This window comes from Gordionus sp. m RMFG-2023, chromosome 3, assembly GCF_954871325.1.
Source record: "Gordionus sp. m RMFG-2023 chromosome 3, tfGorSpeb1-WG-v2, whole genome shotgun sequence".
Lineage (NCBI taxonomy): Eukaryota > Metazoa > Nematomorpha > Gordioida > Chordodea > Parachordodidae > Gordionus > Gordionus sp. m RMFG-2023.
Window position 1 is genome coordinate 16,955,696 of NC_088777.1, and position 51,741 is coordinate 17,007,436.

General features: G+C 26.2%; 4 protein-coding genes across 5 annotated transcripts; 2 read left to right on the plus strand and 2 right to left on the minus strand.

The window, feature by feature from the left end:
- Positions 1-1,910: 1,910 nt before the first annotated feature.
- On the plus strand, positions 1,911-17,243 carry LOC135925730 (uncharacterized). The gene is made up of 4 exons (XM_065461194.1): positions 1,911-1,970; positions 2,010-2,083; positions 14,086-14,262; positions 15,171-17,243. Coding segments are annotated over exons 1-4 (495 nt in total). The 5' UTR covers positions 1,911-1,968; the 3' UTR covers positions 15,413-17,243.
- A 6,873-nt stretch (positions 17,244-24,116) lies between these two features.
- Positions 24,117-25,192, minus strand: LOC135926767 (uncharacterized). The gene is made up of 2 exons (XM_065462698.1): positions 24,795-25,192; positions 24,117-24,684 (listed from the first exon to the last, which is right to left on the minus strand). Exons 1-2 carry the CDS (start codon positions 25,190-25,192, stop codon positions 24,117-24,119), a joined length of 966 nt encoding a protein of 321 aa, XP_065318770.1.
- A 5,086-nt stretch (positions 25,193-30,278) lies between these two features.
- On the plus strand, positions 30,279-38,166 carry LOC135927505 (putative uncharacterized protein DDB_G0286901). 2 transcript variants are annotated; one of them, XM_065463522.1, is made up of 13 exons: positions 30,279-30,346; positions 30,393-30,421; positions 30,467-30,563; positions 30,605-30,700; positions 30,744-30,804; positions 30,847-30,934; positions 30,982-31,057; positions 31,099-31,399; positions 31,440-31,524; positions 31,570-32,087; positions 36,678-37,063; positions 37,654-37,748; positions 37,817-38,163. In XM_065463522.1, exons 1-13 carry the CDS (start codon positions 30,317-30,319, stop codon positions 37,914-37,916), a joined length of 1,962 nt encoding a protein of 653 aa, XP_065319594.1. In that variant the 5' UTR covers positions 30,279-30,316; the 3' UTR covers positions 37,917-38,163. The 2 variants fall into 2 exon arrangements, with proteins under 2 accessions (XP_065319594.1, XP_065319593.1); XM_065463521.1 differs by having other exon boundaries at positions 30,744-30,934; positions 37,817-38,166.
- A 2,244-nt stretch (positions 38,167-40,410) lies between these two features.
- Positions 40,411-50,723, minus strand: LOC135926444 (mini-chromosome maintenance complex-binding protein-like). The gene is made up of 10 exons (XM_065462327.1): positions 50,633-50,723; positions 50,477-50,556; positions 50,022-50,433; positions 49,827-49,980; positions 46,087-46,211; positions 45,376-45,906; positions 44,886-45,022; positions 41,964-42,191; positions 40,644-40,732; positions 40,411-40,525 (listed from the first exon to the last, which is right to left on the minus strand). Exons 1-10 carry the CDS (start codon positions 50,688-50,690, stop codon positions 40,420-40,422), a joined length of 1,920 nt encoding a protein of 639 aa, XP_065318399.1. The 5' UTR covers positions 50,691-50,723; the 3' UTR covers positions 40,411-40,419.
- Between the last annotated feature and the right edge of the window lie 1,018 nt (positions 50,724-51,741).

Consider the following 51,741-nt stretch of genomic DNA (forward strand, 5'->3'; position numbering starts at 1 on the left):
GTATATTTTTTCCAACTAATTATTTTTTTATGCCTTCAATGTTATTTAAAGAAATTTAAAGATTCATCCCCTCCATAGGAAAGGTTTAGTTTCATGAATCAAACTGACCTTATATATTGGTATTGGTCGCATTTTTTCTCTCAAACTTATCTCTAAGTCATCAGTAACTCTTCTGTGGGGATTGAGGAATTCTTAAAACTATTTTTCTTAAAACAATATAAAAACTTGCATCTTATACATATACGACATTGCATAATTTAAGTCGATACTGTCACTCTTTATCATCTTTATTATAAGATCCACCTGTACCAGAATATCTTACCAAATAACCAAGATGCCCCAAAAGCGGAAAAAATTTGGGCAAAGATACCACTTCTGTTCTACACTTTGTGTATTTTGTTGTTTTAAAAAATTTCAACTAAAGCCACAATAACTAATCTGAAATTAGATCTTTTTTACACCTTCAAATTTGCATTCCCAATAGGTTTCTAATGATGGTTTTAATCAATGTGAAACAATTAAAATTTATATTCTTTATTTATTCAATATATTCATTAGTAGTTATTTAATATTTAAAAAAAGTTCAAAAAATATTTTTTTGTATAGTGGCTCATAAAATTTCTAAAAATATGGCAGCTCTGAGCGGACTAAACAAAATGGGGAGTAATAAATAATTTTTGGAATAATATTATATCTTTAAACTGTCTTATCTATAAAAAGAGAGCTTTATAAATAATTAATTGAATAATAATATCGGTTTTAACCCGATTTTTAATGTTTTACCGGTTCCTTAGTTTGTAATAACAAACCGCATGCAATATGGGTTAGCAGGAATCTGATAAATAATTATATTGAGATTAGAATCGAGATAGATAAATATTTTTTTAAGTATGATGTTAAAAGAAAGGTAAGTGGTGTTAGGTTATAATTATTAATTTTATTTAATATGAAACATGTAAGCTGACCTAGGCGGGCGAGCAATAAAAGATACGATTATTTCAAATATCATGCTTACGCTAAAAAAGAAAAGACTACGATAAGTAACGAATGCTATCTTTAATTTTTATAGTTTTTCTATGGAAATATATATCTAATGGTTCCAAAAAAACTTCATATGAAATCTGTTACTCATAAACGGTTCGATTTGAGTCAAATTTTTAAAATAGCCCGATTAAGATTTTAGTTAAAAGAATATTATTCAAATTTTGGTAAATGGAAGTTTATACCTTTCTGTCATCTCAGGAAAATCTCCAGGCTTGCATAATGTTATTTTGGATAAAATCTTAGGCCGTTTTAAAAAATCGACCCAAATCCCGTTTAAAAACACTAATGATATTTTAACTAGTATTGTTAAAAAGCCCGATTTTATTCGATTTTTAAAAATAGCCAGATTAAGATTTCAACCAAAATAATATTATGTAAGCGTAGAGATTTGGCAAATAGAGAACCAAACTTTTCTGATATCTATGAGCAAAATATTAAGGCTTACATAATAATATATTGGCTAATATCTTAATAAAGTTGCTTTTAAACGATCCAAATAGTCCTTTTCAACACTAATATTAACAACTCTAAAACAGGTGAGTCTCATTTTATCATATTTAGTATTATTAAAGAGTGTGTGAAACTTAATATTTTCAAAATTTGCTAATGTTTAGAAAATTAAAATCATAAATTTTACAAAAAATAATTATACAAGACCCTCAAAAGTCTTTTTTGAAAATAAACTTTATGGGTTCCAATATTTTTGGATTATAGGTAGATACACGCCCTTTTTTAAAATATTTTCTAATTACAAATTATAATATAAAATATTATAAACTTCCTAAGTATTATACAATGTAACAAAAAAATATGGGAAAGGCTCAAGTTATTTAATTATCTATTTGCAGACGGATCAGGAGTTAAATATCCATTTACGCATAAAAACATGTGTTGTGAAAATTAAAATATTTTCCGAAAAAATTCATGTAAATTTATTTTTTAAGATTTTAATTAATCTATTATAGGTATGGTGCATCCAAAATTTTCAATTATTTGTTATACAATATCATCATCTTAATAGTTATGAAGCTGATTAAAGGTAGAATAATATTTATTGCTTAGTGATAAGATATTAGATTAGATAAAATTAGGCTGTTATTTACATTTCACTTATAAATGTCTATTATCTTTATTATTAGTAAGGATAAGGTATAATGTTAAGAGTTAACCAGAATTTAGAACTGGGTTAAATTTAATGACCAGATATAGTATTTTTGTTTAATAATTTTGGAAAGTTTATTTGACAATGTTTTAATACTATTAGTGGGAGTTGGAATCAAAGCTTGGAACTCCCATAATTGGCTAATAAAATTTAAATCATGGCCAATTTAATTTTTTTAGAGGTTTTCCCATATTTATATTTAAAATATTTTTTTTATTGCCGGTTACAAACTCTAGTAATACTGTTTAAAACTTCTTTTTTATTGTTTAAATTATAATTTTATTAGTCATTTACCTTGTTTTGGAATGAAATTTAGTTGTTATTATGAGCTGTCATTATTTACCTAAATTATTAAAAACTGGCCTGGTCTATATATCCAACTCAGATTAGTAAAAGGGTATTTTAAAATTCCAACCAGGCAAATATACAAACCTGAGCAATTAACTCTTAGGAAATCATATATAATGGATAATTTAACATTAATTTTCTGCTCTTATTTCCAAAATATTTTTGAAATAATTTGCCATTTAGGCCATAAAATGACTATTAAAAAACTAGGGCTAGGCCAAAATGATTTTTAAAAAAATACTGAACTGGGCAGAGCTGAGCTTATAAGGGAATTTTTTTAAATTACATCCAGGATGAAATCTGACCTCTGAATTTACTGTATATAAAAGTAATATTTTTCATTACAATCAGGTCCATGCAACTGGGTAGCAGGTGGGGCAGATGCTCTGACTGCCAAAAATTATATTAAGAGCCACCAAATTTTGTTTCCTATGAATTAATAACAAATTTTAATTTAAAAAATATAGAAATATTACAAAAGTATGGTTAAAATTACTAAACTCAGTTATTTATTGATAGTTAGATTTCAGTATAATATACTGCATGGAAAAAAATGGTGTTGCAAATAAATGAGATCAAATTGAACTGATTCGTTGATAATTTTTTTTAAACATGGTGAACAGTGTACCTTTTGTTTTATACAAATGGAAAAAAGGGTGACTTCTATTATTCATGCATCTACATGCCATTCAAACTATCAGACAAATCAGATATGACACATTTCGGGCAAACGCATTGGAGGGCTCTTGCCATTGGTTTTAAAATAACATCAGCCTCAAAATGAGTCACCTGAAATAAGTCTTATTATTACTTGCTCACCAGGTTTTCTTTATATGGGCACCACTTCAATATGAATATGCAGGACAAATAACTAGACCCAAAATTGTAAATAAATTTGCTAGCCCTTAACAGGGTGAACATAACGTCATCAACTTTTGAATCTACAGGGATGAACCTTAGGGACAATAAACGCCTTAATTGATCCTTCATCCCTTGGCAATTGGGTCGGTCCCTTGCTTAAAACTACTAATAAATCGGCACTTCGCAGCATCAAATAATAACAACTGTTATACAGATATTTTAGTAACAAATAAAATATTAAAATACTCTTTTTTTCAGATCATAATTTTATCTAGTTATTTAGCATCACTCTGGGTAACTTTGGGGAGTCCTTCATGAAATTTCAGAGACCTGCAGAGGTCCCATTTTCACAGCTCGGCCCTGCCCGGATTTTTTTTTCAAAAAATTTTTTACGGCCCGGCCCGGGTATAAAAATTTTAGGCTCGGCCCGAATATTTTAAAAAAAAAATTTTAGGCTCGGCCCGAATATTTTAAAAAAAAAATTTTGGGCCCGGATTTTTTTAAGCCCAACTCGGAATTTTTTAAAATTATATTCGACCTGGTATATAAAAAATTCACCTATTTGGTATTTTATCATATTTTTAGGCCAGTATTATCATTTAACTCTATTCCGGTGAAAAAAATGACGGTAGTACTCAAGTGGGGTTTAATAGACCCCAATTTCAAATGTATATATCTCCAGTTATATTCATTATTTTCATTTGATATTTGGATATAAGATAGATCTAGCCTTAAACTTGATAAAAATTTAAATATTTTTATTTCTTAAGCCTAGATTAAAGATGATGAGGATAATTATAATTTGTGCCAAAAATTTAAAAAAAAATAACTTATCCATCATATAATCATGATAATTCATAATATGGATCTTTGTTCTACAATATAAAAATAAAATTACACTAATATATTCAAATATAAAAAAAATATAGAACATTGAAATATGCTAAATTTGACATGCAAAACATTTATTACATAAAATATTAATGTGTTCTAAACATAAATTTATTTTACATATTTGACAAAAATATTTTGTTTTTTATAAGGAGTATAGTTTTATGCCATATTTTGATGGTTTATTTGGCATGTATTGCCTGAATGGGCATTTACCATGAAATGCTGGAAGCATTTCATCTACGGTTGCATATTCTGATATTGTATAAGATCTGTAGCAGTTATCAACAAATTCTTGAAAAATATTTCTAATGTGAGTTGCTTTGTCTACCATTTTTCTCTCTTCTCTTGTTAATATGTCATCAAATCTTATTGTATGAATTAAAAATCTGAATCTTTTGAGTCTCAATTCCAAACCCATCAGATTTCAATAAATCTGACATATTTTGATGATTTGAAAATTCCAGCTAAATAAAGAATTCTCAATAATGCCTTGAATTCTATTACATCAACCTCTTTAGTAGAACTTTCATATTGATCAGTGTAGTTTTTACTTATAATTTTAATTTTTTCATTTGTGATAAATAATTTCTTTAATCATTTTTGGTGCTATGAACAAATCAAAACATTTTTCTGGGGTGTCAGCTTCTTTCCCATATTCTTTTACTCCTAGCATATGAAAAATTAAATTTTGTTGACGTGTTCTTACTCATTGATTTTCAATCCTTTTTCCATTGAGTCACCTTATTTTATCTAATTTTACAGAGAATTAGATATGATAAATAATTCCATATTTGCTTAAATAATATTTACGTTTATTGTCTGTTTCAACTAGCTTATCTTCTTCTTCATCTAATTCAGATTGTGTATCATGATTACTATCATAAATAAAATCTTCTTCCTCATTATCAATTACATAGTCATACTAAAATAAAAAGATATTGCATCATAAATAATTTTTTTATTTAATATCAGAATCTGCAAAAATCATAGTATATGATAAAAATAATTTGCGAAATGAGCCAGATGGTGAAAATAAGAATAAAATAACTTCACCAAAAAAAATGATTAGGTTTTCTTTTTCATATATCTCAATCAAAATAAAAGATATTTAAATTTTGTTTTAATAAATTTTATAATATAGTTATTTATAATTTTAAAAATTAAAAAAAAATTTATTAAAAAATTACAAATTTATTCTGGTGGGGTCTCACAAACCCTAATCAGTCACAAAATGCTTATATCTTAAAAACTACTCAACCGAAATATACGAAATTTGGAATATAGATTCTAAGATATATTTGATGAAGCTACTGAAGAATTCAGATCATAATTTTTAATCGTTTTTATTTAATATCATTTCTAGCATGCCTGGGGTTTCATATACCCCACCAGAGTATTGAAGGGTTTAATAAGCAATCATATTAGCTAATGTTGTTAGCCGATTTTAAAAACGGCTAACTCAATATTTTCACCAGAAAAATATTGACTAAGCCTGCAAATTTCGATACTATATGTCTAGACCTTTGTTCCTTCTATGAGCAAAATTTTCAGGCTTGCGTAATATTTCTGAATAAAAAACTGAGTTAGCCGTTTTAAAAATCGGCTCAAAACGAGCCGTTTAACAACGCTACTTACATATTTTATTTTTTTTCATTTTAAACAGATATTTAGTATATTACAAATTGATACTATAAAAAGTTTGTGTAAATAATATTTTGAGAATATACTATATAAAAAATATAAAACTGATATTTTAATTAATAAAAAATATAACATATATTATATAATAATGTATTTAATTCTTTGCGTATTTATTCCATGGAAGGAAAACTATAATTATATTATGTAATAGTTACTATGAGTGTTAGCTAGTGTTAACTTTCACCCAACATTATATTAAATTAATCATAACTATATATAATCATTATAACCATGTATCTAATTGACGAATATAATCATTCATGTTGTATAAATTTTTTAAAAATTCACGGCCCGGCCCGGGTATTTTAAAATAAAAATTTTTCAGGCCCGGCCCGGGTATATTTTAAAAATTTAAAATACGGGCGAGCAATTATATTCGACAAAAAATTGAAATAAAGAAAGAATAAAATAAATATATTTTACAATTATTTTTGTAATATCTTTTTCCTCTATAATTTGATATAAAATCTTTTTAATTAAAAAAAACATTATAAAATCTTTTATAAAATTATGAATAAATACAATATTATTAAATTAACTCCTTTTCTTTTAGAAAACATTAGCTTCCTATGACCGCTATTATTTTATCGCAGATTAAATTAGGACAAATATCTCATTTACTTAATCTCAAATTGTGATCTCAAATTGTGAAATAAAGATTACTAAGTTATTATTGGATGATGAATTAGAAGAGCACAAAATAAAAGATATTTTAAAATTATCTATTCGAATATTTTATGCGACCCTAAAGAATTAAAGTGCCAAGACCTTCCTTTGAAACATCGTTCTCAACACTCAAAAGGATGCTATTAAGCAAAAAAATCGAAGAAAGATAATCGAAAACTAAATTTACTATATTTAGCGTATTAGTTCATGATTGATAATAAAGTTTAGAAATATTGCACATCGTATAGTATAATTTTTAGTTACAGGTTTATATTTGTTTATGTTTATATATTTTCAATAAAAGTCTAAAAAGAGTAGTTAAACCGAATACATTTGTAAATAAAATTTACTTTATATTATACCCATGCTGTATTTTTTTAAACCAGATAGAACAGCTTTAGATGAAGTCTCATCCCTTATTCATAGTTAGCGCTAATTTGCTGCGAATTATACAAAATATGCTGTATTTTTGTATTCTCCGCCGTGAATTCGCGTTAACTGTGAATGAGGGGTTAAACTATATTTTTAAAGACGTAATATAAGAATTATTTTTATATAATTAGGTCTGATGAATTTAAAAAGTACCTATTATGCAAATTTAATTTTATGCTATTTTAATACATTTGGTTAGGAAAAATAATATGTTTTAAAATTTCAAAGCCATTGTCAAGAAGATAATTATCAATTTTATTGGATAAAAAAGACCATCTCATAAATAATTAATTAATTATATTTATGTTCATGAGATTTATTAAAAAAATTATTTTCCTTTTATTTAACATTTCTTGACAGCGAGATTGTTAAATATATCGAGCAGTATCGACGATACTTTCGAAGTATTTGTCGTACATTTCCTAAAATTAATACATTTTTAACATATCCTCATTTAAAAAAAGCTATGAATCCTATACTTCACTTTTGAATTAATATTATATATAAAAAATTATAATAGCTCAGCTGAAGGAGATTTTTTTAATTGGATGAAATATATTTAAAATTAAACAAATATCTGAAGTAAGGAGTAGGATTAAAGGATAAAGAGATATGGGTTAGGGATGTTAAGTCCGGGAATTTTCTGAAATTTAGGTGAATTATTCCTGGGATTTATTAAAATAAAAAGGGAATGTTCCAAAATTCACAAATTTAGCTCGCATTCTATAATCTTTGTTTTCTAATCCTAAAAACAAATATAATTTATTTGACTCAACAACTTGTTGTTAAACGGCTCGTTTTGAGCCGCTTTTGAAAAAGGCTAACTCTCTACCAGGAAAAAATTGCTTAAGCCTCCAGATTTCACTAATAGATGTGTAGACGTTTGTATTATCTATGAGCAAAATCTTCAGGCTTGCGTAATATTTTTATGGATAAAATACTGAGTTAGCCGTTTATAAAAATTAGCTCAAAGGGCCATTTAACAAGACTATTATAAGCATATGTGGGATAGAATTATCAAAAATACCAATAGCTGATAAATGTTTTCTGGGGTTTAAACAGTTATTGAACCCTAAGCATAATTGTTATTTAAACCTGAGATATATTAAGATGATCTATAATAACATGTAATTATTTTTATTAAATAACCTGTCAAATCTGATAATGTGATTATAAATAGACTTATTTAAGTAAATCAGCCGTTGTAACATTTTTTTTGAGTAGGACCATAATCATAAAAAATATTGTTTGCGTCATATCCCGTTTACTTCAAATTATTTTTTCAGATTAAATTATTTACTTTAAACATTTTTTTGTCAAAAAATATTTTCATCAATGTAATATTATATTAATTAATAGAATTTATATTTTAAAATAATTAAAATATTTTTAAGAAAAAATTATTTTTTCAACACTATCAGCAAAGAAATTTTTTTTTGCGATCAAAGTTTGTATCCTTTTTCTACACGGATTCAGAAAGGTGTAAGTCAGACGGGTAATTGAATAAAATATATATTTTTTCTATTATAATATGATTAAAACCAAACCATAAAAACAGTTTCGGTACATCTATCTCTATATCAAATGTTTTCCTTTTTTTTTAATCCATAACGAATGGTTGATCTTTTGATGAATTAATTAATGATTCTTTCAAATTTAATGTTGAAATGATATCTTGGTCTTGGTCCAGAATTTCTAATAACAATTAGAAGAAAAAAGAAAAACAGCAAAAAAATACGAATCTTAAGAAATTTACTCAATCCATATAAAATATGAGTAAACACGCATTAACATCTTATAGGAGCAAGAAATTCTATTAAAGAATTCCTCTTTAAAATCATATTTTGAAAATTTTTCATTGATTGCTTGAAAATATCAAATTAAATGTCAAAAGATATTTTTTTAAATAAATGCTAACAATTCGAATAAATTTTTAACCAACTTTTGGATAAAAAGATATTTTGGCAAATAAACCTGCCAATTAAATTTATTTGCCAAATCTTATTGATTCAAATATGTCACCCGTTGAAAATTTATATCCATGCATTATTTATGATGTCCCAACGGCAATAGTGTTAAGAATAATAGCTTGTCACACCCTCATCTTGAAAACTCTGTCAGTTTCCTGTATCGAGGCCATCACCCTCTTCACTACCGCTTCTCAAAAGGGGCCGCCATTTATGCCACCAAGATTCGATTATTGCTAGAAATCTCCGTTCAGTCAATATTCCATCAACTTTGGAACCTGTAGTAGATTCCTTATATACACTTTTTAGTAATACCTTAAGTTGGCCAATAAGTTTTAATTTACGTGATAATAAAATGAAAGCCACCTCGAAATTGGCCAATTAAGAAAACATTTAATTTAGTGGTAATTTAATAAAAACAGTTTAGGGTTATAAATTGTATATAAATAAGATGCAAAAATACTCTTAAATCATTGGTTATATTATTTCTTAAATGTCCAATTTCGAGTGGGATTTATTATCATACATTGAACATTTCTTTTTATTAAATTAATTATATATTAAGGCAATTTAAGGCTTTACTAAAAAGTTTATATAAGGCCATTTCCAAACAGAACGTTTTTTCAAAGCATTAGCAATTAATTTTTTGTTTCCAAAAACAATGGTAAACTTATCGAATCAATTTTTTTTATATAATATAATGTTTTAAAAAAAACAATCCAGATCCCCATTTTTTTAATCGTAAATAGAAATAAACTGGTTTGATTTTAATAACGATTAAATGGCGTTTTGAAATGTGGCTCCATTGTTTTTTTAAATATTATATATAAAAAAATTAATTAGACAAGTTAGTATCATTTGTTGGAAATAAAAAAAATTTGCTGGTATTACCCAAAGCTTTGAAAAAACGTTCTGTTTGTAAATGGCCTAAGGAATTATTAAAATTTAAAGTACATTTTAATGATTCCTTATATAGTCTTTTTAGCAAAACCTTAAATTGGGCTATTAAGTAAATAAAATAAATACATATCTTTTTTTTAAAAAAAAGGCAAGAAACTTTGAGAAGACTATTTTAGCTAGGATTTTCCCGGTAGCTTTTTACTCCTTAAAGACATAAGAGGAGTTTCAAAATTTTGATTGATTTTTTTATGAATCATATAATTTGAAAAAATACAATTTTTTTGTTTAAAAAATAGAAATTTACATTATCACTTTTAAAAAATCTGTGATAAAAAGTGAGCTAGAAAGAAAATTTGAAAGCAGGAGGAAAATAAAATAGTACAATTTTATAAAATTGAATAAATAAAAAAAGTTTACATTTCTTTTAAAAAGAATGAAATTCATTCCTGTTCAAAATTAAAAATAGGTGTCGCTCAAGTCCAAATTAAAGATAGGCTGACTTAAAAGGCAGGGCTTTAATACAAAGTATTCATCTATTGCTTAAATTATAGTAATAAAGAATGATCTTATAAATTCCCATATCTTCATTTTCATTGTAGGTTCAGAATTTGAGTGCCCCGCATTCAAAATTGTAAAACTGCGAAAAACGATAATAGAAAAAACTTATCATCAATTTAAGTTAAAAAAAATTGAGAGGTAATTTATAATACAACTTTTACTTTCAAATGTTAGTATAAAAAATTTCTGAAATATATTTAATAAAATCAAAATTCAAGTAAACATTATGATTTTTTTTGCTCACATTTCAATTTTATTTTTTAGAATTTATTGACTATATCATTAACTATTGTAAATCATCAAATTATATAATATAACTGTGAAGCCGCCCCACCCTGCCCTTAATCTCGGGGGTAATATCAGACCTGACCTAATGGCACTTATTATATTGAGCAAGAGATTCCCGCTAGCCTGGGATTATACATGCGTTAATCAGTTTACACCATCCGTTAGCTCCAATTCTTTTGTTAGAGCGGAAATTAGAAAAATTAATAAATATATTACCATTCCTAATATCACTTTACCCCAATTGTTTCGACACAATCGGTGCTTTTGGAACCAGAACGGTATTTCTTCAAAGCACTCGGCCAAAAAATGAGCTAATTTCGGGAGATCCCTAGGAAGGTTTTGATCTACGTCAACGAATTTTAATGGAAATTTGTAGGTTCATAGCATATCAATCTACGGTGCCATAACATAGAGATACCTCCTCACGTTTTTTCAATTTCTTTTTTTTATTATAAAATTTTTTATAAATTTTTTAAAAAATGTATCAAAATTGATTAAAAATTATTTTAAATCGACTATGAGCTTTAGACAATAAATGTAATGATAGAATTTTAAAAAAAATGAATTGATTTTATTTCGATTTAAAGGCGTGTTTATTTTATTTGAATAGGAGGGCACATTAATCAGAACTATCTTAAAACGAATTATTCATGTAGGAATTAGCTCAGTTGTTGAATATTCGATTCCATTCTTTTGACTCGTATCGACGAATCTAATCGAATAATATTTTTATTAATCGTAAGAATAATGCAAATAAGGAAATATTCACTTCTTACAAATACGAATAGTTCAACTATTCGATTTGAAAATACGGATAAACAATGCAAATATATGATTCGTATCTTTATAGGTATAATCAATCAGAGCTAGAGACCTGCAAGAGGCTAATTCTTTCAATCCAACCTGACATGTAAGCCGTCCTAATCCGAAAATTTAAAAAAAAATTACTGCTGCCCAACCCGAACATAGAATTAATTCCATATTATCAGAATGTATTTTTAAAAATATCTTAAAATTTATTTATTTTTCAATATAAGAAATAATCAAAAATGATCTGTAAAATAATATACAATCAGTGATTTATTGGTATCATTGATTAAATTTTAAATTTAAAAAAATATTTCTAAACCTGACCCACCCTGAAAATAAAAATTTATTACAATTTCCAGACCCAATCCACGGAACGGTGTCTGGATAAGTTTTGCTACAGACTTTCTTAATAATTTTAAGCAAAATTCACTTTATTTTTACACAGTAGTTGTTAAGTTATAGATGTATAGGATCAACGTCCGAATATCTCCATCCCAATAATTTTTATAATAGAAAATTCTATTTTTTGAAAAAATTTATATTATTGATTTTATTTATATATTCATAAGATTTGATTATACTCCAAGATCTAGGAATATAGGAAACGTTTTCTATCTAAAAAAAGATATAGAAAGTATTTGATCAAAATCACAAAAAAATATAGAAGATTTTAAAAAAAATAATTTTGTTTACAAAAATATTTGGCCAAAATCACGAAAATAGAAAAAAATTATATTGTTCATAAAAACTTCTAGTTTCTGAGCAAATATTATAATTAGATAATTGAGCATCTTTAAATAATTAATATATATATACATAATGATATTTATATATCGATATAAAATATTTACAATAGTATTTTATTGAAAATAAAGTAAAAATTTAGTAAATATTATTTATATAATATTTAGATTGAAAATTTAATGAGGATTCTAAATAAGTAAATTTATATTTTTATTCATTAATTATAGATGCTCAATTATCTAATTGCAATCTTTGCTCAGAAACTCAACATATTATTTTTTTACATTTTCGTGATTTTGGCCAAAATTTTTATCATCCATTATAGATTTTGGGGCAACACGGTATGACCATATTTGTTTTACTCATAATCTAGAAATATAGAAATTTTCTCTCCAAAAAAAATAAATATAGAAATATGTTTTTTATAATTTAAATTATATAAATGTATGCGCTATATCTTTATAATCGTGATGTTTTTTGTATGGCCTTTGTTTTAAATTCGCTTTTAATAAAAAAAAATGAATATATTATATTTAATATTAGCAAATAATTTCTAAATTTTTTATTGTTGATTTCAGAGGCGGGCCAACTTATAGAAATTTCTATGAAGGCTTTAAATTTTTTTTAAAGATGTTTAAAATATTATCGGTCAATATATTTTTTGTAGAATATTTCAATGAGAGCGAACTATCACCCCCATAAAGTCAGCGCCTATGGTTTAAGCTAACCTATTTTTAGTTCAAGATTTTAAGATCATTATGTCTTGTACCCAAGGCCCTCTATATATATGGCTTACCTTAATTAGGCATTGCATGAGGACAGCACAAAAAAATGGTGGCAAATTGATAATTATAATTTTAAAAAAATTAAGCTATACGTTGGTATATAAAATAGAAATTAGAACGACATGAATGCTCTAAGTCTAAAGGCTCTATCCTTTATTATGTTTTTTAATATATATAAATTCTGGCCTAAGAACGGCTTTTGGCTTTTAAAAGGTCCAGGCGCATTAGCCAGAAATTTGCTTTGGGGATAATTATTATTTTAAAAAAATCTAAAAAGCCTCTTAAAGTTATTATTAAACATCTTAAATTTATTAGATTTGACTTAAAAAATTAAGGTAGTATTGTAAAAACCTTGATTCAGCCGATTTTTAAAAAAATGATAAATTAATATTTTACACAGCAAAATATTATTTATACGCCTTAAGATTTCCGCAGGAGTTGGCAAGTTTAGCTCGCTTTTAGTTTAATCCAGAGATTCTAACCGAACCCTGGAAAAAATTTGCCGGGTTCGCATCCTTGGTTTAATCTCATGGATATCTTGATTTTAGTCGCCTTTTAAAATCAGCTAAATCAAGGGTTTTAACAACAATGCAAAGAAATGGTGGGTTCTATTATCGATTCTAATAAGGCGTCTTCTGTAGAGAGGTTTTTTTGGGCCATCCTATAATTTCACTAAGAGTATTTACAATTTCCTCACTACAATACATGATTTAATTATCTGGATTTTTTAAGTGAGGGGGGGGGGGGTATTTGATCATTTTTAAAATTAAATTTGTTATATTTTTTAAAATTAAATTGGTTTTATTATTTTTTTAAATATAATCTTTAATAAATTATTCCATCCTAAGGGCGCTATATCTTGGAGGAGGCGGCTTACGTTACTTTAAACAGGTTGCCTCTAACTATTAATTTTAAAAAAAATCAGTAAAAGCTATCGATTGCTATGTTTGCACGACCACGAACAATAGTTTAAAAGAATGTAGTGATCCATTTAGTACCAAAAACCCAATAAACTTTTTACAGAAGGATTGTAAATCGGGACGTAAAAATAGATCTGGTCTGTTTCCAGCCACCTCGTGCATTAAAATATCCGGAGTATATGGTATAATATTAAAATTATCATTTTTATATTTATACCAATTAATAGGGATGGGACTCTCTTTTTTAATATTGAAAGGGTCCGATAATTGAGTTTTTACAGATATGTTTAAATTACCTTATCCTATATCTCAAATTTTTTTAAAAATTACTTAATTTATGATGGAGTATAAGGGTATAATTTAAACATTATAATGTTAAATTATAAAAGGTTATGATAGATATCGGATTAGCTCTCTCTATAACGATACACCCAGTGGTGTTATCAAGGGAGGGGATTCCTTCCCCGTAGCAAATTTGCCACCTCATCTGCTTATATATATAAAATACTCTCACCGGTGGGGATGGGCATCTAAAAAGATAAAACAAGCTATAACGAAAGTTCATGGCGAGAATGATATAATAAATGAATAAAATTTTTAACACAAATATTTTTTATTAATAAAAATTAATAATCCTTGCATTCATCATTTTTCTATTATTTAGTTTTGAATTGTGACAAGTTAAATTTAATAATAAAATTTAAAAATCATAATATCTTTTATCTTAGCTATAGTGTTGTTAAACAGCTCGATTTGAGCCGATTTTTAAAAACGGCTAACTCAATATTTTATCTAGAATTTTCACAAGCCTGAAGATTTTTTGGTCATAGATAACACCAAGTTTTGGACGGATTAGCTAAATCTCATGGCTCAGAGTCAATATTTTCTGACTAAAATATGAGTTAGCCGTTTTTAATAATCGGCTCAAATCGAGCCGTTTAACAATATTACTTAGCTATAATACACATGATTTACATCTTATTTTTATTTAATATTTTAGTCTAGAGTTAATTTATTTATTTACCACAAATATTAACCACTCTTTTCCTCACATAATACTTACGCCATCAATCGCATTTTAATTAAAAAGACACAACGAAAATCAAATTGGTCATAAGATCTTGCGCCCTGGATAGTGGGTCCCTGACCCAGGACACGGAATTGGTCAGAAACTCTCATTGTGGTATATTTCGTTTTGATGAACAAAGAATGCGTGGTTGCATAAGCACATGCAAAGAAGATGGTTGCAATTCTGCTCGATCCACCGTCGTTTTTTCATCCCCCTTTATCATGGCGATCTCAATTTATATCTTCTCAACTTGTTTTTTTTAATTTTTATTTTCCCGTTCCTCGCAAAACTCAAACTAATATTGTTTGCGATTTTCGTTTGTAACCATATATGTCTTATTTTGAGTAACGCGATTTTATTTTTTTCCGCACGCCATAAACATTTTTTTTTAAAATTATTATAATGACTTTTTAACATATCGAAATGATAAGTTTATAATGATAATATTTATGCATGAAACAAAAATGACCCCTAATATATATAAATATTTTAATAACTCTAATTGCTTTTAAAAAAAGAGTTATGTTAAAATTATGATCCACCACTAAAACATCTTGGAGATTTCTATGAAGAATATTAAATTAATTGAACAACATTTTTGATTTTTACTATGTCTTCCTTGTATCTACCTAATAATACACTTTGGTAGTAATTAGTTTTTAAAATTTTTATAACAATTTTTTTTTATATTTATATGGTAGAAAAATAGAAAGTGACTTTATTTGATATTTTTGATTATGAAATCAATAACTTTTAATTTAAAAATAATTGAAATCATATTTTTACAATTTACACGTGCGCCACTTAAAATAAGAGCCCGGCTGTTTAAATATATTATTTTTTTTAAATAATTAAATCGGTATTTTGTTGGTGTATTATACTTGACTTGTTGTATTAGTATAATCAATTTAGTGCTTTCGAGTTGAGGATTGTGTTTTGCGTTATCGTTGTTTAAATTGAGTCAGTATTTTTTTTAAAGGGTTTTACGTTTGTGATCAATAGGTCAAACATAAAAATTGTTTTCTGTTTTTTTTAACAAAATGAAAAGTTTACCAATTTTTCCGATACCGTTTGAAAGATATTATTTAAGCTGCAGCGATGAGACCTCAATTTCGAAGTAATATTAAGTATGATATTTATTACATTTCACACGTAATAATAAAATGCCTAGTATAATATCTTAAATATTAATTATTTTCTTAAGTAATAAGTTTTGGGAGGATCAATAAAAATTTTTCTCCCATTAATTTATATTTCTTTTTTATTTAATGGTTAACAAAACATATTACACAACGAATACTGGTTAACATTTAGAGATGGTTATGTAACCTCTAGTGGCAATCTCTTAATTTTGAAGCTCTCTTTATGTTCACCATAAAGTAGCCACTATAGAGTAGAGTTATTATCTTGTGGAAATTTGATATATAAATTTATATTTTTTTAATCGATGTTACATTAATATTTTTAATTTCGATAACTTTCCTAAATATTAAATCGCTGATTTGTAAAAAAAAAATTGAAACTATTGATTTTTTTTTATATATTAAATTATAACAATGTAATAATATTATTTTATATCCCATAATATGTATCATGTCAATTGCAATATCTATTATCTACTACATAGTATTATTTTTTTTATATTATTTAATAGCATTTTCCGAAATTATTATGTAATTTTTTTATTATTATATTATAATATATATTCATTATTTATATCATTTACATTTTCCTGATGTGCGCAACGCATAACAATAATTTACTATTGTTAATAACAAAATGATAGAATTTTTTTTTAAATTTATTTTCACCGATGATGCCTTTTTTGAAATGATATTCTATTTATAACCCGAATCCGCTTATAATCTGACCTAAATTATTTTCTTCCCAATTTTATGTTTTGATTTCGGGGTCCCTGAAATCTTATAAGAAATTAATAAATATTTCCCAGTGATAATGTTTTTAAATTTGTAGGGTGAGTGGTTTGATTGACACATAAAGAGGAAATTATAACAATCTCATATATATTTTTTTGATATTTCTTTGCATTTTATCGAAACCAAATTATTTAACTAATAAATTTTTCATAGCTTTTTTTAACGCCATATTTTTTTTTACGAATTTATTGGAAAGATTATAAACTAGATTATTATTCATAATACGAAGTACAATAATCAATATAATTGAATTAATCGGTTCTGTTTCAATTTATGTAATAGATCGAAGATCTCTGAACCAGATAATTATATTCTCACGAATCTATTAGGAGTTAATAATCCGATTAATAATAAAAATTTTATTTTATTGGTGTACTAGGTATTATGTTTAGCGTTGCTTATTCGACCGGCGAGCGAGATGCTTTTTCCCAAGGTTAAAATATTTTTGCAAAGAAAACCACGAGGCCTAAGTAATAATTTTCGAATAAAAACTCGATCTTTTTTTGGAAGAAAATGGAGATTTATTAAATATTATTGGGGAAATATTAATTTGGTACATATGGAAATTAATTTTAGGAGATTGATGTCGCTTAGTGGAAATAGAACAAACAGATAATAATTTGAAAAATATTATAAAATTTAAATTATTATTTTTGTGTGTGTAATTATTGGAATTGGGAAATGTTGTTTACCCAATAATAGTCAAGATTTTTCTAGTGGATAAAAATGTTCAATTTTTTCAAATTATATTGATTAATGCTCAAATATGATATTCTAAAAAAATAAGCCAAAAAATATAATCCTAAATAGAAAATCTAGCCTGGTGCATATCTGCACCGTTAACCATTAAAAAATGATACAAAATATGGGTTCCACGTCTTTATAGAGAAACCATTATAGAGAATGTATTTTATAGAGAAAACAATTATAGAGAATGCATTTATAGAGAATTGTTTTATAGAGAATGTAGTTTATAGATAATGTTTTATAGAGAATGTTTTATATAGAGAAATTTTTTTATAGAGAATTAATTTGAGAATGATTTTATGGAGAATGCCGTTTAGAATGGCTTTATAGAGAATGTCGATTATAGAGAATGATTAAAGAGAATTATTTTATAGAGAAGGTCCTTAAGAGAATGACTTCAAAGAGAATGTTTATTATAGAGAATGATTTTAAAGAGAATTACTTTTATAGAGAAATATTTTGTAGAGAATTATTTTGTAGAGAATTACATATTAGAGAATTATTTTGTAGAGAATTACATTGTAGAGAATTATTTTGTAGAGCATTATTTTCTAGATCTTAATTTTATAGAGAAATATTATATATGGGACAATTATAGAGTTCAAAAAATTTATACGGGATTTGAAAAATATATCAAAATTAACATTTTAATAATACAATTCAGTTTTTTGTTGTATTTTTTCGATTATTTGTTTCAACTATGGTTTTTTTGTAAAATCTTTTTAGTTCATATCAAGGTTTAGCTTGATTATTAACTCAACTAAACCAACCCTGAAACGATTTGTTAAATATGTATTAACCGTTATTAAAGAGAATCTAAACTGAACCAACCATTTTTAAAATGTTTATATATTGCATTTATATGCCAGCTACCTAAATTAGCCTATAGAAGGGTTCTTAACTTTACCCTTATGGATATAATATGACGGACAAGAATCTTCATTCTAATTTTAATTAAGAAAAGGTTTTAACCAGTTGTTTGGGTAAAAAATATGTCATATTCCCGTTCGTTCTCCGTTTCGATAAATTAATTTTCTTTCTATTTTATTATACAAATTTTATTCATAAATCTTTTTAATATAGATAACTAAGAATTCATTATATCTCTAATGATACACATTTAGATGTATGCGATGGCTTTAATATATTGAGTGTCGAAAAGTGCCGATCTCTATTTGGGGTTCCACATATTTATAGAGAAACCAATATTTTTGATTTAATAGAAGCATCATAATTTTGTCCTGCCTAAAAAACCAAAACCGTCAATTGAAGGTTTCTATTATAAGATATTATAGCGAATGCATTACCACGAATGCACTATCGCGAATGTATTATCTTAAATGAATTACAGTTGCGATATCGGGAATGGAGTTTGATGAAACTACAATTTTATATTTATCGGCCTTTAGACAGACTTAGTTGAACATGGAAATTAAGTTAAAGTCGGGCTTGGGTCTAAAAATATTTTTTTTAAGATAGGGTTAAGGCTTTTGATTTTTTTGACTCAAAAAATATATAAAAGATTCTAAGCAATAAAATAGATTTCTTTAAAGATTAGGGTAAAGGAATTAAATTTTTATATTAATCGATTGTTTAAATGAGCGTTTAGGTATATTTTTCAATTAAATTTGGGAGAGGACAGGCTCAGGCCTAAAATTTAAAATTATGGCTAGGCGCCTAAAAATAAAGATTTTGGATGAAGATTCTTACTTCTTCTGCTGAGAGGATATGATTGCATAATTTTAATGAACAGTAACTGTGTTGTTTATATATCATTAAAAATGGAAGATAATCTTTTAGAAATTTAATATCTCACAATAATTTTTCCGATTGTGATAAGAGGAGATGAAACGGAGAGTATTGATATAAATGATTGGCAGATATCCGCAATTGAAAGCTGCAAATATTTGGGCTCCACTATACAAACAAACGTCACAATAGAAAAAGAGATAAAGAGTAAGATTAATCAAGGGTGGTTAAAGTGGAGATCTTTATCTGGAGTGCTATTTGACAAAAGAATCCCACACAAATTAAAGGGAAAAATTTACAGTTCCATAGTACAACCAACTATTCTATATAGTTCGGAAACATGGCCAACCAAAGAATCAGACGAGAGAAGTCTACAAACTATGGAGATGAAAATGCTGAGGATGATTGCTGGGGTAACAAGAAAAGATAAGGTGCGCAGTACAAGAATACTAAATAGTTTAAAGGTAGTGCCCATTAAGACTAAGTTAATGGTAAACAGACTTAGGTGGTATGGGCACACAATGAGAAGGCCTATGAACTACATAGGAAATAAAGTTGAAAGTTTGGAAGTGATGGGCAAACGTAAAAGAGGAAGGCCAAAACTTCAATGGGGCCATAAAGTTAGAGCCAATATAAAGAAGTATAAAATAGATAAAAGAGATTGTATGAATAACATAAAGTGGAGAGAGATGTTGAAGGAGCTTACCACCAGAAAAGGTGAAAGCTAAAGAAAAAAAATAAAATAAAAAAAAAAATAATTTTTCCGATTAATTATCTACCTTCATAATGTCATATAGGTCTAACCACCATATAGTCGATTAATGGTAATATACTGCCTCAAGGTAATACCTATCAAATTTATATTTTGTTTATTTTTTATTTGGAAAGGTACTACCAAATTGATTATATATATATTTGAAAAATCGTGATTTTTCAAAAGCGTCTATGGCTAAATCCGAAAGAGTTTCTTACCATTCCTATTGGTTTGGGTTCGAATCTCAACAAAGATCATGTTTTTTTTAATTCCAACTTGGTTCCGTCCTTGAGGATGACATATAGGGGGCCGGACTCAATTATGTGATACCGTTATAATATATGTTGAAGGGTTTTATTACATTTTAATAAATTTTGGTCGGTATTTAACAAATTAGGTTATTTAGAAAATTTCTATACGTTGACTTGTAAGTTTCTATCGTTAACCCATATAGTCTTAGGATTTGGATTAGTAGTTTATATTATCCTCTTTAAGAATTATTGATTTGGTTAGGCCTACAAATTTTTCCTTATTAGTCAATTCTATAAAACATTGTCTAAAATGGTAACACAACGTTATATTAGTTTAATGTACTTATTTTTATGTAGGTTGCTAAGTTATATCGCCCTGTGTGGTTTTTAAAAACCATTATCAATTGCGGTTAACCATTTTTATCACTTGTAATTTTTTAGACAAAAATTTATTGTAATAAATGGATAAATATTTTGTATTAAAAAATATTAAATTTAGAAATGTCTTGTATTGTTTTACTTTTATTCTCATAATAAATGACAAAAGATGTAATTGAGAATAATTGTCAGAGTTTGCAAATTTCAATTACATATAATTTTTTTTAGTTGAGCGCCCTGAGATTGTAAAGGCTAGTGACGCCCCTGGGTTCACCTAGTCGTCTCGCTTAAATGGCTTACTTAGTCGACTCGCTAGGTCTTTATTTAAAAGTAAATTATAATTTTTGATGTTTATTTTTTTAACATGTATTTTGTAAAAAGGCTCTAGCCGAGTCGATTTTTATAAACTTAAATGACTAGTAAATTGCTATATTATGTAATAATAAATAATGTGAACAAAAATTATAAAAGATATTATTTCCATTTAATCTTAAGAATATTTATGTTGAAATTAAAAAGGGGTCTACACTCAAAATCCGGTTAAGGAATTTTAGATTCTATTTGATGAAATTTTGATAACATGAACTGAATTGAAAACCGATTTTCTAAAAATGTTTGAAGCCCTCCCGATTCACATTACCGCCTTGAATAGCTGCTTGAACATGTTGAGCATCTTACTCTATAACATTCTGCACTTTTCTCCATTTTAATACTATCATAACAACACGTGTAATTAAAAAAAAGCTTATGTCTTTTAAAAAAGCCATTCTTGTATATGAAATTATGATCTAATAAAATTTATGTAAATCATAAAAAGGGGATAAAAATATTTCTTAAATTTAAAAACGTTAAATTAATATTTATTAATTAAATCTTCAACTAATGGCCACAAAAATTTTATATATTGAAAATTAGGCGAATTCAACAAAATAAAATATACATTTTTAATATAAGTTAAAGAATTGTGAAAATTTTCACATAATTTATGCAATTCTTAAAACTTTTAAGTTATAAACTTTGAATTATAATTATATTAAAAAATTTCCACCAATAGCCACACAATTGCATATTTATTATTTTTTAATAAAAAAAATATTAAAAATTTTCCCTAATTTCAATGACTTACCAATTTTTATTATATAGTATACAAAGAAATGTGCAAAAATATTATTATTTATTTCCAAAAAATAAAATAAAAATTAAATTTTTTCTTTTATTTTTTGCCATCTCGTTGGTACCAGAAAATTTGAATATTTAGATTATTTTCTTTAATTGTAATAATAAAATATCTATGATATAAATGATCAAAAATTGTATAATTTATATGGCACAATAAGGGATTTAAATAGAGAATGTCTAAAAAAAGTAAATTTTATAAAAATGAAATAAGGCATATACGTGATATATAGCGCATATGCCCTCTAACGTTGAGTATCAACAGAGCTACACTAGGTTTTCCTCATTTCCATCTAATTGGAAAACAAAGGTAATTTGGGTATTAAAAATAAAATATGAGGAGCCCTCTACACGTTTGTGGGCAAGCCGCACGTACTTGTACGCTCAACATTCCGAAGAAGTTGCGGACGTCCATAGGCTTAAAATCAAAAGGAGCGATACAAAAAAAGAGCCTATGCCCAAGAACTGCAGTTTAAGTTAATTACTTTAAGAATGGGTTATGGCTGATTTCTAGTTTAAGATTTTTATAGAAATTAAGATGAAATAAAGTACATACCAATCCAGTTTGCTATTAGTCCTAATTTAGAAACGTCTCATAGTTGATTTTGGTGATTAAAAATATAAAACACTGATGATTATTTCATTTGAAATATCTTTCCTTTATCCTGAAAAGTTTTTTAATGGACTTTTTGCAGTTATTTAATTTAATAAATTGTTTCATATTTAAATTTAACTCCATTATATCTTTTATGGTCTTATAGTACCAGAGGGATTTATATTTTGTATATTCTTTTTTATTATAGGTGTAAAGCCAAGTAATAGCATCATGGACAAGATTTTGATCAGAGTTTCTTATGATATGGGCCAGAAATTGAATATGGCGTTTCCTCAGGGTGATGTATATTGGAGTATGCTTAGATGCTCTCCATAAATTGTTGTTTGATATAACCTTCGGATAAAAAATTCCATTTATGATTCTAAGGCAGTTATTTATAAAGGATTGGAGTCTCCTATTTTCTGTTTTGTTAAATTCCCATAAGTCCCTTCCAAAAAGTAATATGGGGATGATTGTAGAATTGAAGATTCTAAGTCTGGTGTGAACAGAGATCTCCTTCGTCTTCTATAACTTCATATACTTGTGAAAAGCCCCTTTTGCCTTTTTTATTCTGGTTTTCATCTCTTCTTTACAACAGCCCTTGTTATCCAAAAGTACGCCTAGGTATTTTATTTTTTCTACTACCTTAATAATATTGCCATCAATTATAATTTGGATTCTGGGCAGCACTCGGAGAAGGAAGAATAACTGTTTTATTAAAATTGATTTTTAAACCCATTTTTAGACTTAAGTTTACTAATAGTTGTAATATATTTTCCGTTTCTTTAATACTTAAGGACACTACAGCGATGTCATGTGCGTATGATATTATTCTGTTCTCTAGATGTAACTTTGAGTTGGAGCTTAGATCCATTAAACATGCAGCTCCTGAAACTTCTTTAATAATTTTATGCATTATAATATTGAAGTAAAGGTGAAAGTACGCATCCTTGTTTTACGCCTTTCTTTATCTTAAAAGGGGGGGGGGGGTATTTTATTGTTAATTTTTATACAGCCGGTGAGATTCGTCTAATGATTTTTTATTATGTGGATTATGTTTGATTCAATCTCGCATTCCGACAATGTCTTCCAAAGAGCATCATGATTTACATTGTCAAACGCTCTGCTGAAATCAACTAAGGTGAAGTAGGCGGGAATTTTGTATTTCCAACATTTTTGTATTATTATTTTTAGTGCTAAAATTGGTTCTAGCATATTTTTCTTTGGCCTGTAGGCACAAATATATTTCGGAAGTAAGGTTGGCCGAGATGACATAATTCTGCTCTTTATCAGCACCATGAATACCTTAGATACAGTAGATGTTAGGGCAATAGCCCGATAATCTTTGAAGCTTTTTAGGTTTTTAATCTTGGGGAAATTTCATAATAAAGATATATTCCATTCTTTAGGAGTTTCGTCACTATCCCAGATTTTGTTTAAGAGGGGTAATAGATAGGAGGATATAGTGTTTGATGCACTTTTTAGATGTTCGGCAGTTATTCCGTCAAGCCCAGGAGCTTTATTATTACTTAGTTTAGTGATAGCTTTCTTAATTTCATCGGTGGAAAAACCAGACGGAGGCGGGATTGAGCGTACGCTTGTGCTTGTTTGGCAGAAAGCTTTTCTTGAGTCAAAGATCTTCATATAATAATCTACCCATAAAGCTAATTGTTCATCTTGATCTACAATTTGTTTTCCGTTTTTTAGAACTAGAGATGGGAGTTTTTTAAAACTGTAGGGTTTACAAAAATAGTTCAGTTTGTTATATGCATCATATATTCTATTTTCCTTCATATCTTTATCTATTTCAAAAGCTTTCTTAGCAATGTATGTCCTTCTATCACTCCTCAAACGTTTTTGTATGTCCTTCCATAAGTCTTTGTTTAAAATATTTCCTTCTCTGAGTTGATTTATTTTGATTACTGTCTCGTTTGTTAGCCATTCCTTACTTAGAAAGATATTCACATTTGGTAGTGTATTTTGTATGACTCTATGATGTCTCTTTTAAAAAGATTCCAAACAGCATTTACATTTCTATTTTCGGTCGTATTTAAAAACATGTCTCTTTTCCTGGTTAACGCTTGGTCTAGTATTTGTAGATTTTCGTGTGATTGTGCCTTTATTTGTTTTCTTGGAAGTATGGGTTTAAGAGAGTTTACTCTGTAGCCTGGTGTATTTGGGCTATTTTTGTGATGATATTTCCATATATTTTTTACAAACATCTTTGCGACTACCAATCTATGATCTGATAATTTGATGTTCGTGGACACTTTAACATCCTCGAACCATTCATGGATATTTGATATGAAAAAATCTATTTGAGATTTTTGATTTGCTCTCACGAAAGTAAGCGTGTTCATCTCGTTATGGTTGAAAAAGGTGTTCTCTATTTTCAGATTTTTGGTTCTGCAAAAATCAAGTAATCTGATGCTATCCTCCTTATTGATTTGCTGCATGCTCGCACTTCTAATAATATTATTATCATATTCCTCGTTTTTGCCAATTCTCAAAGTTGAGGTCTCCTAAGATTATAATATTATACCTCAAAGGCAAAGAATTTATTAGAGTAATTATTTCGTTTATGTAGTCGAGTCACTTTTTCCTCTTTGGTGGGGCATACAAATTTACTAAAATTGTGGGTCTGAATTTTGTATTAAGATACAGGAGACCACATCTTTCTGATATAGGTACAAATTTAATTATTGATTTTTGTATTCGTCTGCTTGCTAGGAAAGCTATTCCTGACCAGCTATTAAGGGTGATACCAGAACAAAACAACTTATATTCATTAAAGTCAGCCGTAGTATTTCCTGGACTATGAGTCTCCTGAATGCCAATGATGTCTAATTTCATGGACGCAAAATCTCTTAGTTAACTAATTTATTATTCAAACCTAATATTAAGGGACCCAATAAGTAATTTACCGTACACTGTGTTCTCCATATCAGTTAACGCTTAAAACTCAGTTTCAGTATATTTCGGTTTACACTAAGGTGAGAGTTGGTAAAACAAAGAACATGATTAACGTGATTGTAGTAAAATTAAAAATTGAAAATAATTGGAAAATTGAAAAATAATTGGAAAAATAATAAGAGTGTTATATTGAGCTTGTGTTTTATAAAGTAGGACTAAAATAATAATATAGGAGAAAAGGTGGGTGGGATTTCTTTATTTCTATATATTTTTGTAATATAGTTAATAATAAAACATGTTTAAAAGAAAAGATTTTTTTTTCCATCCAACTGAGACTATAGGATTCAAGGGAAAACAAAACCAAAAGTTAACGTTAGGCATATTTATCTCAAAAGTTAACGTTAGGCATATTTATCTTAATTATGTTACCATTTTTTATTGCCAAATAGTTGGAGTTTTTATAATAGATCCCAAAAAGATAAAATTTAGAGAATAAATTTAGTACCGTCTAATAATGAAAAGATATCCAAAAATTCATTTTTTATTGCCAAAAACAAATGAAGATATAACCTTTCATAATAGTTAAAGTTTTTATAATAAGAGAAACTTCCCAAAAAGATAAAATTTAGTACTGTCAAATAATATTAAAAGATACCCAAAAATTTATTAAACTAATGTTAGAAACTGGTTTGAGACCAAAGTTAGTACCGTCAAATAATATTAAAAGATATCCAAAAATTTATCAAACTAATTTTAGAAAAAATATAACAATGATAGGTTTACCTCTGTAACGGTGTACTGGTTTGAAACCAAAGGTGTATTGACGCAATTTGGAAATTATAAGAACAGAATCAAATAATAATATAATAAACAAAGAAGGTGATGAACACTTAAAAATTGCCTTTTGAATTTAAATTTACAAGAAAAATTTGTTTTTAAGGTTTATAATTAAATGACAACACTATTTATTATTTTTTATAAAAAAGATATAAGGTTAATATTGCAGCTGTTAAAAATGGAAATTTAGAAAAATGTAAATCATATTTATAGTATCAAAAGGATATATTGTATATAAAAAAATGGCTTTACACTGAACTTTTTCACTTTTTAATTTTTAAGATCTTAAATAAAAATATAGTGCATTTTGACGATATTGTGTTTTTGTTTTATTAAAAAGAGAAAAATTAATTTTACGTTTTTTTCTTAATTTTATCAATAATATTAGCGTCTTGTTTTCTTTTTAATTAGTTAAGATAATTAAAAAGAGGTTGATTTTATTTTTTAATGGTAATCGTACCTCTGCAGGTCGGATATATTAAAAAATTTTGACTATGAATTCTTATATATAATTATACTAGTAGAAAGCCCGTCAAAAATGACGGGGAATGACATTTTTATTCATTTTTTATGATAGATGTCATGCCAGGTTCAAGCTCACAATATTAGGAAGCATCCAAGATCTTATAATTTTAAAAAAGTTTATCAAGCCCAGCTCAACCCTTAATAATTTGTAAAAGATATTCCCAAGTCAGGTGCAAGCTAATATTAATTTTGAGGTTCCAAGCCCAGTCCTACCCATTATAATTTTGAAAATTATTTCCCGCCTCGGAGATAGTTAAATTTTTAATATCATCACATGGACGGGAAATATCTGATTTACCAATTAGTCTAATATGAAAAAAAAATATGTAAATTCCGTATTAAGGGAAACTGGGAAGGTCTGGGTAACCACTTATTAGAGAATCATGACAAATAAAATAAAAATAACCGACTCTTATACTTTTTTGTAATATGATCAATTAAAATTATATCTAAAAAATATGTTGTTTATTATATAGGGTTATTGTTGTTTTTCAGATAAATTTAATGTATGTCATGCATTTCTGAAATTATTTGTCAAAGAATTTGATAAGGGATACATATTTATTTATGTTAAGTAAAAAAAATTCTGTCTATTTAAATTACAAAAATGCCATTAAACGCTAATGAAACTTATATGCAAATTATTTATATATTTTTTAAGATATTTTTTTTTATTGACATATAAATTTCAATGACATAGTCATTGATAAATTTAGGATAATTTTTTTAAAAAATAATAAGGATTATATATTATGTATTTGATAAAATTAAGAGCAAATCCTTGTTGACATTTTAATTTTTGATGGAAAAAGCGACAAAATAAATCTGGGCGGTCGTTTGGAGAGGAAATAATTAATGTATAATTTTATATCATTTAGGGTTGTAGATGAAAGTGATGACGGATTAACAAAGCAGTGTACAAAACACATTACGTCCTGATAAAGATGATATGCCTATGCCTTGGGATACTGGTAAAAGTAGAACGCAAAATGATATTGTCAAAGTCAGCATTTTTATCCCCTTCTAAAATAGAATCATGAACAACAATGTTAACTCAACCATAAAATGGTCGTAAGTATTGTTTTAAAGGCCACGACAGAACTACTGCATATTTTTCCATTAATAAAGTTGATGAATTGGCCGTACTGTACATTCAAGTTTGAACATTCCTCTAAATATTCATAAAAGTTTCTCAGAGAATCGAATAAAGTAATATTTATATTAACTCCCAGTGAAGTGAATGATAGTACAGAATTAAATGTATATATTTGTTAAAAAATAGGCGGAGGCATAGGGATTGTGGTAGTGGTGATAGTATAATTTAGAGAACTGGGTTAAAATAAAATAAACATAGATATAAAACATAAGATAAAAAAAAAATAAACCTCCAGATCAGTTCATTTCAACGTAGTTCTTTATTATTTTGTCTACCAGTAACTCTAGAACGGGTAAGGTGTTTGTTTATTGTTTTCTTTGCTCATCTTTAATAATAGATTCATCATGTTTTGTAGCAATGTGAGGGATTAGGGTTAGCCTAGAGAAATAAAGAAATCAGGTAAAAATATAAATAAACTATTGTTGAAATTAAACAAACATTAAAATAATGTAAAACCGGTAGATGGGCCAATATTAGATGCATATTTCTAGTAGTTGGAGGGCTATCATCAAAAAATTTTTTTGGGGGACTTATCAAGCCTATTATGATATTCTAAAAGTTAAAAAATAACATGATAAATGTAATGTTATTAAGATTATGGTTAATTAATTGTAAGGTAATTAAAAAAAAAGATAAAAAAGGAGGGGAAAAAAGAAGGTATAAATTATTATATTATGAAAATAATAAAAATTAAATTAAAGGAATTGATAAGGTTTTGAGAATAGTGGTTAATAGATAATAGAGATAGAAAGAAATGAATGAGATAATAAAATTTAGTGATAAATAAATTCATTAAGGGAGGGGAAAAAATAAAGAAAGAGTTATTTATAAGGATTGGAGATTATAAATAGGTTAGGATAAGAATATTTAAATATACTTGGCTATCTTCTTAATTATTGGTTATGAAAGAAAAATATGAGTATAAAAAATTGTAATGTAAGTACTGACAAAAATTGTGAGTATGTTCAAAATAAATATACAAGCTGAGTATCTTGTAGAGATTTCATTAATGTGTAATTGATTTTATGAGATGGAAATTGATAAGGTAATCTAAAAAATAAAGAAAGGATTAAGTGAAATAAAAAGTTTTATTCATATTTACAAAGTTGAGGGAATATTGTTTTTATCAATTTAAAAGACGATTTTTCAAATCTCTCAATCCATGTTAGGTATGTGTACACCATCAATTCTCGAAATTCCATTCATATGTTTGTATAAAATAAATAAATAAAATCAACAAATAAAAATAAATACGTACCGATGACATGACGTAGTGATGACATGACGTATGACATGACGTCACGATGACGTAATGAAGACATCGGAAAATTATAATATAGATGTATGAAAGAAAGAAAGAAAGAAAGAAAGAAAGAAAGAAAGAAAGAAATGACGTAGTGATGACATAACGTATCGATGACATGACGTCACGATGACGTAGTGAGGACATCGGAAAATTATAATTAATACATTTTTATTTTTTTATATAAAATCGCCTCGAGAGTCGACTAAGAGCCGACTAAGTTAACAGATTAAATAATCCGACTAAGCGAGCCGATTAAGTAAAGCGACTAAGCGAATCGACTAAGTGAGTCGACTAATGCGGCTCATTTAACTCGAGTAGGAGTAGTTTTTTCACTAGAAATTAACTACACTACTCTGGATATAGCTACAGAGGTCTTAAATACAATCTTTTGATTTATAATGATTATTTTTTAAATATATAGTGTTGTTAAACCATCAGATTGGAGCGATTTTAAATACGGCCAGATTAAGATTTTAGCCAAAGTAATATTATGTAACCTGGAGATCTTGCTGATGTATGGCAGAAAGGTTTGGACCTCCATTTGCCATGTCTTTAAATTAAATAATATTATCTTGGATAAAATCTTGATACCGTTTTTTAATGGACCCTAATCGGGTCGTTTAACAACATTACTAGTAGGGTTAAAAATATCGGAAAAACATAAAGACATACTACTTTATATTAAAATATTTACTAGGTTATGATTAAATATTGTGGACCTGATTAATTTAATTTGGTTAAAAATTATATATTAAAAATAAGCTACAAATTATTAAATTTGAGAATTATAATGTTTAATATATTTTTAAAATTTAATATTTTGTTATTATCAGCTGTCATAAAATGGCGATGTTGAATACTCTTTCCGAAACGGTACTATTAAACAAAATAATTTTATAGTTATTTTATAAAATATTAGGTATCTGATGAGCAGGAGATTAAAACATTGTATGAAAACTTAAATGCATTCTATGATTAAATAACTTTTTCTAGATATATTGGAAATTTGCCCTTGGAGGCCAATGAAACATTATTAGTAGATTTATTTCAAAATTTAGGAGCTGTTGTTAGTTGTAAAATTATAAGAGATGTATATATCTTAAATTATGTTCATAAATATTGCTTAAATAGGGATTATCTGATCCATATTGTTTCATTGAATATGCTGATCAAAATTCAGCAATGAATGCTCGCACTGCTATGGATGGTCGTAATTTATTAGGAAAGGTTATTAGTTTTTATTAACTAAATAATTCTGAAAATACCCTAGAACCTCAAAGTTAATTGGGCATCCTCATCTGGTGTAGTAACTAATAAAGTTGACACAAGCAGTATAATAAATCTTAATATATATCAATCTATAATTTTTATAGAACATTTTCATGTATTTGTTGGGGATTTAAGTCCTGATATATCCACCCAAAGATTAAGGGATTCTTTTAAACAGTTTGGAAATATCTCGTAAGAATGTTGTATTGTTTTTTTTACTCATTTTCAATGTTTCAAAGGGATTGCCGTGTAGTTAAAGATTTACAAACCCTTAAATCAAAGGGTTATGGATTTGTTTCATATATTAATAAACAGGTAAATATATATGTGATTTAATTGTATTACATATCATATAGGATGCTGAGAATGCAATGACAAGTATGAATGGCCAATGGTTAGGAAACAGAGTTATAAGGACAAACTGGGCTACAAGAAAACCCTTTCCATTGCAAATAAATAACAAAAATTCAAATATATATTATTCTAATAGTCAAAATGACGAATCAAATTATAAATCCAATATAAATCAAAATAATTTACATGGATATCAGAGCAGTAACCTTAATAAAAAATCATTATCTTATAATGATGTATTTGCTCGTACAACTCCATCCAACACTACAGTTTATTGTGGCGGTATTCAAAGTGGTTTAACAGGTTTTAATTTTTTTTTAAACATTAAATATTATATAAATAGAACAAATGATAAGGGAAAACTTTCACAAGTTTGGAGATATTATTGATGTCAGAATTTTCAAAGAAAAGGGATATGCATTTATAAAGTTTATATAATATATCAATATAAAAATTATATTTATTTAATTAAGGTTTTTAAAGAAAGAATCAGCTTGTAATGCCATAGTAAGTGTCAATAACACTCAAATATCAGGATTTGGTGTTAAATGCTCCTGGGGTAAAGAAAATATTGATTCAAATCATTTAATAAATAATGAAGATGGTCTCAACAACAACAACTATTATTATAATAACCCTGTTGAAAATGTGGACATGATAAATTTAAATCCTACAGCAAAAATGGGCCTCTTATCACCATTTATATTAGCTTCTCCTCCTTCCATGCCCCTACCTGGTGGAACAAATTATCAATATCAGCAACCTAATTTGATTTTAGGGCTAGTAGGATCCACTAATCAAAATCAAAATATACAGCAAAATTATCAAAATTATGCATTCAATAATGGCAATAATTTTAACAACATGAACAATAGTAAATTTGATAACTTGGTTAACAATAACAGAAATCAGCAACAATTAGCATTGCATCAAAATTTGATAAATCAAGTTACACCTCATCAAAATTTACAGCACCAACAATATATAAATGGTAAAAAATCTTGATTTATTATATCAAAAAACTTTTTTATAGAACATAAGCTTTACATAAAATTAAATTCCAGCTACAATTTTTAAAAATCTTGAATATTTAATCATTTCACTTTTAAAGATTTGATTGATCCCTAATCCTCTGCTTATAAGCTGTTAATTATAAGGAGATGGTCATTATATAGTAATAACATTTAGAGACCACTCTACCTTTTTAAAAATTCTTTTTTCCATTCCCCATAAAAATCTTTTATTGAAAATAACACTATTCTTATGATTTTTGTCAATTGTCTTTTAAAAAATTATATTAATTGATAATAATCCTAATAAATGAATAACAAATTTGCTGATTTGTATTCTTAAACCTTGGGTCAAACCTTGACTTGATTTACAATTTTTTTAATAAACATGTAAAGAGAATTGAGTAAAATAGTGATAGTGATCTCTGTTACTAGTTCAAGTCTTAAAATTTTTTTACAAAATACATCATTTAAAAAATTCCTGTAAATAACTAAAAAAGATATAACCATATATTTGTTTTTCTTATTATAACCATAGATATACCAATAATAGCATTGGTATACCTTTTATTTTCTGCCAATACCAAATTAGCTATTGAATAACTTTATGATGCAATTTTGCATTAAAATATTATATTTTTATTATAAATTTTTAAAATGGTTATTTTATAAACTGACATTTAATTTTTTTTAAAAAAATTGTCTTGCCTATTTGTTCTCTTTCTATGTATTAAATTATTATTAATTACTTTTAAAATTATCTTCTTTATTCTAAAATAGAACATTTATTTGTAGGGCTGTGCCGATCCACATATTTTTTACCGATCCGATCCGATATTGGTTCAAACCCGATCCGATATTTATATTAATTTTTTACCACCCCTCTTTGAACCAAATGTAATTAATAAATCAATATTTTTTATGCATAAAAGAATTATGCATAATTTAATTTTTTTATTTCAACAATAATTTTAAAAAAAATATATAATAATATATCCATTTTATGTTGGTTTATAAAATTGTAATATTTAATATATAAAATTATAATATATTAGATTTTTTTTAATAAATATAAGAGCCTCTAGATTTTCAGGCAATAGGCTTCTACGTCAGAAACCATTTTTAAAATAATTTTTATTTAAAGTATAAATAATAAAATTGGTGTTATTTTTTTAAAAAATTAAAAATAAATAAAACTTTGGGTGTTCCTTTCTATTTTTATAAAAAAACTTGTAAAATCTATTTAAAAAAATAAATAACATTTGCATTGTTTAAAAAAAAATTATTTATAAAATATTATTAATGTAAAATAGAAACTCGAAAAAATTTATTTTTTTTAAAATATTTTAAAAAAATTTTTTTTATTAAAAAATAATAATTCAAAGTTTCATTACTCAAAAGTTTTATAAGAATTGCATTTTTAGTAAAAGGATCGGATCGGATCGAGTTTTTTACAGGTATCGGGCCGATCCGATATTTTTGAAAAACGCCAAATATCGGGACCGATCCGATAATTAATATCGGCACAGCCCTATTTATTTGGCAAATGTTTTTTATTTTATAATGTTATATTTATTATAAATAAAATTATAGTAATTAGTCTCTAAATTAATAACTATTTATTTACCTATCAGAATAAAGTATATAAGCATAAGCACAAATTAAAATCATGTTGGTTATATTGTAAGTTACTTTCTAATCATTTATGGGCATTCCATTACAAATCAACCAGTGTATCAGATGACCATCTCAAAAATGAATGAAAATTGCCATGTTATTTATCTAACTAATTTTAATAAAATTTTTATAGTGCTAGCTCAATCAGATCTAAAAATATGCCTTCAAAGTCGAAAATCATGCAATGCGTGATTTCATTAAATCTTGTTTTTTAAAAAAAAATATTTAAGATAGAGTTACAAATTATATATCATTTTATAGCCTTAAAATTCTTAATTGGAAAATATTTTTTAAAAAATTAAAAATTCCAAGTGTTTTCTTATTTTTGGTAAAAATACAAAATTAACATTGCTGAGAATGGATTTTTTTGGATGTTGATATTTGTTAGAAATATTTATTACTTTCATATGTAACTGTATAATCAATTAAAAATTTTGATAGCCATTTTTGTTTATTTAAATTTTTATTATTTTTATAAATAAAAATTTATCATATAGATGGCGCTATATTTAAAATTCATTTTAATATAATATATTTAATAAAAATATGTATTGTATTTGTATTAAAATAAAAAAATCCGTTAAGGGTAACCAATATGATATCTTGGGGCGATATGTAAATACATAGTCCATACAGATACGATTATTAGGATGATATATTGTAAAATAAACATATTTTAAAATTTTATATACAAACCATTATATAAAAAAATACAGCTTATTTTATGGTATTTCATTTTATGCTTACTGTCGCGATAATTTATATGTCCTGTTGCCGTTATAGGATCTACTATCGTTATTTGTGCAGATTTGATGGAAAATATTTTTATATTTTTTAAATTTGATAAAATTATTTCAGTTGCAAAAAATTGTTACAATAATATATTTATATACTCTTATCAATTTTTACAAGTTAAATTATTTTATTTACAAACGTAAAAAAAATATGGAAATGTTTTCATTAAATCAGCACAACAATATATTTGATTAATGAGCAGCCATCTCTTTTCCTTAATCGTAGGGTAAAAGAAGGATGGTGATGGTCCAAATATATATCCCTCAGTAATTTTATTCTTTTTTATTACTAACTACCAAAAATCGTCATAATGATAGGTCTTTTATTTAGCACAAAGGTATCCATCAGCTTTTTTTTTCTAAACATGTGTTTAAGATAATTTTTGGTGGTTTATGACGGGTGGTTGACTATATTATTAAGAAAGAATGAAATTACCGAGGAGAAATATATCTTTTTTACATCCATTGCATCCTTTTACCCCGCAAGTGATATCGAATAATTAAAATAGTAGATCCAAATCAACGACAGGATATACCTACAAATTATGACCTAAATAAATTCTATTAATAAGCGCAAAATGGAATACAATAAAGATAAAAGATATTTTTTATAATAGTTTGTAAATAAATAACGTCCTAATAATAATAATCTCATCTGTGTGAGCTACTTGCTTGCATATAGCTCCAGGACATCACATTGGTTGCACCCATTGGATTTTTTTTGTTTTAATACAAATGCAATGCATTTTTTTATTAAATATATTATATTATAGTTATTTTTAATATAACGCCATCTATATCATATATTTTTATTATAAAAATATAAAAAAATTTAAATAAAATAAAAAATGGCTATCAATTAGACAGTTAAATATGAGGTAATAAACATTTCTAGAGAATTTCATCACCCCTCAAAAATTCCATATTAACTATGTTAATATCAGAGACCTGCCGAGGTACCATTTGCACGGCCCAATACAGCCTGAATTTTTTTCGCCCTTGCCCGGCCCGGGATTTATATTTTCAGGCCCGGCCAGGCTCTTTTTAAATATATTATGTTTATTTATGATTTCTATAGCTAATAATGACGATATCAAATATTTGGTTTTGAAATATAAGGCCAGCCTGGGTGTGATATGACAAAAATGAAAATTATTGATGAATAGTTTAAAAAATGATATTTTCTTTTATGAACTATTTAGTAATTTCTAACTTGAGATATAAAATGGTTTTGATATGGAAATAAGAAATATGAAATATTAATGAATATGATATATTATTATGATAAAATAGCCATTTTTGTTTTATAATAATATTCTAGGCATGGCTCAGGTTTTTAGGATTATTTTAAAAAGAAATTAGACATGGCATAGACTCCTGGACTGGGCTTGCAGGTCTAATATTTATTTTAAAAAAACACATCACTTTTAAATTGAGAATATACAAATTATGATGGCCTCTAAAATAGTTTCATTTTGGTGGCCCAGAGGCAAATTCCTGCTTCCCCACTTGTAAGGGCCTGATGTAATATTGGGCCTGAAAAAAATTATCACAGCATGATATTAATTTTTCTAAAAAATTGGACTTAATTTTTATTTGATTTAACAAGAAACTATTTTTAAATTTTTGTGCTAGTTTTTCTCCAAAGCTTTCCTAGACTAAAAAGTCTATAGGTAAACTAGATGTGAATGAGACATTATATTTAATTAACAGTATAATTATATATTTGGGAAATTATCATATAAAAATAATGAATGAGAGATATATTTAAGTATTTACATTATTTAAAAAAATAACTACTTTGTCGTTACATTCCAAATGATGTATGTAACTAGTTACCCTTACATTATTTTGAAAGTAACCAGTTATTGTTTTTCTGCCCAAATGTAACAAGTAACTTCAAAAACATTAGATTTTACCAATTATATTCTTTTTAAGTTGAGTTAAATCAAGTATGACCTTAATATAATATATTTTATTGAATTATAATAAATTAGTGACTTTTTTAAACATAATGAAAAATAACATCAATCAGCATGTTTAAATTCACTGAAATACTTTATTATTATATATATTTAATTTATGTTTCCCATACCAAAGATAACACTTTATCCAATCAATATCAACTGCAATACGCTTATAATAACGCCAATACTTCACACTCTTCATCACTTTTGCAGAGCAAGGAAATATCGGTCAATAAAGTTAACTACAACAACGGTAAACCTGTTAATCCATCTAACACTAACAACAATCTTGTCATGGCTATGCTCTCTTCCTCTCAATTCGCTTCACTTCCCAAAACTAACAACCATATGAATATGGGCAACAATCAAAACAACAATTTGATGAACATTAACGAGGCTCAAATGCGTAATAATATGATGCAAACACCTACTAATTCATTGACATCCCCAAATCCTAATAATAGCAACTTAAATTATCCCATTGTGAATGCAAACACAGTGGTTGCTTCAAATCAAATGGTTAATTTTTCTTCTAATTTATTGGAGAGTTATATAAATTGTTCAACTTATTTATTCATTTATAATTCAATCAGGAAAGGAAGAAGGGGAAATATAATATATTTTGGGCAGGCCAATTATTTCCTCCCAAATTTCTATGATTTTGGCTTTCACACCTTTTTGCGCACGGTCTTTGCCTGCCAAACTTTATCATATATATATATATATATATTGTTTTTTAATAGATCGATTTAAAAAAAACATTTTGCAAAACTTATGTCCTAAGTATTAAGATTCCTCCAAAGATGGCAGAAAGGACTGGCTCTTTTTTGGCTAAATATCAAGGCGTAGTAATTGTTTGACGAAAATAATTATCGCCATTTTTTAAATTGGCTTAATCGAGGTTTCTAGGATTAAGGTCCGGTTAATTATCAAACCATCTTTTGATTTACCCCTTCTTAAATTAAGATAACTTATTATCTAACAAATATTGGTATTATAAGCATTTACAATATTTGTTACTAAACACAATCCACTTAATCTTTTGTTTTTATGATTTACAAGATATGTGCTGAAATAATTTTCAAATAGTATATATATTTTTTAAATAGTCTAATTACCCTTATGGCATTGGTTATCCACAATATTGGTACAATACTGCTATGCCTGCTCAATATTTATCACATCAGGATATTACTCATCAAGGGTAAATTTTTATAATTAATTTTAAAATTTTTTGATTAATCATATTTTTCTAATTAAACAAACATATAGTTGGTCTCCTATATCAGCCATTCCACAGCCTAATAATTATATAAATCCTTGTCCTACACCTTTGTCTAATATTATGGCGCCAGTGTCTACATTTTCATGATCGATATAAGGATTCACTCAACATGATTATGCATACAAAATTTACTACAAATCCAGTCAGCCTTTATTACTTTGAAATTAAAATTTGTTATGAAAGTCGCATTGACGAGATTTTATTTTATTCCGTCTAATTTTTTAATATATATACTATATTAATTAACTTGTAATATATTATACATATATGGAATATGATTTGCGATTTTTGTAATAAACAATATACTGAAGAACCCGGTATTGCATGCAATATCAAAAGATAATATAAAGTGTAGTGTTGTTAAAAGTAACAAGTTACATTTAAAAAAGGAAACTAGTTAGTTATATTTCAAAAGTAATTAGTTACATTGGAAGTTACTTTATAAATTATTTATATTTTTTATTATTTTATGATTTACAAATTAAAATTAAAATGCAATTTAAATAAAGAAATAATTGTACTGAAAAGATATATTTCATTATTGATTTTCTTCTCAATAAATTAACTTCCCTAGATTAAACAAACGTTTAATGTCTATATACGTAAAAGCCAGTCCTACTGGTCACGGTTTATTGATAACTGAAATATCTTGTGGCTCAGGATGTGAAGTCAGCAGCTTTGAATATTTTGGATTATTTTTTTTTGTGCCTACAATATTTAGATCTCTTTACCAGACAATGGAGAGGATGTTTAGCATTATAATCAACTAATACCATTCACCTTTGACAGTTGTAAGAGATATGTTTAAGCTTAATATGATAGCCATAACATACTGAATTTCTCACCATTCTTTGCCTGATTTTTACATTACATATGACGAAGGTTGGTATATTCTGTGTCATTGCTCGGAAATAGACAATCTATGGTTAGTTACACGACAGCATCCCAATCAGTTTTCTAAATGAGAGAGATGATAAATTGCGCCAATGCATGTGTTAGCAGACCAGCTTGACAAATTAATTAATTTAACAAAGAGATTTTTGTTTTTTAGTAAAAATGAAATAAAAAACTATTGACAGGCACAGGGATAATGGTGGGTAAGCCAAATCGACCAGATTTTGTTGGAAGGGCTGTTTCTTAGATTGACTATATTCTCAAGTATCAATTTAAATTTATCCAAAAGGAAATAAAAAAGCACCTGCTAAAACAGAAGTGGAAGGCAATTGTTTGAGAATATTTTCTTGAAATTAGCCCATTTATTTTTAAACTTAACTTCTACTTCAAGTGCATGTATTTAATGTCAGATGCTCCCTATATTGAAACTGACACTTTTCCTAATTTTTAATTACATATTTTTATACGAAGCATTATCATTATTCATATCCGTTTGTCTATTTAAAAAAAATGTCTCAATTTTTTATATCCGAATTTATTCATATGTAACTAATTACAAATTCATGTGATTATATATTTTAGAGGATAGCGAAGCTATTCATAGTGAGTTATAAATTTTTCAAACAATTATACGTCTAATAGACGAGGAAAATATAAATCAAATGATTTTTTTTACAAATCGCTCCAAATTATCTATTTTATGGAAAGTCCATTTTGTCGGCCAGCGTAGAGGCTATATAAGAAAATTCTTGTCACTCAATTAGCTAATTTGATCCACCATAGATCGAATACATTTTAAACAATATTTACTAAAGAAACCCCATTTCGAATTAAAGGTATCAACATTAATTAAAATTTTTTTTTTTTCATACTAATATATAATGTATAAAAAATTATATTATTCACATGTAGCTTATATGTGGCATACCTCATGTTGGTCTAAATAAAAAAAAATTTTAAATTTTTTCAGAAAGATAACCAAAGTTGTTTTGTAAAGGGTTAGATTAATTAGATTTTGTTCTAAAATGCTTGAATGTCTAGTCATCCTATAGGTAACCTGACATAAGTAAGTTGCAATAAATATTCCTTAAATTTATGTTGATCACCAAAATATAACTTATAGATTTTCTAAATTTATAAATATTATTTGTAGTATATTATTAGAAAAAATGTAAATTAAATTTATACTACTTAATATATTTAATAGTGTTGGTAAACGGCTCGATTTGGTCTATTTTTAAAAACGGTGGATTGAATATTTTGTGCAGAAAAATATTACCCATGGAGATTTTATTCAGGTGGAAAAGTTTAGATATCAGCGAAATCTCGAGGCTTTGGCACCGTTTAGCCAAATTAATATTTAAGCTTATGATCCTAACAGCTTCTAGGAGATTTATTGAAGAATCTTATCATTAAATAAATAAAATAAGTAGTTTAATAAAATAAAATTAGCTTTAAATTATCAAAAATAGAAATCTTGTATATATATGAAAATATTAAGAATAAAATAATAGATTCATTTGTAAATGTAATGTCTAAATAGTAAATACTAAATATCATTTTTTTCGGGGGAATGATATATATATAGAGAGCAATTTATACAAAAAAATAATATAAATTACAACAGAATTTTTTGATACTAAACTAAATCACATTAGATATAAAATTTTATTTAAAAATAATTTAACCTAAATCACTATATTTTACAATTTATTAAACGTTCTTTTCTTTCTTTCTCCAATTTTTTTGTGTAATTCCAATCTTCAAAGGAAACATCTTGACATTTGCACAGTGAATGGTACCTAAATAATGGTATAAATAAATATTTCTATGAGTATTAAAAATTTAAATAACCTATAGAAATAAAAATTTAAATACAATATTTTTGCAATATCAGTTTAATTATAAAATAAATTTTACCTGGCCAAAGTTAAAATTCGGTGCATGTCATCGACGGACATATCTTTAACGTTATTTTTTCGAATATCAACAAAATCAGCCACAATTTGCTAAGTTTAAAAAAAAATTATATTATAAGTAAGGATTAGCCATTATCATGTTTTATTTAAATAAGAGTCAGCTTCTACAGACTTGCAATTCAAAGTTCAGTTTGTGCTGAACCTTTGGATATTCTGCATATTTTTCTGGCCGAACCCTAAAAAAAATTAAATGAATATATTTTTTTAAAAAATCAGATTCATTATAATTATTTTTCCAGATTTAATATATTTAAAAAATATTTATTTGGGTCGGAGTAGATATAATAAAGTTTGGCCGGGTCAACATTTTTTATGACTTATGACCATAATGGGCCAGAAAAAAACAGATTTTATTAAGATTTAGTGCAATATCATGTGAGGTCATTAAATGATCAGATAGGATTTCATTATTTGTTGAGTCAATCGGATTGGGTTTTTATAAATAAATCCTTCAAATTAGAACGTTTTTTTATCCGATAAATGCATAATGCCACATTATATTACGAATTTATTTGCAGAATAAATATGCATCAGTCGCTAGATTTTAAAAAATATTTATAATGATTAAAAATAAACTTTTCACTTTTATCTTAAATTAAAGGAAAAAAAATATATTCAATTTTAAATCCAATATACCGAATAACATAGAAATAAATATAACATTTTCAAATTTTTATGAATTATTTGTAAAAAAAATAATTAGAAATATACACCTGGAAGTTTCTAGAATCATTTTTAAAAATAGTCCTTACAAAGAAAACAATACAAGTGATAAAAATTATAAATGTAAGCCAAGAGAACGATGATACAAGTGAAAACGGTATTTATATTTATTACATATAAATAAATATTTATTCTTTAATAATATTTTTACCTTCTCTATCGCTAAAAATAAGAAAATCCCTTTAAGGCCATTTCCAGACAGAAGGTTTTTTCAAAGCGGTTTTTGGGTAATGCTACCAGGAATTTTTTTTATTTCCAAACAAAGGATACTTACTTGTTTAATTAATTTTTTTATATAATATAATATTTAAAAATAACAATAGAGGTCATTTAATCGTTATTAAAATCAAACCAGTTCGTTTTCTATATACGATTAAAAAAAAGGTATCCATTGTTTTTTTACATATATGATTCGATAAGTTAGTTATTTTTTTTTGGAAAGCTGATAACATTACCCAAAAACCACTTTGAAAAAAACGTTCTGCCTGGAAATGGTCTAAGGTTAGTTTGTGATGATAAATATTTATAAAAATCTTACGTTTTTAACTTCCTCACTTAGTAATCCATATTTAGCATTGATATCGTCATGAGCTGTTAAAGTATTGATAAATCTTACAAAATGGGTGATATTGGCAAAATTCTCCAGATCAAATTTTTCAATTAATCGATTTTTAATAAAATCCTGGCTAGACGAATTTATTGTGCCACTCCCTTTGAAAAATTCTGAAAGTTCAAAAGGTTGCAGAGGTAAGATATAGGTGTCCGGCTTGAATGAAATATAATTTTTATAAAAGAAAATAATTTTTTTTTATCAAATTGAAATATTAAAGTCAGGAGTATTATTGAGAGCTGTAAACTTTGATTTCAAAAGAATTAAATTGATAATCTTTGTCAAATTGTTTGGATTTTTACATCAAAATCTTGAAAGGGAAATTATATCCGACAAAGAAGCCAATGTTTATACAGCTTAAATATATGGTGATATTATTTAAATTTTTTTTAACTAAAAACAATTTATTTTATATAATAAGCAAACAAATTTTTACAAATATGTATGTGAATAAATATATAGATCCGGAGGGTCGGATCTTTCGATATATATGTTAAGTTCAGGTTCCAGGAAGAAAAAATTAGAAAGGTTTAAGTCGGTAAGTTCGAACCTTTAATGAAGATTCGATAATAATTATTTTTAGAAGGTACACATATATATTCTATGATAAATAATTTAAATTTATAATAAATAGTAGAAATAAAACACAGATTAAAGTTAATTAAAATTTTATTTTCAATTTTTAATTATATATTAAGTTATGATTACGACTAGTGTTGCTAAACGGCTCGATTTAAGCCGATTTTAAAAAACGGCTAACTACATATTTTACCCATATCTTGAGATTTCACTAATGGATGTCCAAACTTTTGTGCCATCTATGAGCAAAATATTCAGGCTTGCGTAATATTTTTCTGAATAATATATTGAGTTAGCCGTTTTTAAAAATCGGCTCAAATCGAGCCATTTTACAACACTAATTATGAATTAGCTTTACTAGGGGGTGCATGAAGGGGCTCGAGCCCTCTCAAGAATTTGAATAGCCACGTCAGTGATTTTTTTAATGGTTCCCTAATAGGCCCTGAACGAAATAAAAAATTATTATAAACCCTCAAACGATTTTTATAAAGAATCTTATTATGTATTATATATAGATTTGATATTATTTTTAAAAAACTAATAAGACTATATAAATTTTTATTAAATGGGTGCTATTTTAATTATTAGATTTAATAGTATAAATTATATTTTCTTGTTAACAATTGCAATCAAATTCAGTATTAAAAATGGAATATCAATATCACTCATAGTTATAATAATTTTCTATTAAATCTAGTGTTTAAAGTAAAAACAATAAACGTTATATTGATTGGTATGTAGATAAATAAAAAAATATTAATTTGAAAGGAAATCACGAATTTAAAAATTGTCCCCAGGCAAAATTAAAATTTTAAATTTAGGTTAATAATTTAAAATTAATTATTTTTTAAAACCGTTATGAACCGGTTTAAAATATTTATAAACAGTTCAGTTCGCTCTTTTTATATTTTTTATAACGGTTCGGTTACGGTTCAGAAAATTATAACCGTTCATTCCGATTTGACGGTTCGGTTTGAAAAATCCTGTTAAAAACCTTTCCTAATATGCTAATTCCTCGTTCAGAAGAAGCATTGGTTGCTGAAATTGCCAATATTCTTCTAATCTTGATAGGTTTTCTAAATCTTTTTCTTGTCGTTCCCATCAAAGTTTATCCGTGTATATCCTCTACTCAAGTGAGATATTTAAATAAAAAGTGAAACCATTAATAATAAATAAAAAAAGTCATTTAAATTAATTGTTTAGAATTGTAAACTTAAACTAAACTCTTTATTACACAAAACTCGTTATTTTTAGATTTAAATATTTTGTTGTCATTAGGTAATGCCTCTTCTGTAAAAGTCATATCTTCCCATTTATTGTAGTTTAATTTTGAATATTTCAAACATTGCATTTATAATAATCTTTAATTGAATTCTCTTTGCTTTTAGGGAAACAGGAAAAACTAGCGTTTCATCTAAGCTAATATAATTCCGTGCATTCATATCCAACACGTTTTCGATATATTTTTTACATAATTAATTTCTTCCGACTACAACATCCTTAATTATCTGTACTTTGGTATTAAAAATGTTGAAATTTCAGGGAGCATATTCTTTTTAATGTTTACTTAAATGATTTTAAATAACAAATAAAAGTTGTAAATTTTTTAACCAGTCTACCCACCCATAGTTTAAATATTTTTCTTATACCGCCCACTCACCGGCAGGATCTTTATAATTTTTTAATTCGCTCGCCCACCTACATAGATTAGCGGGTGTGGACGGGCTAAAAACACGCACAATGCAACCCTCTAATTAAAACATGGTGGAATATATTTCCGGTAAAATCAGATTTTTAAATTTAAAAAAACGCGCTAAAAATTTAAAGATAAAAAATAACAAAATGCCGCTAACATATATAGTAAAATAATTATAAGTTTTAAACGAATTGTCATAATTATTTAAAAAATCATGATTTATATTCATTTTATTATATCACGCACGTCAACTCTAGCGGTTGCGTTTTGGTCGCCATAGAGAAGTAGTCAATATATAGAGCATTCTGATACCCATTTTTAATAAGATTTGGCAGCAAGGGAACCACTTAAAGAGTAACAAATATGTTCACGTCAATTATAATAACCAGAGTTGTTAAAAGATACTTTTTAAATGGATCTAGATACAGATACAACGTCTAAAATAATATCTAGATACAGATTATTTAATCAAAAATCTATCTAGATACAGACACCACATTTTTATATCCAGATACAGGATCTAGATACTTGTATCTAGATCCTTTAACAACTCTGATAATAACAATATAGCGTACATTGATTATTGAAGGTCCTCCCTTGGATATAAGCAATATTTTAAAATAAGTGTCCATGTGCAACGAATAGTATTTAAAATCGTATTCCAATTTTTGATTTCTGGCCAGTTGAGAAAGTACATTAAAATTTTTTTGTCCTAAAAAATGAGAAATTGAAATAAAATATATTTATATATAAATTAAAAATAGAGCAAAATTTATATAGGCCTTAAAACGAATTAAGCATATGAAAATAAGACATCGAATAACTGGAATAATTGCATTAATCGAATATTCAAATGGAAAAATTAAATTTTCAAAAAAATTGATCGATGTGACATATAAAGACAAATTCAAGGATTCTAATTTCTTAGCGTTGTAAAATTAATTTAACCCTATCGAATAATTATTTTATTGATATTCGCACAATACGAATCGAATATCAATAACTCGTTCATAGGCCTAAAACTAACCACTTTTTTTGTAATATAAATAAAGATAAAAACATTACCGATTGTAGTAGATGGCACATTTCTATTTTCGGTATTTAAATTGGTTTCGTTTATGGTTAAAAATGTATAATGAGGTAATTGCAAGGGCGAATAATGCAAAGTACTCTGAAATAGGCTGCAATATTGGTCATCCTTAGATTCTTCTAATTGCTTGTCAATTTTATTATCGATATTTATTGTATCATCATTGTAAATCTTATAAGGGTACAGAGGTTTTTCGTATATTCTAGAATTAAGATTCAATTGGGAGGAAATAGGTGATAAGCATTTGATTAGATTAATTAGACCATCGTTAAAAGATGCTATAATCGGAGTTTCCGTAGCGTCTACGTGCATAATATTGGCGCAAAAATAACGGGTCAGTAGATTTTCCATTCTATTTGATTGGGTAATAGTGGGTTCTTTGACAAGTAGGAGAAAAGCTAGGTAATTGGATGTCATGATATCTTTAGAATCGAAGAGTGTTTCGTTGATCATAGAGATCAATAATTCATAATGATTTTTAATGTTGGTCTTTATATTCATTATATCTTTATTAATTAAACAAAACAAAAATAATGAGTAATTACATAAAATCTTATAATTAATATCGAAGAAAAAATAAAAATTCTATAAATTTAATTGCGAAAAGTTTAAAAATAAATAATTATAATTAAAGATGCTATATAAAATATAATTATATCTTATCAAAATTATCTCGATAAAAGTACTTTCAGTTGTAAAAGGTGACAAGTGGGAATATTCCTTTGAAAAATAAGTTTTTTCAAAATGTATCACATGAACTGTACAATTTGTAGTCAACTTAGATGTCACATTTTCAAAAGTCATTTCATCACTAAATAATTATTTTTTAAAAAAAATATCAATTTAGTAAAAATTTTAATAAAATAGTAATATAACATCTATCCTTTTTAAGGGATGATCTATTTTTGCTATTACTTATTATAAAGAGATATAAGAGGAGGCTCGCTGTCCCTTGAAAATTTTCTAGTGGACTTTTATGGCTTGGACGATTATTCTTTAAAACCTGTAACGGCCTGGAATAAATATTTTATACAATTTATCCAGCCCCGTCCTAATAATTTTTTTCATAAAGGATAACAAAAATTTGCCTAAATTATTAGCTTTAAAAAGATTAAAAACTTTGGCTCAACCCGCAAAAATATCTTACCAATGCCAAGACGACTTCTAATATATACTATCCTATCGACCACACGATTTTTTTATATTCATTTTTATATTTCAATAAAACTACTTAATTTCAAAAAAATATTCTTATTTGTTTAAATTCTATAGACAGAGGTTTAAAAAAAACTTTAAGCTCTATACTGGCTGGACTTAAATTTTGATACTTAATGCTTTTTAGCCTAAGCTAAATAGCTCTTGAAAGACACCTTAATTTGGTTTGTTTTAAGTATTTGGTATCAATTGTTATTTTAGTATCTCTTTTTTTAAAAAAGGCTATTTATTAAAAAAGTTGATTTCATTATGAAAGATTTTTTATGTGTATAAATAACAAAAGATCTGCTTATAAAAGATTTAAAATTGCATAAATTTCATCATAAAACCTGTTTGAGGCATTTAAATCGCATTTCAAACTCTGATAAAAACTATAATTAATCTAAATAAGATTAAGAAATAGGGTTTTTATATTTTCAAACATAAAATTATAACATTTAATATTTTCTGTCCAAATTTTTTGATTCATAATTTATGTACATTTCTTAAAAAATAATGGAATGTCTATTTTAACCAGGACGATTTTGTATAACTCTTCCGATTCATTCTGGTTATCTTGAAATAAATGTATATCGGTTTGTTCAGATATTTTATAAGTTTCGGATTTTTACAATTAATCATTAATATAATCGACCCAAATAATCTCTTTTAAAAATATTTTAATCAAAACCAAATAAATGGAAGATAATAAGTTGAATTTCTTTATTTTAATAATAAAACATGAATAAGAAAAACAAATTTAGTAAACTGCGTAAAGATAATCACATATCTATTTTTATAAAATTTGAATTAACTAATTAATGAAATATATTTCTATTTAAAAAAAATGGCACTTCAAACCAAATTATTTAAAAATAAATATTATAATGAGCACAAATTAAAAAATAAATGAAATGCATTCCTTATTCAACTGAGGTTGCGTTTTTATTTTAGAATATCGTCAATTCAACTATATTATAAAAAGAAATTGATTTTTGTAAATTATATCATCGTCTGCCTTTTTATTTCATTAATTTCAAAATATTTCATTTTAAAGGATAGGTTTTGTTATATTTTATATAATATAAAATTAAACTAGGAAGAGATTTTTAATGTTCCCACCCTTTCTTATCTGGGTATAGGAGGTTAATCGGCTTTCTTGCAAAAACAATCTAGTTCTTAAAGAATAGGTCGCAGACCAACTTGCAAAATGTATGAATAAAAAAGTATTGGAAAAAAGCAAACTAGTTTACGTTTCTTTAAATGGTTTAAAAGCCAAGCGGTAATTTGACAAATTTGTTATATTATTTAAAATGCATTTTTTTGATGTTACAGTATGTCTCTAGGAATTTTGAATAAACAGGGAATTTGTGATAAAAAAAATGATGAAATTTGTTATTGACAGGGATCCAAACCGAATATCGGTTCGGGTTCAGGTTCGGATAAAAATAACGGTTCAAGGTTCAGGTTCGTAAAAAATCAAAATATCGGTTCGGTTCGAACCTCTAAAAACCGGTTTGAACACTTTTGTATTCAAACCTACATTCGAATTATGTATAGGGAAAATATTTTTTTATTTTATCATTAATTTAAAAAAATACATGTATAAAACCTACCTTTTATTTTAATTGCACATTATAAAATAAAATTTAATTTATAAATATAAAAATAAATATCAATGATTAATTTTAATATGAACAATATTTTACTTTTTTACTTAAATTTTTTTTATTAAGCCACACAATTAATATATTTTCAAAATTCGTCCCACTCAAATTACATCTATAAGGAGATAGCTTATAACATAATCCACACTAACTCTGGTAGCATGCACTTCCAATATGATATCAGATTTGATGTGTGATTTATAATAATATTTTGGATGTTGTTAAATGACAATTTACTAAAGTTTACAAAAATTATTACCGACACTTATCAATCAAACGTGATTCATGATAATCTTTAAAATAATTAGAATATAATTGAAATTTTTTCATTTATACAAATAATAACTTACATATTATTTTATAAGCATAAAATCATGAGTCTCGAACAGGTTCAGAGACATTTTATCGGTTCGGTTCAGGTTCGGCTAGAACTTTTTTAGCAGTTTAGGTTCGGTTCAGGTTCGATAAAAAATACCGGTTTTTATCGGTTTAACGGTTCGGTTTGGATCCCTGGTTATTGAAATATTTTTAAAGTCTACTTTATAATAGTCATGTCAAGAGGAGGATTTTGAATATAATACAATTGCCTTATCCCTTAACATTAAATCCTAATTGATATATATACTTAATAAGTTAAGACCCAACCCTGGTATTGACCCGTGGCAATTATTTTTGCTAATAATCTTCTTAATAGCCCATTGTAATGGGGTAAATACCACCAAAGTGTTTGTGAGATAATCAGGTTTGCCCCCATAATTGATTCGAATCTATGACAGGCCTTTTTAAAAAAGTATTTAGAAAAGTTTTAAAACATTTAAATGATTCTGATGAATGTAGATTTTATATGAAGTGGGAGGGCAAAAACCATAGTGTCTGGATGTGAGAAATTTGTTAAAAGAATTGATAAATATCATAACTCACAAATCATATTTTTTTTATTCCATTATTTTTATAATATATTTAGCCTTTTCTCTAAAAATTTATAGAAATCTTGGATGAATGAATATGGATATTCTATTCCCCTCATTTGACTATTCTGATTCATCCATTGTCAAATGAAAGTAACATTTATTATTTATCAATAAAGAAAAAATTTTGATTCCCCATCATTCTTGATGGGTTATCAGCTAGTTGAGAAATAATTAGATAAATATAAAAATATTGGCCAGAAAATTTGTACAAAAATGGGTCAAAGTGGATTTTTTGTAAAATATTAACTGGATAGGCCAAGCAACCTGTGCAAAAATCACTAAAAGGCCATAATGGGTGGCTTTGCAAATCTCTTATTCACTATAATTATAATAACAACATTCATGATGGTAAATAACTCAAAAGAGAAAAGGGTCACCTATTAGCCCTAAAATTTTAATTAAATTCTTTAATTTATAAAATTATTAATAATTTTTTAAGCAATGCCAAATTAAAAAAAAAGTAGCTTAATTTAAAATTAATTTTTTAAGCAATGCCAAATTTTAAAATGTAGCCTAACTTAAAATTGTCAGAGTAGGTATCATTGGTTCATTTATAAGATAAAATTAACAGGGATATTTAAATAAGTATAAAACCTTTTTCCTTCTAAATTTAATATATTATCCCAACTTAAAATACCATAAACTTTGATAATCTGATTAAGTTTCAGTGAATATATACTATCATTTAGTTTATCATCATAAATTTTTATTAAACAACATTCAAGTTTGTTATTAAGAGTCTCACCTGCTATATATTATATAAAATAAATACATAAGAATATAATTTACCTTTTAAATTATCAGCACATTCAAAATCAACAAATGTATGAATGGGGACAACAATAAAATTATCTACATCTCCTAGCTTATTATTTGGAGAATCTTCATCAATACTAATTTTTGATTCCCTATCAAAAAATATATCTTGATCAATTTTCCTAGAAGTTTTTAGGTGTGCCATGTCCAAATCAATTTTATTTCGATATTTGCCACAGACTAATTTAGTGGAAGGTGGTAATTCAATATTGTCATTTATATTTAATGAATTAAAATTAATGATATCTTGTATATTATTTTTCACTTCACATTTTTCAAAATACAATGAAGGATTCAAAATATCCAAAACCATGCAATAAAATTTAACTAAGCTAAATTGTTTATTTGTCTGTGATTCTACATTTTCCCATTTAAAAATAGGTATCTAAAATAAATTAATTTTAAAATATATAAAGCTAAGGTTAAACTTCTTTTTCTGTTAATGAATTCTGAATAAGACTATTAAATAAATTATTAACTTTATCAGAATAATTGACTGGATCTTTAACTATAGAATAAAAATATGGAAATAATATTGAAATCAAGACTTAATTTATAATAGTAAAAATATTAATCATAAATACCAAATATATCATCTATTATATTTAGTGGCTTATTTAACCAATCAAAAATACCAGGCATTTTAAATTTATGGATAGATTGAATATTAGATGAAATTTGAGTCGGTGAAAAACTGAGAATTAACAGGTAAACTGAGAATGGACAGGTAAACTGAGAATTGACAGGTAAAATTTATTTTTGTTTATAGCCTATCAATTTTATTTTAAAAATATAAATAAAATGTATTTATTATGTAAATCAAATTTATCCAAAATTAATTTTATCTAAATAAATAAAATAGAATATAGAAGAAATTGTAGCCCATAAATTTAAAATATGTATAGAACAGATATGTTACATAGAAAATATAACACCCATAATAAATTTTAAAATTCATAAATATATTTCCATTAGATGAAGTAATAGACTAAAAATTTAGTTTTTAATTAAAAAAAATATGAATTATAGGAACATAATTCTTCACTTTGGATTAATTTATTTGGTACAAAATAATCATAAAATGAAAAAAATTTTAAGTTTCCGTCATTATTTTTTGAGTTATGATGTCAATCCTCAGTTTAGTCAATTTTTTTTTAGATTTTTGGGATTTTAAAATTATTTTATTTTTTTGACTCATTTCGTGTAAACTTACACATATAAACATAAAATGAAAAAAATTTTAAGTTTCAGTCATTATTTTTTGAGTTATGATATCGAAACTCAGTTTAGTCAATTTTTTATAGATTTTTGGGATTTTAAAAATATTATATTTTTTTGACTCATTTTGTGTAAACTTACACATACAAACATAAAATTGGAAAAAAAATTAAATTTCCGTCATTATTTTTTGAGTTATGATGTCAATTTTCAGTTTAGTCAATTTTTTTTAGATTTTTGGGATTTTAAAATATTTTATTTTTTGTCTCATTTTGTGGCACCAACTTATATAAATATAAAATGAAAAAAAAAATTAAGTTTCCGCCTTTATTTTTTGAGTTATGATGTCACATCTCAGATTATTCAATTTTTTTAGATTTTTTAGATTTTAAAAATATTTTATTTTTTATAACTCATTTTGTGTAAACTAACTTATAAAATGAAATAAAGAAAATTTTAAGTTTCCATCACTATT

Bases quoted from the DNA above. Each gene is read 5' to 3' on its own strand.
- LOC135925730 (XM_065461194.1), top strand. The intron at 2,084-14,085 runs GTAGAATAATAT...AAAAAAAATCAG, and splicing joins AGTTATGAAGCTGATTAAAG to TAAAAGCTATCGATTGCTAT. The intron at 14,263-15,170 runs GTATAATATTAA...TTAATTAAAAAG, and splicing joins TAAAATATCCGGAGTATATG to ACACAACGAAAATCAAATTG.
- LOC135927505 (XM_065463521.1), top strand. From the start codon at position 30,317: ATGGCGATGTTGAATACTCTTTCCGAAACG. The intron at 30,564-30,604 runs GTATATATCTTA...TTGCTTAAATAG, and splicing joins GTTGTAAAATTATAAGAGAT to GGATTATCTGATCCATATTG. The intron at 31,400-31,439 runs GTTTTAATTTTT...TTATATAAATAG, and splicing joins TATTCAAAGTGGTTTAACAG to AACAAATGATAAGGGAAAAC.
- LOC135926767 (XM_065462698.1), bottom strand. From the start codon at position 25,192: ATGCAGCAAATCAATAAGGAGGATAGCATCAGATTACTTGATTTTTGC. The intron at 24,685-24,794 runs GTTTTTAAATAC...TATCTTTCTAAG, and splicing joins TTAACCAGGAAAAGAGACAT to TAAGGAATGGCTAACAAACG.
- LOC135926444 (XM_065462327.1), bottom strand. From the start codon at position 50,690: ATGCCTGGTATTTTTGATTGGTTAAATAAGCCACTAAATATAATAGAT. The intron at 45,907-46,086 runs GTACTTTTATCG...TAATTAATAAAG, and splicing joins GTCACCTTTTACAACTGAAA to ATATAATGAATATAAAGACC. The intron at 40,526-40,643 runs GTAAAATTTATT...ACCATTATTTAG, and splicing joins CGAATTTTAACTTTGGCCAG to GTACCATTCACTGTGCAAAT.